This window comes from Crassostrea angulata, chromosome 8 (assembly GCF_025612915.1).
Source record: "Crassostrea angulata isolate pt1a10 chromosome 8, ASM2561291v2, whole genome shotgun sequence".
Lineage (NCBI taxonomy): Eukaryota > Metazoa > Mollusca > Bivalvia > Ostreida > Ostreidae > Magallana > Magallana angulata.
In genome coordinates this window covers 6,770,437-6,837,870 of record NC_069118.1, presented here as the reverse complement: position 1 = coordinate 6,837,870, position 67,434 = coordinate 6,770,437, and the positions used below count along the sequence as shown (strand labels likewise).

The following is a 67,434-nucleotide window of genomic DNA, read 5'->3' as shown; positions in this document are numbered from 1 at the left end:
AAAAATGAGATATTTAATGGCGAGTTAAATTTTCAGAGGGTAGCAAGCATTTTAATAAACAGTATGTACTCATGTGTCATGTCAGGAATGGTGGTTTTTTTTTTAAATCCGAACCCGTTTACAAAACACGTAACCTTTTCTCTAAGATAACTTCTTTATTTAAATATTTGTAAATTTTTGAAGACAATGTGCAATTTAGAATTGTTGCGTGCTGACAAATTTTACAGACCCTGAAACGTACTACTACAACAAAAAAAAGCGTGCGACTTACGTGCGAAAAACGTTTTGTATTAGGCCTAACCGTTTAGCGTTTCGTGTGAATCGTGAAGCGTTCCGTGTAAACCGTTTAGCATTTCGGACAAAGCGTGCAGAATTTCGGACAATGCGTTTAAATCGTTTCGAGCAAAGCGTGCGAGAACCATGTGAAACGTTTATCAGATTTCATTCGGAACTCTCTGACAATTTGTTTCAAAATGGAGCCCGTGTTTTACATTACATGTACTTTAAACTGTTTGTGATTGGCAAAACTCTCTTGTAGGTATTTTCATGAAGAAAAAAAATCTAGAAGAAATGATATACTTATCTTTTAACAAAATTGAATTTATTTTTAACAAACAAAAGAAAGGTATATGTATTAAAAGACGACTAGTTACAGAGTACATGGATATATAACGTTTTTATACGATGTTTCAGTACTGGTACAGTTTTACCGGTAACGAATATTTGCCAGTATCGAATAATTTTTAGAAAAATTATTGGTGGAAGACAAAGTTGAGGTTTTAAAAAAATTCTAGCTAGGTGATTATAACACAGAAATAAATATTATAGCAGTGTGTGAAGTTGTTTGCCATTTGCACGATTATTTACTGAATTGTTTACAAATTAAAAATGTGCCCCAGATATGAGCTGCCGGATGTTCAAAGCAGAAAAAACGAAAGTGTGAAAACAATTAAGCCTAACTATGTAAATAAGTTTGTTATTGATCCCTATTTAGTGAATAATTAGTAAATATAATTCATTTAAAAAGATAATACATCATATCAAATAATAATGGAGCTTTGAATGAAATTACGACTTCAAATAGAACCACATGTAGTTTTCCTAGTTACGGTTCATTGCGACAGAAGTATTATTTGGCTGCAAAAATTGATAGATATACGAGAAAAACAAAGGAAAATGGCAACTACTTATCATCAATTACTATTATAAAGTGTTTTTATATGAAAATTCAATATTATAAAGTGACGGAAATGAAAACTGTTCAAGTCCAGTTTCAATTTGACCGGAAAACGGTATGATAAAAATAACGATCATATGATTTGTTTAAATGAAATATTCCCACAATCGTTTTTCCTTGTTCATTTATAAGTCCATTAACATGTACCTCTAGTATATTTTTGAAATTAATTCGCCTCAAAATATTCGGTCAGAAGTGATAAAGGGCGCTTAATTCGATACTGGGAAACGAATTCGAAACTAGGAAACTGGAGGGGGTGTTGAAATTACTGTCTCCGTAATTCATCCTTTATATTTTCGGAAGTTTGATACAGTTTAGAAGGACAAAGAAACGCGATTTAAACAAAAAATAAAAACATTTGGAATTTTGATAATAATAATTGCATGTACGAGAAACCGCATACTGATTCGTTACCGGTAAAATGACTGTACAATATTAAAATTGGCTATACATAAAAAATATTAAATACAGTTAGCAAAACATGATTTCTGTTGGAACAAGCCTTAATCAATTTTAACTTACACGAGCATGTTTTGGTAAGTATGTATCTTTTTTAATTTATTTACATCGATAACTCTTATTGAGACCACTCGCGGCACACATAACCTCGGACATCGGGTGAGACCTGCACCTGGCTGAACCTGTCAATCAAACTCTGTGTATTTGTTTTCATTGGATGGTCAAGCGTCTCTTATTTTGTCAATAGCCAATGGAAAAATTAATGACTTCAAGGTAATTGGAATCAGTATCTGATGAAGCACACAATTTAAATGATAGAAAATTTATTAATTATTTGAACCAAATTAAATGTAAACATAGAATGAAAACATACTGATCATTTCTATGAATTGCGGGAAGTAAGTTCTTTGGAATCCCGATGATAGATATTTTTACAAGTAATTATTTTAATTACTTAAACCAATGTTAACGGAAAACAAGACGTAATTAACGCACAGGGATTTGCCTACAATGTACACAGTCATGCAATTAATTATTAAGGGAATCTTTACGAATGGAACTTAATTCAAATAGATCATGATAATCTATATACACTGTACGCCGTTATACATGTAAGGAGCGCCGGTAATATATACGAAGATTGAGTCAAAAATTTAAATCATTTTTATTTCTTGTTCTTTTCAATACAATGTTAAATTACTTTGAAAGAAATCCGAAATAGTAATTACAACTTTCTTTTTTGTTTAATCATTTGAATTTTTTCTGAGGTACATGGATATGTACAGAACATATTTATTTACGCGAATGATACGACATAGGAAAAAAATTATCGGATGTTTGTATAACACTGTTTTCTAACGAATGTGACTAATTTAATTTTAAATATTTTTCAACATAATCAATGTAAAAAATATCAGATTTATTTCCTGTTTGTATTTTTACATCATATTCTCTGAAACCAATAAAAATACTAATGTTAGAAGAAAAATCAAATCCCGCCGAATACTGAAAAACTGATTTCAGTTTGTAATCATACGGATTTTTATTTTTGGTATTGACTATTGAGTTACGGTAACATTTTTTTCTGGATGATTTTTTTATTTATATTTTATGTAGTAAAAGCACCATTCCAACTGTTACTCAATTACATAACAATTGATGACCCGGGGCTATATATGTTCTGAGCTGTGTGCGCTGAAAGCGACACAAGATTCTCGGTCGCACGTGGCGATTGAATTAACACAGACTGACCGAATAAACAAACGGTTGGGAAAGTGAAACAAAATGTTACACATAAGAAGAAGCCACCAAAAATGATTTTCGACAGATCTTGATATCGTTTCGCTCAAAAAAAAAAAAAAAATACAGCGCGAGCTCCTGTCAGCGGGGCGGGAGGAGAGGGGCGGGGGGGGGCAGCAATGAGTTCGCTTCCATAATGAAACGAACATGTAGAAAAACTACAGAAGTGATTAAAATGTGACCGACAGAATCTAATCTAAAGTTGTTTAAAACTCCTGTGAATATTCTTTTAAATAATCATCGAATGCCTCAACTCAGGACATTCTTTTATCGTGCTAGCACCTACCGCAAACATGTAACATGGAACTTTGATTATAATTTGATTTGATTTTTAAACTACCTTGTACGCTATCGTATACACCAATGCTTAATCAACTGTACAAGTAAAATAAATTTATCTTTTCATCTTAAACCAAAATAATAGTTGAAAACATAATGAAATATAGTTGTGTCCGTGCAAAATGCCAAAATATGAAACATGAACGCGTGATAAGGTACAAGATCACGAACCAACCGCGGATCACTTGTCCAATCGTGCCGGATCTCCTCAGCCATGGGCGGTGGATGATCATCATTTAAATGTTTAATATTTAGGGGGGGGGGGTTGTTGTTGATTTAAAACATTATTTGTACAGTTCATAAAATATTTTATATAAACAAAACAACCATTAATTTATGTCTGACGATGTTTCCGATTTGGAGTAATATCGTTCATTAATATTCATTTACACTCAAATTTAATTAAATAAATACAAAATGGACAAACTTTTATAACATAAAATTAAAACAGTTCTTGTATTTACGACTATATTAACTCAAACACGTTCATATGCATGGAAGTGTGCGTCTCGGTGTGCGAATCTTGTGTATAAATAACCGCTATGTAGTGCAGCCGTGGCTGAGATCCTCGGCCGTGGGCGAACGATAGATTACGTAAAGGTACAACGCACAGACCCACACAGCTCAGAACCCAGTAAGCCTTGAAAATTGCAGTATAATGACCTTACTCTATCATATAGAAGTTATTTTTTTTAAACTTAAAACCCACAATTGATCTATATCTATTATTGCTTTAGATTGAGAATGACATTGCTTTTATTATTTAACTGAACGGTTTCTTAATTGACACTCAAACGTTAAATCCATAAAAAACATGTGTAATCAAAACGAAAACAATTCTTGGGTTTGCGGATAAATAAACTCATATATGAGAGACGCAACTCTCGTGTATTAGATAACCCCTGACCGCTAGGTAGTCCAGCCGCGACCATGGTGACCGATTTTCTCGGCCGCGGGCGAGGGAGAGCTTACGTAATGGTACACACCAGCTCTGATTCAAGGTAGATTTTAAATGTATGGAGTTAATAACTAAAATGTAATGCATAGATTTTTTTTAATTCCATATTTTGTGGTTTACTAGAAAAGAAAAACAATGATTTGTTTTCCAAATCCCGTTTTTAAGGGTTGAGCATTATAAGAACTTAACAACAATGACTTAAACTCCTAAAAAAAGCAGGTATATTCTAAAAAAAAATTCTTATGAATTAATGCCGTTTGTATAATCCAGCATACTTTCTGTGGTGACTTTATGCCAGTTGTACGCGCAAAGACTTTCGTTAACTTGTCAAATGAAAACAGGTACATGTTAACATGTAAAGCTTTTTACACTCATACTACACAAATCACATACAAAATAACATTGTAACGACCTTTATGAGATCCCAACAAACAACTTTTCCAGCGACAGCCATATCAAAATCCTAACCGTTTTTGAGTTATTAAGCAAAATTTTTTAGGGGCCATTGGCCCTTAATTTAAGGGGCCAGCCCTTTCTTATTGGTGTCAAATGAAAGCCCTCTATATTTTGCACAACTTTTATTCTACATGTCTTAACAAAATATTTTTCGTTTAAAAGATATAAAGGAAAATATGTCTAAATTTTCGCACTTTTTTGAATCCTGTTTTTTGACCCCCTACCTTTTCCTAAATAAAAAACGTAATCTAAAAACAAAAACAGATGTGCACAACTACAATGTCTCTGTTATTCAAATTCGTTGGATTCCAATTCCTATCATAGTCTCGGAGCCTTTGTCTGGAAACAAAAGGCCCTAAAAATTTTTAAAAGGGGAATAACTCTTTAACGGAAAGAAAATTCTGAATTTTATGAATTGCTAAAGATAGTGTTTTGTAAAGTACATTTGCCCTGAAAATTTGAGCAAAAACCGTTCAGAAATAAGCAAGATATGAAGCCGCAAAGTTCGCGTCTAGGAAGAAAAAAAAAAAAGAAAAATAATCTTTCCCGCACAATAATAGAAAGGTCTTCCGTTGGAAACGGAAGACCTTAATAATCTTAACCCGCACAATAATAGAAAGGTCTTCCGTTGGAAACGGAAGACCTTAAAAATCCTAATTTATAGCGTAAAAGTTGCAATGCACAAGTCACGTATTTCGTCGAAAAATACTGAGTAGGTCGTTTTAATCATTGATTTCGTAGATATTTTGACTGTGCATTACTTGAATTTGGGTAGTCTGTTAATCGTATGGCCCTATTCAATTTGTTCAATTTTTTGTATACCTAATTTCATTATACATATAGAGTGTTTCGGACCTAACATTTGTATAACGGCGTATTTGCTACTAACTATTTTTGATAAGTACCATGCATACGGATTTCGTGGTTAAAATGCTTGTACACGTTTATTGTAATTATTGTGTAAAAACATCTCCTTGTTATTTTCCGTGAATCAAGTTAACAAGAGTCAAATAATGAAATTTCTAATCATTGATTTCTTTTTTCACCGGGATTCCAAACAATTTTCTTCTCTCGCATTTCATATTACATGTATGTGCATGAACGGTACATTTTTTACTCTTTTTTCAAAATCGCTGGATTTTATATTATTCAAATAATACTATTAGATACTGATTCTGACTGCTTTAAAGTCAATTCGTTTCATTTTGCTGTTTACATAAAACATAAAAGAGGCGCGTCACCATCCAATGAAATCAAATACTCGAAATTTGATTGACAGGTTCAGCCAGATAGCCGATGTCCGATGCATATTATGTGCATTCTAACAAGTATGGGTAGTGGGTGGGTGGGATAAAAAAGCAAGATTATGTTAAAAATTATTTTAGCAAATTTACTACGTCTTACCTAATCACCGATTGTTTTAGAAAGGAAATTATTCTAGAAGGGAAGTAACTAATATAAAAACACCCGTTAAACCCCACCCGATCGTACTCAAAATTTCCGGCTAATAGTTACTGAGATAAATGCGCATATCTGAGACAAGCTCCAATATGCGATATTATTCCAGATACCTAATGAATAACATGAAAACCAAGTTATCTGAGAATAGTTTATTTGGCGCTTCTGGCCGCGGTGAAATTATGGGGGCTACCGCAGGGCCGCCCCCAACAAAAGCAAGCAAGCAAAAAGCAAAGCAACAAACAAAGCAACAAGCATTAAGCAAACATGATGTAATCAATAGGCAACTATGACGTTATTATGACGTCATCAACAAGCAAATATGACGTTATCAATTATCATTAAGCAAATATGACGTAATCATGCACTTGGTAAACGCAAGTGCATTAACGTTCTACTAAATATTTTCACATGTGCATATCCATCATTATGGATATGAATTAGGATCAATTGTCCAATATGACGTCATGAGCGTAGAATATGTGTCGACTCTTCCATTTGTGTTGAGGTGCGGTCGAAATACGCCACTTGCAAGGGCCATAAATGCCTGTTGTCTGATGCAAATCTATTACGGGCATTTATGGAACTGCAACCGCCACAATGGGAGGACCAAAGACCATTAGTGACGGCGGCAGTACCTCAACACAGATGGTCACCAGCGGCCAGAGCTTACTCATTTTTTTTCTCCCTCAACCTTAAGTAACGATGTAACAACCTTTTCAATGTTTTCTAGGAATGAATCATTTCCCTTTTTTGACAAATGAACACCGTCATCATGAAATAATGTTGGGTCCTTACTGTCAAACTGAGTATGTTTAATAAAACTCCCCCCCCCCCCAAAGACGTAACTAACAATATTGCTTCCCTATCGACTCTTTTCTTGAGTCCTCCATGGCCCTAATGTCCTCTGAATACCTCCAATTGAATCTAGGGAGCAGGTTTGACCATACCAATTTAGAACGAGGGAAAAGCTTGGATATTTGTTCCAGTATGTCTTGGAGCTTTTCCAGCAGCGACTTTAACTCAATGAGACCTAGACTATTTACTCCGCAGTGTATAATTAATATATCTGGGTCATTCTCAATTCTTCGCAGCACACGAAGCTTGGGAAGTAACTGACTAAGGGCCATACCTCCATAACCTTGCCACCAGATTTCGGTACTAGCTATTCCAAGGTTTAATCCCCCCTTTCGTTCCCTGGACACTATGCTCGCTCTCTTGACTATGGAGTATCCTATGACCCACACTTTATTGACACCTATGTGCACAAAACTTGGTAGATGTTAAGCTTAGCTACTATTTACTACAAATAAGGAATGTATGATATAAGACTAGCCCAATAATGCTTATCATTAACGAATATATGTTAAGCTTAGTTACTACTTACTTAAAATGATGAATGTATTATGGTATATGAGACTAGCCTAATAATTCTTATCATTGACGAATATATGTGCGATAGGCATTAAATTGCCATCTACCCGCCAATTGGATGACCTGTTGTGTTTCGCCCTGAAGTGCTACTGTAGTAGCTGCTCCTATCCGAAAGGAGTGTGACTTAAATTCTTACTATCAATGGATGACTTTGCCAAGACCTTAGCTAGGACCGCACTAAACTGATACCGTGTTAGTGGTTTCCCGGAAAAATGACAAAATAATGGCCCCGTAATGCTTGGGCGCACTTGCAAAAACTCCTGCATTGCTTTTACTGGGCACGTTATTCCATGTGATGCATTAACTGACAATGTCACTCCCCTACCCCACTGATCGGTTTTGGAGCGTTTAATGCTTACCATAAGTTTGTTAGTTAACAGTGAAACATCTTGGCATTGGATTATGGTTTCATGTGAATTACCCTTAGATAGAGCAATTTCACCTATCCTAAGTAATGCATGGAATGCAAGGGAAAAGGCAGCCTTATACAATGAGGTTTCATAATTGCTATAGCAAACAAATTGAAGGTTTGGGATAATGGTTTGTAAAATGTCAAGTGTGATTGGTAACCTTGTGTCTTCTGTATTGGTGGATCTTCTCATACCTTGGTGTAGCTTTTGGGTGACAAAGTTTTTTGTGGGATGATATAATTTATGACTTTTGCATTGGAAGCTTATTGCTGCAATGTATGATTTTGCCGTCGAGTGCTTGTAGTGTTTTATTGATAGATGTGAAATAAACATGTTGAAGTGTGTGTCTGGTGGCCGCCAAACCAGTGACAACCCTTGGCCAATACGAAACTGTTCAAACGCTTGGATCCCTACCCTGTATGCCTCACTAGTGTTCACTGATATAGATGCACTGAATAAACGCTCTATTTCGCTTGAGAGAGCAAGGTCTGGAATTGCTCCGGTATTAGCTGAGGTTGTGTGTCTGCTGCAGGTGCCAGGCTCCTGAAAGTGTCCAACTTTTTGCGGGAAATAGTGTCAGCTCTTTGATTAAGTTTGCCTGATATGTGGTTGGCTTTAAACTGAATATTGTACTTTAACGCAACCAACATTAAGGGCCTAACTAATGACATGACACGCTCTGACCTAGATGACTGTTTGTTTAAAATATGAACCAAAGCTATATTGTCTATGAAAAGGATAAGTTTTTTATTATGCAGGAGGCTTCCCCAGACCATCAATGACAACACAATTGGAACTAACTCTAGAAAAGTAATATCACGCTAAATTTCATTGTAAGCCCATTGCTCTGGCCATTGAAGGAACATCCATTGGTCCTGAAAATAACAACCACAACCTAATTCTGCTGACCCTGCACTATCTGTGAAGAGTTTCAGTGTATCTGAGGTACTCCACTCACTGTCCGGAAAGTATACCACCCCATTAAAACTATCCAAGAATTCGATCCAGGTTTTCATATCTTGACGTATGGACCCCGATATCCGAATATGATGATTTGGTTTACTAGTTCCTATCATAGCATTGTAAAACCTGCGATTAAATGCTCTACTACCAGGTATAGCCTTGCTGAAAAAATTTAACTTTAACTAGAGATTGTAGCTCCGACAACTTAATTTTCTTCTTACCTACCCAAAATTTTAATAGAGTAGAAAGTTGATATACTTTCTCCTGTGGAATAGATACTTGCATTTTGACCGTGTCTATTTCCAGACCAAGAAACACTAAATTAATAGTGGGCAAAACTGTTTTCTCTGCGTTCAAGGGTACACCAATTTCCAAACACAACTCCTCAAATTTTTGCATAATAAATTTACATTGACTTGTGTTAGCACTCCCTATGAAGATGAAATCATCTAAGTAATGATGAATGGTCTTGAACCCTGATCTTTCCTTAGCTAACCGCTCTAAGAATGTGGAAAACATTTCAAATAGTTTACATAAAATGGAACACCCAAATGGCAAGCACTTATCAAAATAGAATTTACCTTCAAATTGTAAACCTAATAATTCAAAATCCCCTGGGAATATCTTAAGTAACCGAAAGGCGCTTTTTAGATCAGATTTTGCAATAATTGTCCCTCTCCCCAATTGACTTATTGTTTGAATGACCGTGTCAAATGATGTGTATTTTACTGATGTGTGAATAGGGTCAATGTTGTGATTAATGCTTGCAGACGGTGGGTATGAAAGGTGCATTACCATTCGCCAACCGCCATCAGCTTTTGGAACAATACCTATGAGGGACACATGAAAGTTTAACATAGGGGGAGACTGAAAGGGGCCTGCCATTCGCCCTTCTGTAATTTCCTTATCTTTTTTTTCTTGTAAAACATTTGGATGCTGCTTTGCAGACACTAAATTGCTACTAAAAATTGGAAACCGGGGACCCTCATATTGCAACTTAAACCCATTTACTAGACCCTCACTTAAAGTATGTGCTGCCTCTCTATCTGGGTAGTTAATTAAATGTTCCAGTATTTGTTGTGTTTTTAGTGGGGAAACGCCCAGGGCCCATTTGTCTTGACTGTGGTGTAACATGTCTTGACTGTGGTGTAACATGTCTTGGCTGAGGTGTAAATTGTCTTGACTGTGGTAAGACTTGCCTTGGTTGATAGGTGGACTGAAACTGAGACGGTCTAAATGTAAATCCTTGTCCCCGAAATGACTGACCATTTGGGTGTGTAGGAGTTTGAGTGTCTATGCAGCGAATTAATGGATGTTTATTGTTGCATCTGATGCACTGGTGCAGATAGGTGCAATGAATTCTGTTACAAGAATCTCTGTAGTTAAAGTCAAAGCACTTGTTTGGCGAAATGGATGGACGATTTGTATTGGACTGGATCCCGGGCGTCATATACACCAGCCACAATTCACTATCTATTACCCTCAGTTATTTGATGGGTTCATTGCCATCCGAAGCCTTTATTGCTCATCATATGTGACCCAACCCTGCGATTTTTCGGCCCCAACCTAACATCATGTATGTATTTGAATAGTTGGTGCGTTTTGCTAGGGTGGGCTGTAAGATATATGCATGCATAAATGATAAAGGCATCTGTCCATTTCTCAATGGTTGTCAATCTATGATTGTGTTTGGGCTGGGCTATAATTTGGCCTTGGGAGTCCATTGACAATGTTGATAGATGTAGCCTATTAGCATCACGCACAAGCAGGGTGGCTAAATTAATGTATTCCCCAGTGACAATTTTTTGTTTGGTTGCATTATCTACATGGTAACCTAAATCTATTTGGGTTGAATTGTTAATGACAGGTTGACTAAAGTTATTGCCAAACATTAAAGACTGAGACTCAGCACCAATGTTAGTACCTTGTGCCATTTCTGCCGATTCTTGCTGGGATGAGCCAATAGCATCTGTTGGTCCTGCCACAGTGACGGATGGCGCCACCATCATGGGTGCTGTGGAGGGCTGAGGGGAATGGGAAACCACCATCTGATTTTCCACTGGAGGTTGCGCTACATGCTCTGCTGCTGTACTGCTGCTTGCACGCCCTGCCCTCTCGGACCTCTGTCGTTTTCGGACCCCACGCTGGCTCCTCGTCGCTGACAAATCCGGTTTTTTTTTTGGGGGGGGGGCATTTTGCTCGGAATAATAAGAAATAATTAAAATTATAGCAAAAATAGTAAATACTTAACGGAGAAAATGGACGTTTTTTTTAGTACATCTGCATTCCGTTCTGACTATCATACCCTCACGTGGTTTTCAGCCGAACATAAATAAAAACCATGTAAATAAATTCAATCGATCAAAAATCTTCATAAATTAAAACCATCCATCTATATTACTTCTGGCAGCGTACAACATTACCCAATATGAGTTGAATGCTTTGTTATAACAGCCATAAAAAAGCAAGATTATGTTAAAAATTATTTTAGCAAATTTACTACGTCTTACCTAATCCACGATTGTTTTAGAAAGGGGATTATTCTAGAATGGAAGTAACTAATATAAAAACACCCGTTAAAACCCAACCCGATCGTACTTAAAATTCCCGGCTAATAGTTACTGAGATAAATGCGCATATCTGAGACAAGCTCCAATATGCGATAATATTGTTTTCTACGAGTAAAAGGTTTGGAATGAATTCTAATAAAACATTTCACACGGTTCTTGCACGCTTTGATCGTAACACTTTACACACCTGATGTGACCCGCAATTCATGACTTCGTTGTATTAGTAACAATATTTTTTGTGCATACATTTTGCTGAATGAAAAAAAAACCTGAACAATTTAGATTTTTAATTCTAAAATTATAAGTTCTCAATCGTAAAGGAATAGCAAACAGGAAAATTACCAGGTAACGGGAATATGCGTTGGATTATGAATGCGACGGCTGACGTGGGAGGGGGGGGGGGGTAAAAATCGCGTGACTCGTCATGATCATTAAAAAAAATCGCTAAAATAAAAAAAAATATTGATGAAGACAATCAATATATTTAAAAACTTTTTTTTTATTAAAATATGTTGGCAATTTTTATTTGATAAATATTATAAATGATTACACATGTTTTCGTCAAAGAAAAGTAGTATTTTACCATGCGTGATTTGCAGAGCTAGAGTTACTTCCCCATAGTGATTTGGCGGGAAAAACATCTATTTTTAGAAACTACATATCCTTACCTATCAAACGAGTACATTGAATATATACCTTACCAGGCATCATTTTTTGGTCATTTGTACATCGGATACCTTAATTAAGTAGATTCAATGTGCAATTCTCCGAAACTCACTTGTAAAACAACTACGCTATATATTTTTTTAAGATAATAATTATTGAAACTACAAACAAATTAAATTCTGTCAATTTACTCTTATATGAAAACAAAAGATGATACGGAAATACTTGACTTATAACAAAAAGGAAAAGGAAATAATACGTAGTGAAAATTGACATTATTTAAGCAGATTCAATATTCGTGTTTGCGCAATTGTCTGTTGTTAGAAAAGCTTCAGCATCATGGAAAACAATACTGACAGGAATAGTTATTCTGATATGGTCCTTAGTAGTACAATTCTCAACATTATTGGGACTGTGATTGGAGTCATTGGAAACTCTGCCATCATATTTTTCTACTTCTTTCGGATTAAGGAGAGAGGCGAGCGATACTTTATACCCCTGCTTGGTATAGTGGATCTTTTAGGGTGCTTAACCTTCTTTTTTTGTTTCATCTTTAATGTTAAAAGCATTCACCGAAGTGATGTTTTTTGTAAAGTCTCTTCGTTTCTACAGATTTGTATTCCAGGAATATCCGCACATACAATCCTTGTTATTTCGATTCAAAGGTATTACTTAGTCTGTAAGCCATTTGGACCGAAAATGACACGTTTTTGGAAGCGCGTTTTATTTGGAGTTGCTTGCTTGGTTTCTTTAGTGTATTCCGCCCCACTGTTGGCTACTGCCGGACTTTTTACAGTAAATGTTACGTATATGAACCGCAGTTTGACAATGGAAGTGTGCAACTATTCTGACAAACAGTCAATTTCAAAGATTATGTATCCTTACCTTTTGTTTCTGATAATTGCAGTTAATCTTATCATTACAATTTGTATGTATGTTCCCGTCTTGAAGAAGGTTAAACTCCTATACAGTTTTAGAACAGACAAAAGTAGTAAAGTAACCTCTGAGACAGAAATGTCAAATGTATCATGTAAATTGAATATGGAAATCGATGACACCGAGATACCATGCAACTCAAATAAACAGAAGGGGACGGCAATAACAATTAGAATACCAAACGTTCATAAAAACGTAATGTTTGAAACGTCGGATGTATCTGAAGATCAAGCACACACCATAGAAGTCCAAAATGACGTTGAAGACAGTATAAGAAACAATGTTGCTGATACTATGACAGCTAACCAAAAAGCAGCAAAAAATAATAAGAAACCAAAGTCTAAAGTTGCATCAGGACACAGACGAGTTACGATAATGCTTTTTTATCTCATTGTGGCTTATGTGTTGTCGTACATTCCACCGCTTATCATTGGGATTCTTTATTTTACAGTTGACGACATTAGTTCATCATTTACAAAAACTGAGAGGATTGTTCTATTCTATTTAGGTAAACTAATTCTTCTGAATCACATCATCAATCCTTTCATTTATGGATTTTTTGACACAAAGTTCAAGGAGCAGCTCCGCAAATTGTGTCAAAGAAAAAAGTATAAATTGCAATCCTAAGAGAAAATTCCACCAAAATAGTCCTTTTTAAGTTGTACAACAGGTTTTTTTTATCTGTATCATGAAATAATTGAAAAAAGTACCAGATATTTGATATATATTTTTTTTTGATTCCATGCCCATGTATTTTCTATCTATTTAACCGTGTTTTGTTATTCTTAAACTTTTGAAAATCAATTTTAATTAACTTTCTTTCTGCAATTTCTTTAAAAATCAATAAGTTGCTTTTTTCTTTCATTATTGATAATATTCGTTAATACTGTTAGATTTATGGATGTTTCCTTTATGGTACGTTCAAATATATTTTTTAACAAAAACCAAGATTATTTACACACATTATAAAAAAAATGTTAACATATATGATTCTGATTTGACGATGCAGTTAAAATGTTGTGGCATCGCTTATGTTATAAAAATATATGCGATCATTTAACATTCAGTATTCCATGTTATTTATATTCTACCTTATTTTGATTTCTAAGAGACTGATAGGTAGAAGACCATTTCTTTGTTGCTGGCTTTTAAGAGTTATATGGCTTCTAAATCGAAGCATTCAGATTGCACGGACTTGAGTTGACAGAGTTGATATATACGTAGACTTATTTTGCTAAACTGTTTGTCCTATTGCTTGACACTTGTTTACTTGCTAATCCAATAAAATAAATAATAAAACTACATATTGTAGTACATTGTGTTTGCATAAAAATAGGTAAATCCAGAAAAAAGCGACACTTGTCGGTCAAAATATATTACACATATCAAATAAATAAAAACAATGAAATTTAACAAATAAATAATACTATTACCGCTGAAAGACGAGAAAAAGAAAACATTTTATTAGAACCGGTTAACCGGGTACTCGATCGAACGTCCGAGTATCGAATACTAAAATTGGTACTCAGTTACTCGGATGTATATTTTTTAATATTTCTAAGTTTATTTAATAATGCATTAAAACATCGGTTTTAAAACTTAAAATGTAAATTGCACTTGTACATACAGTAATTAGGATTTCCTACGCCTCTAAATATGTTAAATGACCGTTATCGCCTGTGGCAGTGTTTATATAGTAATTATCGTGACCAAGCACCTGTTACCTAGCTTTTCTCACCTTTGGCTGTCTTCTACCCTTATTATTGGCATACTTTAATGATTTGTTTTTACTGAACATCGTTTATATAGCCTATTATATAAATTAGATAGCACACAGTAGAGAAATTGAACAGACCTAAAATGCCGCCACCGACTTCAAAGGTCTGGAAATATTTTAAAAGAACTTAAGATTCAAAAAACGTAAAATGTCAGCTGTGCGAAGTAAACTTATCCTTTACGGGGGGAATGAAAAATTTTGTCAATTCTCCAAGAAGCCGTAAATTATCGGGAAAAGAGACAGATGATATTACACGTGCAATTGTTGATATGGTTGTGTTTGATTACATGCCGTTACAAATGGTCGAAGGCAAAGGTTTTAAAAAACTAATGTCCATCGTTGCACCAAACTACAACATACCGTCAATGTATTTGTTCATTTTTATTAACACTTTTACCGAGTACCCGGGTACTCGATCGGAAAAACGTCCGAGTAACCGAGTACTAAAAGTTGACCGATTTGACATCCCTAATATATATATATATATAATCTCTGTGAATATATTCTAAGTAAAAATACGACGAATAAACACGCTATTCAATGTATACTCTGTCCCAAGATATTTTGGATTCACGTTTGGCTTAATTGTTTGATATTTATAAATACCTCAGGATTCAAACGATGTTCATTTTAAAAGTATGAAAAATTTCCAAGATTTCTCAGTCAAAACGGCCCTGTTAGCTTATCAGGTTTCAATACAATGCTAAAAAATGCTACGGAGATTTTGCATTGCAGCAAGCCCGGATGATAACGTTGAAATATTGCGCGATGTATTCCGAGTGTATTCCGAATGGAGAAAAGATGTAAACATTCCCCATTATAAATCTCCGTAAGGAATCTGTTTTCGTTCCTATGAATTTTTCCGAGTGAAAGATGATAATGTGTCAATGAAATTATCTTGGAAAATATCCTTTTCAACTATTTCAATTGCACTTCTTTCACAGGTAAGTGTATTTTTATTAAAAATCGTCCAAATGTGCAGCATAAATATCTTGGGACAGACTATAATCGAGAAATAGTTTCCGTGCTATCTACCAATAATGAATAATCGTCGAAAGAATTCACCGGCGACATTCAATTTCCCTTCTTTTTAAACTTGGAACACCTCTGACATAATCCGATCGCTACAATAAATTCAAAGTCAGATTACTCTTATTTGTTTATCATCAAGAAATTCTGCATCGCCGACAAATAAAAGTTTTCTTCGGTATAATAAAATACCTATTCACTGACTATTTGGACGATTGGCAAGTTTATTGTCCAACTCGACAGCAACTATTTCCCTCGGCTTCGCTTTCATAGTCACGTATAAACAACCTGTCGCTTCTTTCGCTTTAAAACCCCACGAAGCACTCCTAAAAACAGTGAAAAGATGCCTAATCGCCGACTTCACTTTTACGTCTGTTTTTTGTAACACTTTCAAAAATATTTAATGTTGTCAATGATCGAACCGTCAATTGCAATTTCAAGGCTTATTAATGGGGAATATTTTGAACATTTGATGGTGAACATTTACGTAAATATTGCTTTCAATTATTGTAATTTAACTTCATCCGATTGATTTTAAAATACCTGAATTGTATTACAAACAAGCCATACAATATAAATTGGAGATAAGTTTTACATCAAAAGGGAGACCATATTAAAATGTAACAGGTTTAATTGTATTTAAGTGGGCCGATTTGGGGGTTTTTGTGGAAAAACTGCAATAGCAAAACTCTTTATCTATAACGCAAATGTCATTTACACCAACTCTAGGTTATTTGCAAAGTTTCAAGAACTAATATATATTGTACCGTAGTAGACAGAAAATAATGTATGTTTGAAAAGGCGTTAATGTATAAACTGCTGTTATTGTTAATTATTGTGAACTTCAATGGTATGTGTAACATCGGCAAATATACTGTAGTTTCATTAATATTCAAGGGCATCAATTTTCGTGGAAGAAGTGAAAATCACAGTTTCAAGGATACGTAAATTCGTGGCCAATGACTCTATCAATACATTATGTTAATAAAAATTTCACTTATATGAACATTTAATTTCGTGGATCAACTAAACAACTAAATCCACGAAAATTGGTATTCAACGAATATTGATGAAACCACAGTATACATAATATGAAATAAAAATGTTGTATGTGTGATTAATATTTGATGGGTTTTTTTCCTCACATGTCATATTGTTTTTTATATACATGTATGTACTAAAGTCCTTGACAACAACCCATTCTGTATTATACTGTGTTAACAACCTGTAACAGTATACACTGATAACCTGAAAAGCTTAAAGTATTTAAAATTGAATCAAAGAACTCGCAAACAAAACTCACTTATCATTATCACTTGAGTAATAATATTAACAAAACCATGTTCTTTTGCAAATCAAGATTTTTTAAAATTATCATAAGCTGCTTCTCTCAAAAAGGTATTGTATTACAACATGTTTTTTTTTTGTTATTTGATCTCTTTCATCTTGTTAAAACTATTTTTTCCAATTGATTTAAAGTAGTACATTTAAAAGTTGGAGAAATTACTGAACGATAAAAACTGGAACAAAGAGGTAAATCATAGCAAGTAAAAAGGATAAGGAACCAATAACCTACTAAAAATATAGTAAACACTTACGTTCTATAAAGTAAATAGACGACAGTCAAATGCCCTTTGCCACTGAAAGTTGTTTTACCGCTAGGTAATTTCGTCTGAGTGTTAAGCTCAACTTTTACAGGTATTCTTGCTGTCGGGTTTTGAAATCGATTGACATTCTTAACAAAGCCAATCCTTATGAACATAAAATACTATTTTATAAGAAATAATAAAATATTTGAAAGTAATCTTTTTCTAAATCCGCAACATGCATTCAGTGATAATACAATAAAAAATAATACCATACAATATGAATTTGTTATAGATAGAATGAATAGATGGGAGATTTAAACATTTTTAATCCTACATAAATGTTTAGGTAGAGTGGTTTTTTTTCTAATTGCAAAAAATACAAGAATAAGTACATGTAGTCAAAAGAATAGAGTGTTATAATTTATTCTACATTATAAGATGACCATCGAACTAACAAACGGTCAATGTCATTATCTGAGCTATTTTCATTCCAATATCATACGCTTAGTTCATACAAAGAACAGTTTCGTGTACAGCTTAAGTATTGCAATAAATGCGATATTCTCTCTCTCTCTCTCTCTCTCTCTCTCTCTCTCTCTCTCTCTCTCTCTCTCTCTCTCTCCGAAAGTGTGTAAATTATCTACAAGTAAAAAAATTACTGGTTAAACCGTGTTTCGAATACCCTCTATGAAAAAGCAATATACTGTTACTTGAAAGGACGTAAATAAGTTTTTATTTGTTTACAATAAATTCAAAGAAAAAGGATGGTCGGTAGATCTAAACAATAAACATCAATGGCACGTGAAATGTTTATTTACATCAAGGATATGAATAAGAAAGGAAGATATATTTCAAACAAACAATCAGGAAATAATATCTGATCAACACCTTTCTTCGACTTAAAAAGAAAAACCTCTTCACATATTCCACTTGTCAGAAAAATTTTAAGAAGATGGACAACGATACAAACTATCAGTTACAATATGTGAACAGATTTTCAGACATTGCTCTCAGCAGCACCATTCTCATCATTATCGGTGCCGTGATTGGAGTCATAGGAAACACAGCCATCATATTTTTCTACTTCTTCCGGATTAAGGAGAGAGGCGAGCGATACTTCATTCCTCTGCTTGGTGTGGTAGATCTACTAGGATGCCTTACCAGCCCACCTTATTACATAATGGATAATGAGTACATGTATAACTACCCCAGTACAGCTGCTTGTCGAGTTCTATCATCTCTACAGATTTGTGTTCCTGGAATATCAGCACATACACTCCTCCTCATATCAATTCAAAGGTATCTTCTAGTCTGCAAACCGTTTGGACCAAAAATGACGCATTTCTGGAAAAGGGTTTTATTTATAGTCGTGTGTTTGGTCTCATTTGTTTATGCAATACCACTACTTTTCACTGCTGGAGTCGTTAGGAGCAATATTTCTTACATGAGTCACAATGTGACAACAGAAGTGTGTAAATTTTCCAGCGAACAGTCACTCTTAATGACCATTTATACTGCTCTCTTGTTCCTGGTAATGGTGGCAAATATTGTATTTACTGCTGGACTCTATGTTCCTGTTTTAAAGCAGGTAAGAATTTCATTCCGGTCCAGAACGGTCAAATACGAAATTCACAGAGATAGCCATGCAGCTCCAACGACCGAAACCTCGCAAGCCACCCGGACATCTGATATAGAAACTTATGATATTGATAAGCCAAGTCATTCTATTGATCTACAGGCAGCAGAAGCAAAAGTTGAAATACCAAACTCGCCAAAGAAAGTTAGATTCGAAAATTCTAACGAATATACAGAAGCTGCGGAAGACCATGATAATGATGAACGTATAACTTCATGTGATACTGTTGGTACTTCTCCTGATAATGCTTCAAATCCACAAAAACCTGCCAAAACGGACAGAAGAGGAAATTCAAGAATCAAATCCGCACAAAAACGGGTTTCGATTATGTTTTTCTACCTAATTTTGGCGTATGTGCTGTCTTATATACCCCCACTCATCATTCTTATTCTAATATACACGTTAGATGGCTTTGCGTTTGAAACCAGAGATAGGACAGAGATGGCAATTTGGTTCTATCTGACACGACTGGTCTTTCTGAATCACATTGTCAATCCTTTTGTTTACGGCTATTTTGATACCAAGTTCAAAAGGCAGCTGCGTAAATTTTTTCTAAGAAAGACATGACTTGTACTCTAAAGGTTAAGAAGGTAACATCATTTGTTTATTTAGTACACATATAATTATGTAGAGCATTTTTATAATTGTTTTATAAATTCATATTTTTTTTTACTTTTATAGATAAACCTGCCTGCTTATTATATCTTATTAAACCCCAAAATATTTGTAATCATCGTTCATGCTTACTTCTTGTAAGAAAGAAACAGCAAGTCAAAACATTCACTGGGGTATGAACTTGCTTTATCACGTGATCAAATTATGTAAAGCTTGAAGGGTTCTCGGGAAATTCCATCACGTACTAATCAAGTTCATATCTCAGTAAACTTATTAGCATTACTGTTTTTTACATATAGTTGCGTTTGAGAAAAGCAAATCGTTCAGAATTATGAACTTAACTTTGTTCTTCATGTTTAAAACAATGCAAGAGTTAATATATATGCTTGCACGGTGATTATTGTAAAGTTATAAACGACCTCTTGACACGTTAAGTACTTCACATAGAAATAAGTGGGCTGATTCTAATATGTAAATTATTGGATGTTTGCAAATGAAAATATTTTAAGACAAACAAGAATAATAAAATTTTAAAATAGACAAGTACATCTCATTACCCTTCTTTTTATATAAAAATATAATGTCACAAAGAAACAAAAACGGGATTTAATTTATTTTGTGAAAATGTATTATACAACAATTTGAGTGGTTATGAAGTTATTTACAAATATGTATTTTTACAAGAATTCGTAAATAAAATATGACGAAATGTTTAATCTAGATCTAAAATAAAAGAAACAAAGACGTTTTCTCTATGAAATAGATTTAATGAATTGACAAAGTTATTTTAAAAATAATCAAATTTAACATTCCAGTTTTTTCTTACAATATGTATTGTGGGTCAATAAAATTTAAAAAAAAAAACGCAAGGAAAAGTAAAGAAATAATTAATATTATTTGGTCATTCAGGGGTTTGTTAACATTCATTAGACATACTTACTGAGGTTTGCATCTGAGTGATGCCTAGTAATAAACTAGGTGTATTTGCATGACCTAGATTGTAAGTTGGTCAGTTACAAGGAAGCTTTAATGAATATTTCAATAGATCTTGATCAATGAGTAATTTATCAACAGGTAACACACAGTATTTGATATAGCGCAACATTTATAAAAGCAAGCCTATATTGGTTATAACCTTTTTGCTATAAACAAGGAAGAATTCGATAAAATGTAATACCCTCCAATCGTTGATGACGTCAGAAAAGACCATATTAATGCAGCTGTTTCCTATTCTTACGATTGTGGCAATCCATGAAAACGTTTAAGTGCGGGATATCATTTGTTATACTTAAAGTCAAAGATGGTGTTCTTTGAATTTATTTCCTAATTTCAAAACTCCGTTTTACTTCCGTATCGTAATCGTTAATGGTGACAAAGCATGCAAGTGCGTTTCAACAAGTTTTGCGAATTACGTTTAAAGGGTATCTGCATCCCAGCCGATGTGAATCATATCATAGAATTCATTAACTAGAATTTAATGCGAAAAAACCGCATCGAAATCGAATCAAAAATAACGGAGTAACGCCGCTTCAAAGTGGTTATTTTAACCTGCTTTGAGAAATCTAATCATGAGAAAATAGAATTAAGTACGAAAGCCGAGAAGGATCATTCGAGATTCGAGATTCGAACTACGAGATTCGAAATACGAGATTCGAGATTCGAAATTCGAGATTCAATATCTAAATTAACCAATCAAATCAAGGATCTGAAAATTTGTATCCTAGCGACATCAAACTGTTCTAAATAAAAATCATACGTACATGCTCTTATATACAAATAAATGCTATGTTCACTTCTCCCTACCTAACTAAATAATTATTTGTATTTACTTTTACACAGAATATCTAAGTAGACTAGTAATAATGCAGTGTGCTTCGCGAATCTAAGTGATTTTGTTTGCCCTGGTGCATTTCCACCTGATGCGTTTGAACCCTAAGGTATTTCACCACCAGTAATAGTTTAAAACCAGGGTTTATTCACCCCTTTTGTGTAAAAATGCGGTTATGGTAGAGAACTTCATAAGCGTAGCTAATTTTTTCTGTAGGGGGTCCTAGGCCAATTTTAAAATAATTTTACTATGTAAATTTAATAAGCTCCAATTTTCCCGAGGAGGGGGTCCAGAGCCCCTGACCCCTTCCTTTTAGATCCCCGCATGAAGATTAGTACATGTATCTAAATAATCTAAATATAAATAATCTGTCCTGTTTCACTAATAAATATAAGCATTACTTATCGATTTTATGTATGCATACAGTGATACACTAGTACTATGATTATAAACAAATCATTGAGATATTATCACATCATACGGAATTATTAATAAATACAATTTTTTTACTTTTCCTCAGTAAACAACTTATTATGAGTCTTACTTTTGGAATTGTTTTCAAAATAGAAGGATACCGACTCTCTACAATTAAAGGTAGGGATGATAGGGTGCCAATTTGTTCACATTGCCGATTTCTTGTGCAGAGAACAGTAAAACCTTTTATTTGATTGTGCATGAATATTTCAAAATTAATTGTTGTACATATATTTTGTTATAATTCATTCATTGATATATCAACAAGAAAGATTAAAAGCATATGTTTCACAGCCAAGTTAAGTTTCTCTGTAGTTTCCTACCCCCTACCCCCACCGCACCAAAATTGACAATAATTACATATAAGTCGTACAAATGTTTACTTTTTTTGTAAGTAAATCTCTAAAGATGTAAATAAGCACTGCAAACAAAGATGTCTGTATTTAATATACTACTACATTACACTTAGCCAGATAAAATGTAATCAGGATGAAGCTACAAGGGGTGAGTGGTGCAAATTTACCAATTTGTCGCCATACACACAGAACACTAAATAAAGAAACTGTGAGTGGTGTGTGGAATGCATAAAAGATGGCGGCAAATTATCTCAAATAATCAGTGCAAAAACCCACAAATAGGCTGTTATTTGTTACATATCCTGCAAAAACATTGATAAAAAATGTTATCGTCCCATAACATAGCCGATTAAGTTAATGTGTACATATGGTCAACGTACATGTAATTCTAATATACAAGAAGGCGGACGTATCAGGCGGGGATCCAGAAAATTAAATTTCAAAAATGATCGGTTGAATTACATTAAATGCTTTGAAAATTGTTTTAAACTATCGCACGGGTCAAAATGCGTGATAGAAGCTATGTACAGTGTAATTGGAAACTTTCATTTTATATCAATATGTAGTATTACCTATTATAACAAATGAGAGTATAGCACAACTGCCACAAGCAATACATGTCCTTTACCGGCACCACCTCCCTCCCCTTAAAAACTGAAACAATTGCCGTTTTATTTGCTAAAATGTGTGTGGTTCAAGATTTATTTAAAGGACATACCCGATTAGAATTGAAAAAGAGTCGTACGTTTAAAACTAATTTTGTCAAAATTTTTAGATTCATTTGGTTATATTTTGGTCATATCGGTAAATATATGCACCAGCGCAGCTCTAATTTATATATAATCAGGCCATAAATTCAAAATATTTTCAAAAATTAATAGCTTTAAATCCAGTGGATGAAAGAAAAGGAAAGCAAGTCGAACTCGATGAGTGCTAATACCTGTGTTGAATGAATGGTACAGTAGGATATGCGCAAAAAGTCCCGTCTACTCTTTCCTACCCTATAATTATTGGAATATTAAATCCGATTATAAGAGTCAAATTAAAAATCAAGTACGGATATGTACCTGTTTATTAAAAGTAAAACTACTCATAATTTATCTACAGTGCATCGTTATGGAGCTACACAAAAAGTTTTATATTAATTTGCCGAGCCAAATAAAAAAAACCCTGGAAAACGAAGAGAAAACAAAGTGGGGACAGAATAACTGACAAATTAATTAGGACTATATAGCCCCCCCCCCCCCCCCCCCCTCTTGAAATGTATATACTGAAAACAGATTATTGGCGTACAACATCCGCACACAATTTAAAGAAAATTTCATGTTTTTTTTATCATTTTCGCTAGCTAATGTAAGACATCACACATACCCCAAACCCCCTCACGGAAAAGGAAATGCTAGGTGATGAGAGAGAGAGAGAGAGAGAGAGAGAGTCGATGTAAATCACAGGTGTGCTAACACCGTTAAAAATAAAGCTTGCTAGTTGGTCTGCCCTACCCTAGCTACCTCCTCTCTTTTCTCGTATTAGAGGCTTAATTATTGTCTATATATGCTTGTAACAAATCAAATCAATTTCAAATTCTAAATCAAACTGAATTTGACACTACAAAACTCTCTCTGTGTCTGTCTGTCTGTCTGTCTCTGTCTCTGTCTCTCTCTCTCATATCGACAATGGCATTGCCATACCCTACAATACACTATTCTTATCTGGATTTTTGTCTTTGAGGTTGTAAATCATTATATCTTCTATGGTTTAAAACTTTATCATAACTTATATTTTGATATGTCGATTATTTCATTGAGTTTCGTTTCATAGCTAAAACATTTAGATTAAACATATCTTTCTTCGCGAGCCGATTTTTACACAGTTGGGGCGAATACACTTCGGGTTAAAATTGTTCGGGGGGAAATACATACAGGGCAAACAAGACCACTTAGATTCGCAAAGCCAACAGTGTTATTTCTAATTTAATGGTTTATACTGTGTGGGGTTAATTCATCAATGTTAATTTAACCATTTTATAACCACTATATAAGAGCTATTAAGACATTTATTTGTAGGAAAGAGCATGTACGAATGATCTTTATTTAGAACAGTTTGATGTTGCTAGGATACAGGTTTTAGATCCATGATTTGATTGGTTAATTTAGATATTGAATCTCGAATTTCGAATCTCGAATCTCGTATTTCGAATCTCGTATTTCGAATCTCGAATCTCGAATGATCCTTCTCGGCTTTCGTAATTAAGCGATAACGACGCTTCAACGGAAGTTTTGTTATGAGGTCAACAGGAGGGAAATATTCTTACAAAGCTATACAAAATAAATTCGAGTTTACTGCCAAAATGATACATGTCTGATTTTTTGACGTATCTAGTTTTTTTAAGCATTATATATTTAGAAATTTGTATCCGTAATTATTTTGTTACAGTCATATTTCTTTTTAAAGGATTTTAAAATTTGCTATTCTCGTCAACCGGTGATTACGATATCTTAAAACACGTGCATGGACAGATTTATGTTCATTATTCATTTTTTGATTACATGATATACCTTCACACACGACTGATCTTAGACAATGACACGGGTAAACAGGTAAACTAACGAAGTCACTGCTCCAGACACGTTTGTATCTGGGGTACGTACATACAGTGGGGTGAACAAAGAGGGGTTTCACACAGGTTCTACACTACAAATTTCATTGAAGTGTGACAACTTACATAGTGAATTCATAGTTGCTTTTATAAATTTTGAAATAAGTATATAGGAAACTGTATTTAAATAACATAAGATAGGGAAAAAATATTAATAAAAGTGTCTGGCGTATGAAGAAAATCACCTTAAATCGCACATTTGGGCTTGTTTGGCTTGAAAATAATGGACAAATAAACAGACAACCATTTTCAATATCTAAACAGATATTCTAATTTCGCTCTTGGCAGGACCATTCTCATCATAATCTGTGCTGTGATTGAAGTGATAGGAAACACAGCCATAAGATAGTTCTACTTCTTCCGGATTAAAGAGAAAGGCGAAAGATACACTATTCCTCTGCTTGGAATTGTTGATCTGTTGGGATGCTTAACGAGTCCTCCTATTTTATAATGGATAACGAATATATGTTTAACTACCCAAGCACTGCTGCTTGTCGAATGTTTTCGTTCCTATAGGTGTGGATTCCGGGAATATCAGCACATACGTTCCTTCTTATTTCAATTTAGAGATACCTTCTAGTCTGCATACCGTTTGGACCGAAAATGACAAATTTCTGGAAACTTATCTTCTTCGGTGTTGTTTGCATGATATCCTTAGCTTATTCCGCGTCGCATTTGGCTACAGCTGGCGCATTCGAGGACAGTGTGACTTATATGAACCACAATATTACAACGGAAGTATGCAAATTTTCTGGTAAACGATCTCTATCAATGAGAATATATATCACATTTCTGATAATGGTGACAAATTTAATTACTACTGCTGGTTTCTATATTCCTGTACTAAGGCAGGTTAAAATTTCATTTCGCTCAAGAACAGGTTCATATAAAATCCATCGAGATAGCAATGTTACTTTGCAGACAGAAACATCGCAAGCAACACATACATCTGATATAGAAAATGATGATGCTCAAAAACCAAAAAAATATGTTGAATTGCAGGTAGTAGAAAGAAAAGTGGAAGCGCTAATCTTGCCAAAAAAGGTGAGATTTGAAACTTGTGATATAACTAACGAACAAGTTGAAACTTCAAATAACCACAATTATGTTGAAGACCGTGATGCAAGTCATAATGCCGATCACCAACAACCTGCAAAAAGCATCAAATCTACAAAGTCCAAAGCTGGATCTGCACAGAAACGAGTTTCGATGATGTTTTTTTATCTTATTGTTGTCTACACGCTGTCGTTCACACCTCCGCTTATCATACTCGTTCTATTGTATACATGTGAAAACTTTACATTTCACACGATGACCAGGAATGAAATGGCTGTTTGGTTCTTTCTGTTTCGACTTGTGTTTTTGAATCACTTCGTCAATCCTTTTATATACGGATTTTTTGATACAAAATTCAAAAACCAGCTTTGCAAATGTTTCCAAAAAAGAACTGAATGATAGATTTCAATGTTTGGGAACAAACTGTGAAATTGCTGACATCTTTTTTGTTTTAATATATTTGCATTATTTCATTTTTGTTCATGTTGTTTATGCTTACAACATGATATAGAGAACTAATCACCAAATTTTATTGTTTATCATATTTTTAATGACGTTCCTAAATGTCTTAACTTGTATTTTGATATAATTTTGATACTAGTTTTTTCATATATAGAAATTCTATCATTTGTTAAGATGAAGAATTCTAAATACGCTTACAGCATCATTAAGTTGAGTACTACAGTTGGTTTTTGTGTGTGAATCCCATTCAAATTTAACTCATAAACGAAAAATGTTAGTTCTTGATAGTTATCAACATGATGATAACTAATAAAAAATACTGAAAACAGAAATAGTTTTTATAAAAATCTTGTTCCAGCGTACATTTAATTTGTATAATGAACGTGGATTTCAAACAATGACGATTAGTTCCGAAACATTTCGTTAAAGATATTAACCCAGAATATTCTAATTAAAAATTGTGTGTTAGGAAGGCATAAACCAATATAAGATTCTACTAATTTAGCCCTTTCTAGATTCATAAGGTGTTTAAACATAATGAAAGGTGATTTTTATATCATATTATGAGTTGTGGTTAATGTAAAAAGTCATTTAATTTCTGTCTTGCAAACTTTTTCATGAGTGTCTCATTGTTTAGAACTGGTAAAACCATATCGTATGTGGCGTTCTTGGTCTTTAAAACAAGATATCAAAGATCTTGTTGGTCAACTAATAGGTTTTAAGGGGGACTTTAACAACGGAGGAAGCAAATTATACATAAAATAGCCAAAGCCTTTAAAATTTTATTATTTGATATATCACATAGATAAGGAAGACATAGATAAAACATGTGCAAGCCATAAAACACTCTGCATCAAAGCAAGAAGGAAGGAATAACGCCTCGGCCGATATATGAAAAGACTAGTATCTCCATATCATCTCGCTTTTTCCATGGTTCATAATTCTAATTGTACCAATCAATGATATTAATGCTTTTTTTCGGAGGGGGGGGGGGTTCTTAATGTTTTAAAATGAATTATTGTTTGACTTTTTAATGATACATTGATATACACAGTTATAACAAATTTCATGAAAGAAATCAAAATCATAGCATGAGTTGTTTTACGGAATTTGAATTGAATTTATTTTGTAAAGACAAGTATTTATTGATTGCACTATATTTTACTCAACTATAAAATACTAAATTGTCTCTAATTTGTTAATTAACGGCAATGAATATATTTTTACAAAGATCAAGTTTGGACATGTTTATCCCCAAGTAAACGTTCCTTATCAAGTAGATGAAATTTATATTAGGAAATATAAATTGTTTATGGCCTTTATAATGTTTTTACATTGTGAAATCACCATAAAAAGTAAAAAAAAACCAAAAAATACATATGGAGGTGGTACATTAACCCCCTACAAGATTATACGGAAGGAATGCGAAACAAAAGAAAAGGAAATATGCCCATTAAAGGCATAAACGTCTTGTCGTTCGGCATGGGAACTTCAGCAGGATGGCCAACGAAACGTACAAACAGTTCCAGCTGATGGATAGGTTTTCTGATATAACCTTAAGTAACATCATTCTCGTAATAATCGGTGCTTTCATTGGAGTAATTGGAAACACTGTGGTCATTTTCTTCTACTTCTTCCGCATTAAGGAGAGAGGAGAAAGATATTTCATTCCTCTGCTTGGAATAGTGGATCTACTCGGATGCTTAATCAGTCCGCCATATTACATCATGGATAATATGTATTTGTTGAGCTACCCCAGTACTGCCGCATGTCGAATTTTATCTTTCGTACAGATTTTTATTCCGGGAATATCAGGACATACACTTCTTGTTATATCAATTCAGAGATACCTTCTTGTCTGTAGGCCATTTGGACCGAAAATGACACATTTCTGGAAACGAGTTTCATTTGGTGTCGTGTGTTTGATGTCTATTGCCTATTCCACTCCGCTACTCTTCACTGCTGGGGTCTTTGAAGAAGAGATAACGTTTATGAACCACAACGTTACTATAGAAGTGTGCAGGTTTGCTGTTGAACCGTCGTTGTCAATGAATATGTACGTTTGTCTCTTGTTTCTGTTAATGGTGGTAAATTTAATCGTAACTGTTGGACTCTATGTTCCTGTTCTTAAACGTGTTAAATTTTCATTATGTGTCAGAGAAGTTAAATGTAAGGTCCACAGGGATAGTAATGTCGCCTCAGAGACAGAAAATGAAGCCACGGGGACATCTGAAATACAAACTGATCAAGATGAAAAGGGCCAATACCGTTATTCCAATGAACTACAAAATATAAAAGTGTCAGTATTGATTGGGAAGTCTGGAAGTGAAGATAAGTCGAAAGATGTGGTAGAAACAACCGACAACCAACGTTCATCTTTAAATATTCCTGCAGAAAACCTCAAATATAATGAAGAAAATAATGTTGCCAATCACCTTAAAACCACAAAAAAGAAAACTGTAAAATCAAAAAGCAGATCCGCTCAAAGACGGATAACGACGATGATTTTCGTTCTGATCTTGGCGTACGTGCTTTCTTACACAGCCCCTCTCATAATTCTGATTCTTCTGTTTACGTTAAAGGGATTCACGTACCACACAATGACCAGGGCTGAAATGGGTGTGTGGGTTTACCTGACGAGACTTGTGTTTCTGAATCACATTGTCAATCCTTTCGTCTACGGTTATTTTGATACAAAGTTCAGAAAACAGATACGTTTATGTTGTAGAAGAAAAAACGAACATGTTTAATTATCAATCTTTATATTTTTTTAATATCACTTTTGAAAACAGGAAGGTAGCAACAGGGTTACCCCCCCCCCTTCCCTTTGTTCAGTAAACCGACTCTCTTGTCATGATTTCCTTTGGTCTGTTTCATAAACGATGCAAGCTGCTTGATAAAGTTTACTCTTGTGTGGATTTCTTGACCATTATTATTAATATTTGTTAAGACAGTTTTTACCTTTCTACAAAAAGTCATACTAAATGAAAAATTGTATCATTCCCTTATTTTGAAATTACAGAGATGATGTTTTGACTTAGAAAATATAATTTAATTTCAATTAAATGGTTTTAGAAAATAAACCGTATGTATTTGAATTGATATGAATAGAAAGTAATAATAATAAAATGGATTCAAGTATCATGCATTTTTCAGGTGTGGAAAAATTTCAGAATGTGTTATTGTTAGGTTCATGTATTGATTATGATAATGAGAAAATGCTTATTTGAACATACATGTTTTGAATTAGTGAAGAAATATTTCATTAATAGCCTTAATCCTATTGCTTATTTTAAAATTTAAAATTTAATGTAAAGAATATCTGCTTAATTTCTTGACAAATAAAATTTGAGGTAATACTAATTTGTTTCTTTATTTGTGTGTTTTTTTAGTACGATTCGTACTAGTAATTTACAAATGTAACGTGGACTGGTACAGAGGTAATGAAAAGAATATACAACTATTTATTAATAAGATTATCAGTATACAAATATAGTTTTTTCGTAAACGTTGTATTTAAGGTTCCTGTTCATTAGAAATGTAATTTGCATCCTTACGGAAGAAGTCAGATGAAAAAACAACCCTTGAGATAAGCTTCTTTAAAAGAATTTCCGCCAAAACTAAAATAGTTTCCGTATTTAATATACTATACCATTGTCACTTACAGCCGCGAAACCTGGTCATACAGTATAAGGAATCAAATGCTGTTAGTGTTTTGTTTATTTTATCGACAATGAATTCACAACATAGTCAACATTTCTAAACTTATTCTTTTCATCAAAGATATTTTTTGTCCTCATAAAGCTGATGAAATTCACAGATTTAATAGTTTTTATTGTGACGGGTATTATTTTCATTGGCCTTGTACAAAAAGTAGGCAACAGACACTAATGCAACATTTAAAGAAATAATAGTTTCCTTGGGATTGAAGCTAAAGATCTTAACAGATCATATCGTCAGTTCTATCATCAAAATAATTGTACTTAATTACAATAAATTATATAAACACATATCTTTTTGCAAATTAAAAAAAGAACGACAAAAAAAAACAACTTTTCATTAATATCACTCCGAAGTTACTAAGACAAATGCAATTTCCCTATGCAAAAACAAAAGGAGGGAATGCCAATTACAGCTACCTAAATAAAACCTATCAAAACAGTTAAACAATAGGAACTATTTTTCTCTAAACATTGTTGTATACGGTTTTTCAAATGCCTTTCAACAACTTTTAAACAAGAAGCGTGGATTTGAACGAGCGTATTTATGAATGTGCCTATTCTTTAATATATAATTATATATATATATATATATATATATATATATATATATATATATATATATATATATATATATATATATATATATATATATATATATATATATAGTTAAATCCAAAAAATATCGCAGTGTCCGGTTTTATATATAGAAAATTTGAAAAATGAAAGACAACACAGAGTAAAACGTTAGCGCTTTCATTCAATCTGGAGACGTTTTTAATATATATATATATATATATATATATATATATATATATATATATATATATATATATATATATATATATATATATATATATATATATATACACACACAAAATGTATATATATGAATGGCATTTAGCGATGTACTTGATTTGGCAGAAGCGGCTTTCCACGAAAAACGCTAAAAAGAACAAATCCAAAGTTTACAGTATGTTAAAGTATACTTTATCATACTTTATTATACTTAATTAGACTTTATATTAAAATATTGACATTTGTACTGTTTTTTTTAAATTTTGTTTAATTTGTTTAAAACCCCGCTTGCGCCCGAACCGTATATCATTCGAGTCATTGATGAATGTATTGAGCTATACTTCACAACTCTGATTTGTAGTCTTTTCACTGACAAAGAATCACTGGAAAATATATAATGCTTAATTAAAAATCTAGTTTTTATGGAACATTGAAAACGGAATGAGCTGACGTACTGCGAGACATGACAGTATTTTCTTTGGTTCTTCATGATTAGACTATGTCATTTTCTGATCGTTACACGGTATTTTATATACTCTTCTTTAAGACAATATCCAAAGAAAGATATATATAAAAAAAATGCATTAATAAGAATTAAAATGTACAGTCGGATAGACAGATCAAGGCTTTTTAGTGGGGGGGGGGGGGGGGGGGAGGCATATTATTGGTAATTTTACTATGTAAATTTTGAAAAATTGACACCCCCCCCCACCCCTTAGACAGACAAATTTGATTTCAAATAGCTATGGCTGAGTGGTCTACAATGAAATAGACAGGCCGACTTCACATTGCCAACTACCCAACTACCCAACTACCCAAAGTCCAGACTCTTGTTTAAATGGTTTTATTTAGATTGAATCCTACACTTTGATAAAGTGTGGTTCCTTAAACCGTATCTGAAATGCAGGGAGAAAATAGCAATTAGTACATGAAATAGTAATATTTTACTACTATAACTCTGCATGATTTGTACGAGGTGAATATTTAAACAATAAAATGATTTCTGTGGTGTTTCATGCGGGCATGAAGGAAGTTAGCAGGTGTTTTTTTTTACCTTCATAGCCTGTATGAAACATTAGAGAAAACATTTCACTCTTTATATTTATCCATATATGAGCCATTCATTCAATTCTCCATTTAAAGTTTTTTTTTAACAAATACATATTAATCAGTATGTCGGTCACAACGTTACACAGTTCTAAGGAACAGTTATTTCGCCGTATATGTAAAAGTTTCCATGGTAACTACAATTTCTTGGAAGTCCAAGGTCAGTTCGTGCAAAAACGTAGAGTTTGTGCTCTCGACGTAGCTTTGGATTTGATTGACCAAGATATAGTCCACGCAAATACAAAAGAACAAAAAAGACATCAACGGACGATGTTTACATAAAAGTTATCTTTCATAGGTAAATAATTTAAAGCCGAAATTTAATTAACTAGACAAACGTTTTGAAAACAGTTAAAATAAAATGCGTTTTTTTCATACGCGAACGCGTTGTTTTACCCGATCGTGTAGATGGCTTGTCATTTAAGAACTGTATGAACTACTGTCAATTTTCTTAAGAAATAGAGGGGAAAATACCAAGTGGAGGTAAAGACTTTGACCCGTGCGTGCACGGGTTGACATTGCATATGATATCGGACATTTACGACATAGATCTATACATCGACACACCGTATCATTTTTTGAAATTTACATAACCAAGCTTTAAGCCTACAATAAAGCTAATAACTTCACTACAATAGGGTTAGTTAGAATAATCTAACTGTGTCTCGGGACAGGCCTTCATCACAGTTAAAATGCCTCCCATATACAGGTATTAATGTAGCAAAAAATTGCAGAATCGCTCCGAAACGATTTTGGAAAAAATTGATAAAGCTGCATTGAAAATAAAAGTCAAATTATTCAACTACAATAGGCTTAGTTAGAATAATCTAACTGTGTCTCGGGACAGGCCTTCATCACAGTTAAAATGCCTCCCATATACAGGTATTAATGTAGCAAAAAATTGCAGAATTGCACCGAAACGATGTTGGAAAAAATTGATAAAGCTGCATTGAAAATAAAAGTCAAATTATTCATAACAAACCATTTTGATGCTGTAAATACATTTCATCTAAAATTTTAATTCATATTAATGAAGAATTCAACACTTTTTCTCCAACGTTTTTTCCTCGCTTCAAATTTACACACCATTTGACAATCGGAACTCTGGGATTGTTTTATATTAAAAATATACTGAGTTAGAGTTATCTCCCGTATTCTCTTTGATGAACAGAATATAAAGCAAATTTTCAATGAAAATTGACACGTATTTGAATTATCGTTTCTGAGTTTATCCATGCAAATATGATATTGTGGACACATTAACTAATAAAGATCCTCCCATGATTTAGCGTGAATGTAATGCGTACGCGCAAGATTGTAAGATTTAAAAAATCCAGATGATTTCCGGATTTTTAAAAGGAATTTTCATTGATTATTAATTAGCGAAGCTTGATTGAGAAAAAAATAAAAACAAATTGGTAATCTTCAAGTAGCAATAATGTTTAAAATATATAAAACAAAAGACAGTACTCTTCCAATTTCTCGGTATTAAAGCCAAAAAATTCGAGTCTATTATATTAATATAGTAGTATAGATAAACTGAGAAGTGGACTCAGCTAACAGATAGCAATTTCCGATGGATCAAGTTTCTTAGAATCTTTTTTCTTTAATTTTATTATCATTTATCGAGCTGACACGGCTGACTACAGCGGATTTATTAAGGTATCCCACGCCTCAATGTTCTTGGATCAAAAATTTCTTTTAAAAGAAGTATATCATTGAAATATATGGACAAAACATAGTGAAAATACAAGGACAATGAGAGGTCAGTGTTCATCCCTCGAGGTTATGGCCAATTTAATTTGACCTTTTTACACCTAAAATGCAATTTCAGACTGTTTAGGATTTGTTGACAGTATTTTTGATTAAGCAAACTTATTTCTTAAATATTGTTTTTACTTATGCACAGTGGTCACACTGAAAAGAGGAATTACAACAAAAAAATTGTACGAAGCTACATATATTTTTGTGTAACCAATTTGCACTCAAAATAGACAATTTTTATTAAAGCTACAATTTGATTTGAAATAATAGTTTCCCAAAAAAAACTTGTCTGTTTCTTGAATTCAAATAGATTTTCCTTATGAATGTTATGTAGTAATGAAATAATAATTGTTTGTGATGATTAAAAAAATAAAATCATATTTATTAAAGATATAATGATCATCTGCGCATTGAAATTAAAACGTGAGGAGTGAGATACCTTAAGAGTAACTTTGAGTTTTAAAGTAACAAAACGTCTACGTCGTTGACTGGACGTGCTACATGTATGTTCCGGATGGATTGCTTCAGCTTCAACCTACTCGAGCATGTATACAGAAATCGCAATTAAGGTCCAACGGTTCACCGTAGAAACAGGATAAATACCGTTTACATACAAACCCAGGTAAGATCTGGATTCAAACTTTGCAACAGTTTATGCTATAACAGCACTCATGGTTATTCTGTTTACTGAGGATGTTAAATTCACACCTTTGATTTGTATTTGATCGTTCTGGATTATCATATATCTACTCTGAGTGACCATACTTCCTACACTATTATTAATGAAAAGGTGACTTTAAAATTAAAAAATTGAATGCCTATTCTGGCGGAATCAAGATTACATGGACTGGCAAATTTACTGACAACATAATAACATGGCGCAATACTGTGTATAGTGCACAGATTAAAGGTATCAAACATATGTCCAAGTTATTTCGAAATACATGGTCTACTATTTGTATGGAAAGAAATAGATGTCATAATTTAAAGAAACGTTTTCCAGTGTTTCTCATTGTAGTACATGTTTTACACTTTATGCTTCGATACAGTATGTAAACTTGGATTCTTCCACATTTTTCTGCATATATAAAAGCAATGTTCCCAAGATATTGATATTTTTTTTAAGTTTTAAATTCAAGAAGTCGATAAAAAAAAACCCTTAATGGTCATTAAAATATTCAGTGTCATACGGATTGTTGGACTCTGTTTATCAAGAAAAGGGTCTTTTAAATGTCCAATCGGTATAATGTTACACAAAAAATGTTGATTCTGGCAAGATATGGAACTTACACTGTACTAAATTATGACATAATTTTTTTGAACCTGGCTAGAATTCTCTATCATTGTTTTTAACAGAGTTTCTTATATGTTTCACCTTACATGCATAAGGAATCAAAATCAAATTCATAGATTTTTCTCTATTTAAAAAAAAAATAACTTCAATTCTATCAATAAACTCTTGCTTTGAGAAAATCATAATTGAGTACATGTACATTCATTAGACTATTCTGTAATCTTAGTCAATTGTTTGTAAACAAGGCAGAAAGATCTTTTAACTGTCCTCCATTGCACCATCGAATACACGGAAAGTATTATTCCCTCTATTTCTTACGAAAACTTATAGCTAATTCATAGCTCTATAGAAACAGCCAGACTGAAATCTACATGCCCCGTTCATCGATTGGTCGAAATCTACAGCGGCTGAAACTTGAGTAGAAATTGACAGGTCTGAAATTGACACGCCCTATTTATCGCTTGGTCTAAACCTAGAGCGATCTACAAAATATCACGGACTGCACGAAATAATCATGATGATGCCAGACTCTCCGTTTCACATGAGACGATTAGGCTGTTCCTTTTAGCTAACCTACTTACGTACATTAACAGTAATTTTGCGAATTTTACTTACTTTTCATAATCAAATTATTGATTTGTTAAAGAAAGATGTTAATATAAACAATAAAATGCTTTCTTTGGTGATTCATACGGGTTATGAAGGTAGCGATCATTGCGGAAAAAATTTACATAACCCGCTAACGCGGGTTATGTATTTTTTTGCAATGTCGCTACCTTCATATCCCAAATGAATCACCAAAGAAAGCATTTTATTGTTTAAATATTTACATCTACTAAGTATTATTTCCTCTATTTCTTACGGAAACATATAGTTTATTCATAGCTCTATAGAAACAGCCAGACTGAAATCTACACGCCCCGTTTATCGATTGGCCGAAATCTACAACGGCTGAAACTGACAAGATACTGACAGGACTTATATTGACACGCCCTGTTTATCGGTTGGTCGAAGCCTACAGCGACCTAGGAAAAATCACTGACTGCACGAAATATTCATGATGATGTCGTCTCACAGTCTCACTGGAGACGATTTGGCTGTTTCTTTTAGCTAACGTACTTATGTACATTAACAGTAATTTAGTGAATTTTATCAACTTTTCATAATCAATTTATTAATTAGTTAAAAGAAAGATGTTAATATAAATACTTAAATGCTTTCTTAAGTCTTTAACACAGTATCATTATATTTTTGGGTGAACTTTTCTATTGTCATGTTGTAAATTTTAAATTTACTGGGTAGCAGTAAATACAAAATTTATATCATGAAAACAGTTTTCATTTTGTAAATTTTTTATTTACTGCTACCCGGTAAATTCAAAGTTTACAACATGACACTATTGCACACGTGTATTTTCAGATAATAAGGATGTCAGACTGTGAGTGTGATTTCAGCGACTGTGATTGTGATTGCGGAGGTTGCAACGATTGTTGCGGGGATGATCAAGATTGTTGTGGATGCTGTAACGATGACACCGGAAATGGTAAGTAAAAAGAAAGCTATTTATAGTAGATGCAGAACTGTGGTTCCACGGCAAATTCGGGTTGACGGACGGTGGACCTGAATTTCCCGTGGAGTTCCAGTTTTGCAGCTATATTTATAGGTTTTATAAATCTAAATGCATACTCTCCTATTTTTCTTGCTTAACCAAAATTTACCTCAGCAGTTTCATTTTCATAAGTTGCCTTTTTGTGTTTATGTCATACTAAACCTTTTATTGATCAATTTGCCATGACATTTGAAACTGTAGTCTCCTCACGAAAATATATCTTGAATGGGATTAAATAATTTGGAAAATTCTTAGACAAAAAGACCTACATGTGTAACCTTTAACACCTTTTTACTATTGTTTCAACAACATATCTCTTTTCTAGCAGTCTACCTATAATCTAATATATAAGAACGTGTTATGTAGTTCATTTTAAAAAGTAATGTGGTGTTTGAATGTTTTTCAGATCAAACTAATGTTGAAGGACAAAGGGGAGATAACCAAGGTTTGCTTGCTCTCTCTCTCTCTCTCTCTCTCTCTCTCTCTCTCTCTCTCTCTCATAATAACGCATTCCATTCTCAATAATATTGTTACTGTTTTCTTATATTTCCTGTTTCTACAAGGCTGTTGGTTTTGTGTCATAATGACGGACGAGGATTGCGATTGCTGTGATAATGAGCGCCGGAGACGCAGACGTTATGAACAACGACGTCAGAACGAGGCTCAAAACTGTCAACTACAACGTTATGAACAAAATGACCAGAACGAGGCTCAAAATGGTCAACCTGACATGCAGACGACACAGACTGATCCAAACAATCAACCGGTGATCTCAACTCAGCCCCCATCTTACGATGAGGCAACCAGTGATGCGGTTACATCCCAGCCAGTTTGAAGAATTAAAAATCGGAATAAAAAACGGTATATGGGACTTACAAGTCGTATTTAATGAATTCTTTGGAATAGTTATACCGTGCATGAAAGAGAAAGACTGGAAAATGGATTCTATGGTCATACTAATTAAATTAGTACACTCTGTCTCGAGTTTTTGCTTTCATCACTTTTCGCTTAATATTTCGATAATGATAAATCCCTTTGTGCTAAACTACATTCATCCACTAATATGAAAAATGTCCAAATTATCTGTTTTAAAACGCTCCCTCTGCCGCTTCAGGTTTCAATACACATCCCAAAATAGAAAGTCTACGGGGATTTTGCATTGCATACGCCGTTAATAAGCCCGGATGATAACGTTGAAAAATATTACGCGAGGTGTCCCGAGTTCTTCCGAATGGAGAAAAGATGTAGACATTTCCCATTATAAATCTCCGTCAGAAATTTGTTTTCGTTCCTGTGAACTTTTATGAGTGAAAAATGATAATTTGTCAATGAAGATATCTTGGATATTTTCCGTTTCGTCAATTTCAACTGTACTTCTTTCACAGGTATGTGTATTTTTATTAAAAATCACCAAAAAGTGATGGAAGCAATAACTTGGGACAAACTATAGTATAGGGGGAAGTAAATCTAGGTCTGTGAAGTAGTTTGAAATCTAGATAGTGTTGAAGGTGTCCTGTCTGGCTTTCTTTCCTGTGATTTTATCAACGACTTTGTGAAATGGTACTATTAGACATATATTACTATATAATTCAACATTTTATGTTACATGGTGCTTTATCATTGTACATGTGTGTGTGTGTGTGTGTCATTTTTAAAATGCGTTACTGTGACGTTCATTTATACATTCACCTACTTTAAATTTTCTGTACATGTATACATTATAAATACAATGTATCTTTTGATACGCGGTAGTAGAACATTGATGAAAAATTTAATGTTGTGACATTTTTTATTACTGTGCTTGGCTTTTTAATTTTTTCCCATATATATATTTGGTATTACAGTATAGCAGCTACAATGGAGACAGCTACCTTTTGTACACATTCCTATCCACATATACAATGTACGTGTTTTTAGAAAAATGTACGCCATAAATTTATATTTTTATTGTATAAATTCATTTTTGGGCGTTGATTTTAATCAACTCTCTTATGCAGTTACTCAGGCAAACCGAAAGTGAAACAGTGTTTGGACCTAAGCACAAATCAACACCGCTAGCTGACATCATTTAGTTCTAATCAATAAATTCGATGTAATGAGTTCTTAAGCATTGTTTTTCAAGGATACCTTGTAAATAGTCAGATTTTAAATGGTACGAACAGTTTAGATATTTTTTGAAGTCGTACATTTTATGTATTCCTACACCAGAGTTCAATATAGTCTCGTTCAACCAGACGCTCGGCTGTCTCCGTAAATCTCCGACAAGCAGAGAGTCTCTCTTGCTTGTCGGAGATTAACGGATACAGCTGAGCGTCTGGTTGAACGAGACTAGAGTTCAATTTTGCTTGGATCCATACAATTTCTAATAATAGCTATTTCGATTACTGATACGCAGTTTTATGGACTAATTTTTTGAATATTACACAACATGATTGATATTGGATTTTCACGAATTTCCTGTATGAGAATTCATATTATAAAAAATGTGCGTTATTCAAATACTTATAGGAATTTACTTGCCATGCATGCAAAATTACATATCGTTGATTTTGAAATAAATAATAATCGATAAAATCAACTCTCGTCAGTACTTCAGTACTTTGATTTTTTTATTGTATATATACATTGATAATTTTATTGTATACATTGATTATTTTAATGTGTATTTTAATATTTTTCTTATTTTAACATATTTCTTTGCTTTTCTTTTGATTATCATTTGGTCATCTTTTCTTTTCCTTTTCATTGCCTTCATAATATGCATTCATATGAATAAATGTAATAATGAAAGATACAAGGTTAGTATATATATAACACTGAATGAAATTAAACCGGAATGAAGATTATAATCTGATATGGATATTATAATTGTTTTTAGTCTATATGTCATTTAAATCTTAAGAGAAAAACACGTTTAAAGGAATTCTCTTTTATTTTCATTCATTTTATTAAAGGTCCGTTGTTATTGTTGGGTGAATGTAATCTTTCTTTTTGATGGAATGTTACCGTTTTCTAAGCATAAATCATCATGAAATGCATATGGAGAACTAAAAGCATGATTGGGTTTCTGAATTTGAATATCATGCAAAGCAGCAAGGTTCAAACCATGGCATATAGGCAGTACATCTCTTTTTATATTAATATCTTGATTCAAAGCCCGCGTTCGGGTGTGAAAAATATCTGGAAGATTGTTTTATGAAATTCCCCTAGCTGCAATCTGGAACAGATTTTCCAAGAAGATGGACAATCAAACCTAATTTCTAGGGATAGATGGTGGAAACCAAAGAGGGCCCAGGTCAAACCCCAGCACAGGAAGTATACGTTTCTATTTTTTGTTTTATATCAGGAGACATATATAGCTTATGTTGAGACACAGATTAAATCATTGATTTAATTTCCATGTCCATCTTTCCGTACATAGTTAAAGTCACAGGAGCCACGAAGACAACTTATTCGCTCTGGTATTTTTAATGCGTATATTAAATATTTTAAAAATTACAAAGAATTTAACAAAGCGAATAATATTCATGTTCCTATTTGCCGTGTCCTAGCTACATATACCGATAAAGCTGACCCAATACACCACCCCTACACCACCTTTACACACACTCATACATAACCTTGCCGTTTGTTTGTTGTTGGTTTTTTTTTCTTTTTTTTTTTTTTTTTTTGGGGGGGGGGGGGGGGTTGGCTATCACTTGTACCTTGTACATATTTTCAATTTATTTTTCATTATCATTTTTTTTTTCAATATTTATTTAATCCATATGTTTACGATCGGAACCCATCAAACTACCTACATGCAAATGGCTCTTGTTCATCCCCACTCTCTCGGTAGAAAAAAAATTGATCCGCCTCTGAATTTTAGCTTTGTCGGATTCATTTATCCATAAGACTTAATTTAATATCAAATTATTCATTTGTTACATAGTCTATGGTTAATCTTTTTTCTTTTTTGAAAATGATGAAAATAAAACACACTTTGTCTGTTTTACCTGCGATTCTTAATAAAACAATTTTATCCAATCAGAAAGCTCGATGCAAAACACCAGCTGGAGTGCGGGACTACACCGATGCATTAATCACTAGCAGACACTGTGAGACACAAATATAGGTAGTGTTGAAGTTAATTGGATGCTGTTGAGTAAATAACTTCGTCATTCCCTGGCAAACATGGGTATAGAGAAGCTACATCTCGAGGATGCCTTGGAAGATAGTCCTCAGGTAAACTATGGGTGAATTCTCGTGCAAACTGACGTCGAAGTCAAGTGGGAGGGGTGTTGTGCAGGGTACAAACAACGGGCTTTCCCCATGCGAATGGTACCGATGGTATCGATCTGCAAAGTCAATTCGGAATTCTTTCATTGGAATCTAACGGCATGTGTATTTTCGTTGTGGCGTCCTCAATTTTATGCCACGAATACGATCGAGTCTGGCAAGGGGCCGGGGTACATTAGGACAGAAGTTTTGTACAGAGTGCAGTGTTTAATCTATCAAGCTGATTTAAAGCAGATCTTTTATTTACACTGAATAAACATATGAATTTTATGGTTTGAAAATAATGACACTAACTGTCAAATTGGGCATATTGATTACATGAAATGGGCAAAATTCGTACCGCATGTTAACATTAATTTGATATCCATTAATTTGCACTGCAGAATAGGCATATATATTCAGGAATTTTGTAAAGTCATTTTTTAGCCAGTGATGGTCACTTGTGTGATTGTTGGCACCAGATAGCTCTGTTGGTGAAGAACTTCAGTCTGATTAGAGTTCAAATCAAGTCTGGTCCGTCACTATATTTTCTTCATCCTGCTACATTTGGTGCTGTGACCTTTTGAACTGGCAATTTATTACTAATAGCTCCTGCCATGGGAAAAAGTCTGGTATGATCTTCAATTGTTCAAGGGTGTATATGGTTTTTTGAAGGGGGAAAGTGATGGTCAGACTGCTTCAAATACTAACCCCAGATAGCTCAGTTAGTAAAGATTAGAGATTCAGAAGGCTAGCGGTTTTAATCCAAGTCTGTTCTATAATTATTTCTGTTACATTTGGTGCTCACTGGGACTAACCCCTGGAACTGACCGGTAAACCTAATTCTGGCTGCAGAAAGAACCTTGGAAGTTGTCACATAAATGATCATTAAGGGGGAGGAATGTAATGGTCAGACTAGTTTATTTGTCTTTGCCATATAGCACAGTTCGTAAAGCACCAGACAAGAGATTATGGAGGCCTGGGTTCAAATCTCAGTCTGGTCCATCATTTTTTCTCATATCCCAATACATGGCCGTGATATTCTAGTAAAATTACAAGGAAACTTTTCATTAAAATGTAGATAACCAATTGTTGCATCCTGAATAATCACAGCAAGCAATTGGTGCTTTTGTCTGTTGCCAAGTCATGGAATTTAAAACAATACATGTACATGTAGTCAATGTTGCTCATCCGTTATAATTTTGCATCATTGATACATGTATAACATCAATGAATTATGATCATGCATTAATTATGCCCTCCTTCAAAGAAGGGAGGGCATATTGCTTTGCTGCTGTCTCTCTGTCGGTCGGTCGGTCAGTCCATCAAGTTTCCATTCATTTTCTTTGCAGAGGTTGCACTTACTGAAATGGAATTTGGTATTCAGATTTATCATAGCAATATCTAGGTCAAGTTTGATTTTGTGTAAGATTGAGCAATTTTCAACAGCAAAATATGCTAAAGTAAATTTATTGATATAAAGTAGTGACATGTACATGTGGGAAACTCAGTGTAAACGCTCTTCTTGTTGAAGTAATGAAGGGCTCTTGAATCTGGTCCAACCAAAAACTTTAAACATACATTTAACTTGGACAACCTTGTAACATTTTGAACAATTTGCATTGTAATTATAAGTGGTGTTTGTCCGTTATCTTTTTTGTGATGTCTTAAAGGACCCATATGTTATTAAAGGAGGAAGGAACTGTTCTTGTTTTGAATACACATCTAAATAACTCACTATATATCCTCAATAGTACATCACTTGATAGCAGATAAAATCTATGTACTCGTTTTAATTGTGCTTGATTTCTTAATGATCCTTGCATGCAGCCTTATAATTGAATTGCATGAGCTTTTAATATAATTTGAAGATAATAGGGACTTACTGTGAAAAGATAGATGAATTAAAAGATATTTTTATATAATTTAAAAGATGTTGTTACCACAAATCCGACTTGTGGACTGGGTTCATATTCAATAGTTTCTCTACCTCTTAGCTTTTAGAAGCAAATGTCAGCTATGTTAATATGGGCCAGTGTACATGCTACAGTAGTATAACAGATCTATAGAGATTGACCCTGATTTTGATTAGCTGTCAGTCTGGCCATGGACTAGTTACATATATACACATAGAAGGTGTTTATGTACATGTACATCATTGAGGTTAGCCTGGTCAATTGCTACAGTTGACCTGTCATGCAATCGACATTAATCATTCACTGATGCATGTAACATGTAATGAATTAATAATCATTATTGCATGTTTCCAATACTGATATCTGTGGAAGTAATCAACTTTTTGGAATTTAAAACTTAATATATAGTGATGTAAATTTAAAGATTAAAGCTTTTAAAATTGATATAAATTATGTGTTGCTTGTTTATTCTTACTAGAGAACAATTTGTATGTGTATGAACTTACAGAAGACATGGCTTAAAATATTTTTTGAAGTGTTTGCACATGCAAATTTCAAGTTTATACTTGGTAAACCTCCAAAACAATGAATTTTTTATGTAGAGTAAAAGCATCATACTTGTTAGTGTGTCGTACTTGTTAAAATTGGAATGCATACCATGAAGAACACGATGCCACAGAATTGATGCCCCCTTTTCCCACCAAATCCAACCCCTTTTGATCAGTTTAAAGGGACAGCAATACTGGTGCTGGGCTAGTTTTCAACTGAAATAAAATAAGATTATATATTAAGTATACCTTTTCAATCAACTCCTTTTTCATTAAATGTCAGTTTTAAAAATCATATAGTTAATTTAGTTCAAAAGCAATTTTTTTAATTTTGTTTGTCTGTTAAGCATCAAGTATTTTCTGAAAGAATTTTATAATTTGTATGATCAATGTTTTATAGTTATTAACCATATAATTGATATTTTCCCTGAAATCTATTGATGCAGCTATCTACATTGTTCATTGACTCTACTTTACTCCTTTGTCAGGTTATAAACCTACCTGTATTTCCTGTTTTAGACCCGCAGTTTGCTGTCGGTATTTGAGAAGGATGCTATGACTCTTAAGAAGTACACAACAGGTCTACACAACTGTTGTCAGAGAATCATGAAGGCACAGGTAAGTGTTCTGATGGCCCATTAGTACATTGATGGGAATTCTTTGAGTCCCTGGTAGAGTTAAAGCAGAGTCATTCATACAGAAATTCTTCAAATGAACTGGTATCTTTAAAGCTTAAATCCCATCAGTCCTTGATCAGTGTAAATTCTTAGAACTACTGGTTTATATCAGACATCAGTTTTTTATCTTTGTGTATAAAATGTTTAAGTCTTGAGGTTTTTTTCTATCATCAGCATGGTAGAATATCATAAACTGTGTCTAAACCAATCAGATTTCAGTATCCTGTTAACATGAAAGCAAATGTATAATAATGTGTATTATCTTTCAGAATGAGTTATGTGCAGCTACACAGTCCTTGTCACAACACCTGAGAGATTTTGAAATCCAGGTATGAATCTAAGGCTAATGCTATTGTTTAGATTAGTTAATAATTTTTTTTTTGGTGGGGGGGGGGGGGGGGTGGAATGGGGGGAGGGGGGGGATAAAAAAAACTTTAAAGAGGGGTACTTTCCCATTTTATCACTGATATGATTGTAATGATCAATTTACAGTCTGTTTTGTTACAAGAAATGACATGATGTTGTATTGTTATTAGTGATGGGAATTGGTGAGATTTTCATAATCGATAATTGGTTCCTCGCAACTAACTAGTTATCGATTGTAATAAAAAAAATTTATTTTGTCATAGTTTAGTGCTAAAAAAATGTAAATATACAAGATACAATTAAGTGGCTTGTTACAAGGCCTTTTGTATTTCGCATCTAGAATATTCTGTTTATGATATGCGCTCGTTGAAAGGGAAAAAAAACCTCCTCAACCGATTAATCATAATGAAACCTTTCATAATCTAGCGCTTAAATTGCGGTAACAATCGACTGATTTCAATCATAATTGAAAATTGTAACATCACTAATTGCAATCATGTATATGTTTCAGAAATTCCCGCTGGAGTCGGACGACAGCGTGCTGAGCTCCACATTGAAGCAGTTCAGCAGCTATTTAGATGATGTAAGTACTAAATATAAAAACAGAATGAAACAGATAAAGTACACATGTCTTTAAAATTCATAATTGTAGTGTACCACAACACAAATATACTGTGGTTTCATTAATATTCAAGGGTATCAATTTTTGTGGATAAAGTGAAAATCACAGTTTCAAGGATACGTAAATTCGTGGCCAATAACCCTATCAATAAAAAATGTTAATACACTGTACTAGATTTGCACTGCAATGAACATTTAATTTCATGGATCAACTTAATCCATGAAAATTGGTATTCAACGAATATTGATGAAACCACAGTATATAGATATATATAAATGCATTCATACGTTCAGGGTTATAACTAATTTTTGTGTACCAGGTGAGCTCCATACAACAGGTGCTGTCTGCTCAGTTCTCGGAGACCATGATGTACCCGCTGTCTAGGTTCCTACAGGCCGATCTGGAGGGTAATTTCTAAAGAATGATTATGCATTTATTTTATGTGTTGAATGCATTACCTACATTGCATAAATTGAAAATGTGACTAAGAGGATATTAAGTTTATTACATATATTGCTTTTACCATGATGGGGCAATAGGCTCTAAACCTCTTCTATTTAATGTCAAGATGAATAACATTACATGTATTTATACTCATATTTAACTGAGAAAAATGAATAATATTTGAATTGACTGACATAAATGTATGCAAAAGTTTTGTCATACAATGTACTGAATTTACTAAGACTTTTGATTTGTGATTTCAGAAGTAACAACTCTATGTGAGATGTATCAAATAGCCAGTAATGGTAAGTCTGTATCCTGTAATCTGAGGAGAAACAAGCTAGCTAGGAGTTAGGTATTCCTGACATATCAGAATGCAGTGCACTGTATATCTTGCATACCCCAGTAATTGCTACTTTACTGATCAAGTAAAACGAAAAGTGTTAGCTAGTACACTGTACCATAAAAACAGGAGAAATTGTTTGAATTTCTTTAGTGAATACTAGTATACTGTATTACCAGGTGGTTTAATCTCATTTAAAATCAATGCCTTTTTGGATCATGTAGATCATTTTATGAACGGTGAGCTTGGTAATCTCTGTTTACCTATGTTTGGATCATGTAGAACATTTTATGAATTAACAATAAATATGTGGTTCATGTTGTATCAATAAGTTATTTCTTTTTTATGGATTACCTTCTCTGTAGATATTTTACCCGAGATTTTTCTCCCTTACAGAACATGACAGTGCAATGAATCGGTACATGAGATTACCCAAGAAGAAAGAGAGTGAGAGACAGAAGTCAGAATACAATGAAGAACTCTATCTCATGAGGAAAAAGTTTCACCAGGTACACGCTTGTACTGTCAAGACTTTAATTATGTGAATATTTTAATGTATACTGTAGATTCCTAATTAAATGTGAGGAATTAATTTCCGCATTAAAATTGCAAGAAGCAACCCTCACGGATTTTAAAATCTTGCTTTTATTTTCCAGACAGTTTTGAACTATAGGAAATTGTAACAAAAAATTAGCGATTGCGATTTTATATTCTTGCAATTTGATACAAAACTGTGGAATTGCAGAATTAAGTACTTTTGTGAAATAGGGAATTTACAATAAACAAGTAGTTTAATTCAATTTGTGAATGATTTTGGGAACATAAATCTGTCAGAAGAGTTGAAGAAATTCTACTTTGATCAATTCTAAAATTAAAATCATTAGATGATAAAATTTTGTCAGTAAAGAAGAAGTAAAAAAAATGAGTTCTTTGGCATTTGAATGAATGAAAACAGATTTCATTGAAAGACATTTGTAACTTGAGGAAGTTATAAGTTTTTACAAAACCTAGAGGTGAAGATATACCGTATATCTGGTAATTTTTGCGACGATCCAATTTGCGCTTTTTTTTTTTCAATCTCTTTCAAATCGCAAATAATTGAATAAGCAGAAATTGATATGTCTTATATCATTTTCTGTAAGAAACTTTTTAAATCGCGAAAAAGGACTGATGTAAATTGTAATTTGTTATAGATTTTCCCTATTTTTGCTTATTTTGTGACATGCGAAATAAAAATGGAAATATACGGCAAGTCTTTTCTGTTGTCCCCTATCTTATATATTACTGAACAGTAGTTGGTGTATAAATAATTATATGAAGTTGAATGAGATATCTGTACAGAGAGTTTATTATTTTGTAGACCTCCCTTCATTACTACTCCAGTCTAAATGCTCTACAGTACAAGAGAAAATGCTCCCTGTTGGAGCCCGTTATGGGCTACCTTCATGCCCAAAGGGCTTTCTTCCAGATGGGCCAAGATGCTGTGGGAAAGAAAGAAATTGAGGACTTCTTGAACAACATCTCAACCAGTGTTCAAGGGTAACTCAAGTGACATGTTACAATGAATACCAGTAATATATATGGAATAGTGCCATTATTTATTAAGTGCTTTTTGAAAAAAACATTAATTTACTTTTGTTTTGTTTCTTGCACAACTTTTATTTTCTGCTTTAACATTTTGAAGAATATATTTCCCTAGTACTTTCATGATCATGCTTTGATGACTATACTTAGTACTACCGGTAATTGTTTATTTGACTAAGTCATCTCTGTGAATGATCATATTTTATTTGCTTAAAAATTGACAATTATTTAACAATTTGTATATTATATTATTTTAGTTTAGTAAAAATTTACTGGGTATGAATTGGCAGGCAGGTTTACAATTAGACTTTCATTGCAGAGTTCAACAGGAACTTCAGACGGAGACCAAGAAAACAGTGGAATTGATTGACTCACTGGAACAACAGAGTGCTCATCTGTACCACGCGGAGCCGATGGTTGACATGCCTTATATCCCCCCGAACACGACGCTGACGCAAAAGGCCGGTTACCTGTTTCTGCGCAGGTTAGAAAGCGGTGTTTCTTGTGGTCTTTTTTATACAATGTGTATCTTGGTATATGAGTGTGTTACATGTTCACAGGCGTATATATTATCCCATAGCATCTTGTTATAATTAACATGCAAACATCCAGATATTAATTAGAATCATCAGAAGTTATCAACATATCTAGTGTTAAAAAGAAATTGTTCTTTGAATTTAAAAAAAAAAATTTAATGATCAAGTTTGATTTACAGTAGATTGTGTCGTAATGATGTAGAGAACTTACCGTAATTGTAATCATTAGTATGAAGTTAAAATTCATTAACTTTTATGCAGACATTTCCAATTTCAAGAGATGATCATCAAAATTGGTTTTTGTTTAAAAAGAACCTCAAGTGCCAATTGACTACTGTTTAGATATTTCATTTCATTGTACATCTAAATTTACTTATGATGAACAAATGGTGCAAAGTGACAAAATGCTTTTGCTAAAATTTCAAATAAGTCAGGGCATATACATGTACTTTTTGCGATACAAATTACTTTCGCAGGAATTAGTTTAAATTTGTAGTTATCTCTCGATCCACTGTATATCGATCTCTTATCTGTATATGATGTTGCATACCTGAAAATATTCTTGAAAAAATACCATAAATACTAATTCTTGAATAAATACCATGTAACCTGCACAGGGAAGCTGTGTGAAATTTATAAATCATAAGTGCTTACTGTTAGAATTTCTCAGCGAAAAATTAAGTGATTTTATAAATGAACTTCACGATAAAAAAAAATTAAAAATGTCCAAGTCTTGTCACAGTTGATAATCAGTTAATAATAGAAAAATGTAGATATGATACAAATTTATACAAGGAAGACTTTGTATATTGTAATACCCCTTTGTTTGAATTGAAACATTTGCATAGAATGCAGTTGGAATAAATTGGCAACTTTCATATGCCAGTCTCGTTAGCAATTAGATTAGTACCTTTATTGTTTTACTAACAAGACCTTTCCTCTGGTTTCTAGAGGAAAACATTTTCATGTGCCTGGCCCGATTGGGTAAGCTTGTGTACACCACTCCATCGGCATTGTAACACCAGACTAATTAGACCGATCTAATTAAAATTAGACTAGACTCGTAATATTGCTTTTCTGATACATTATACAAGATATTACAATATCCCAAAGAGAGTGAACTTTTTAATTAGCCAATGAAATCACTGCTGTCAAAAATGTTTCCTTTTCACCAAGAACCTCAACGCACTAGCCAGGTGTCTCGTGTAGTAAACAAAGTCACAACTTAGTGCATGTGTAGTTGCTAAGTTTGCATGTGATTTTGTTGTTTACTTGATTCAGAAAGGAATAGCCGATTGGGCAGATCTTTTACACAATTTTGGCAGCAAAAACTTAACATTAAATACACGTCCTAGCTTAACTTGGCATAAAATACATGTCTGAGCATCAGAGTTTAAGGGGTAAAGTATTAAACTAATTTATAGATGCTTGAATCTGATTCGCTTACTTTTTTATATTTATTCTTAAAAGGTTGCTTTTTGGTGACCCCTGACAGGATGTTTTTAGATCTTGTACAGCTCATCATAGAGGAACAATTTTACAAGTCTAATTTCAATTAGATTGTTACAATTAAGACTGTTTGATAATTTCACTCGTTAGTCAAGATTGCAGTAGCAGCATTGTATTAAACAGCTAAATCACATTAAGTCTCTATATAAACATCACAGAGTGTGTTGTGGTAGTCATTGCAGTTACAGCATCTTCTGTAGACCCTGTCATAACACTGTCTCTTTGGGGATTTTATTGTCCTTTGCTTGCAGTGAAACTAAGTTTTGAGTGGCACTAATTTTATCTTGGACTTCTTGCTGTTATCTTTTCATGGTCACAGAGAGTGTATTCTTTGCTTATTTCCTTTTATAGCAGCTTGTACATTGATATTGTCATTACTGATTTTAGAATGATGTTTATTGATATAATGCACTGTCAAAGTGATTGTGTTGCATCATGTGCATGAATTTGAACAACTGTAGCAGATAATTATTGCTACCATGTGCATTGTGATTTTTGATTTGTTGATTGGTATTGAACCAGGAATTTTTCCTTCTAAACATAAATGAATTAAGATAGATTTAAATTATAAGAATTTGTGTCTGTGCCTATTTTTGCATTATGGTTAATGTCGTTTTTCAAAATTTGATACTGTATTTGTATTCATTTTTAAACAAGTAAATAGCAATGAGTTTTAACATTGTATATTTTTGACATTATAATATAATGTCATTTACAAGTTTACCATAAATTTATGAAAGAATAATGTTTCCAATAAAAGATTTATTTACCTGTTAAAAATAATTATAATTTTTACATCTGATTTTTTATGTGTGTTTCTATTGTATGTATGATGTAATATACCAGCTTTTACATGAATTATCTATAAACTTTTAATTCTTGTGCATCATCTCTCTATTTTTCTAATGTTTTATAGCAAACAGCTGATAGCCACAAAATGGGAGCGATGTTTTTTCTTCACAGTGGGAGGGAATTTAATGAGCCAGGCCAGAGAGGAGGTAATGCTAAGCACTACACTGTAGAAATCACTGCTGTGTACAACTATCAACATTGGTACTCACTGTAATAGAAAGGGAGACAAAACTTTACTCTGCTTGTGAATGGAAAACTTTAATCATAAATAAACTTTTGTTTGGCTGTTAAGAATTTGCAGACAGTGTAGTGTGTTGTAAAGTAAGGGTATATTAAGAAAGATAATACTAAACCAAAATAAGAACATGATTAAAATGTTGTAGCTCTCTGATCAATGTCATATGGTCATTAATTTCAAGTAATGAACCCTCTATATTTACATTTTCCAGTGTCTTTACCTGTGATAACACTACGTATGCATGGATTTTGTACTATATAACCCATAATACAAATGACGCCAAATCGAGGCACCAGCGGGTTTGCTTATTAATATTTGAATATATAATCGTACGATGGCTTAAAATTATATGAATATAAGTTATAAGTAATCATTCTTTGATTATTATTAGGTGATAATTTTGGTCGGGGCGTGATCAAATCTATCATAAAGCCCTTCGGGTTTTATTGGATTTGATCACACCCCGACCGAAATTATCACCTCATAATACTCAAAGAATGATTCCTTATTTAATTTCTTTTAAATTTTGTAATTTTTCATATACATGTATAAAGTTTGGGTAGATTAACTGGTAAACTGTGTTAGTCTAGCGGTCTATCCTTACTCTTCTTTTGAACTACACAATGATGACCATCTTGTTGTCTTAAAGGTTAATGTCAAAGTTGAAGGACTAGAAATTGTTCTCTGTTGTTTAACTGTTGAACGTAATCATGCTTTTGATAAATCAGATTGTTTTGACAAACACATCTTAATCATCTTAACAACTTAAAAAAACTCATTTTATGCTTGCATGGCTATTCTAGCAAAAACATAATTTTTAGTTTGGTGTCTATATGGCTTCATGATTAAATTAATTTAAAGTGTTACCTATGCTTGAAGTATTCTTAAACTATTCCTACTTACAGGTCATTTCTACTAATACAAAAAAAGTAAGCTATTAACATCAAATGTAATGCCCAGCAAACTTCTCCTTGCCGCACACCAATGTGAAATATATTATTATGTTCAGTTCACCCCTGCATTGCCACACTAATTCCATGCACAGATTTCTGTTTGTGTTGACTTGTTTATCGTCCATCCTTTGTTGTTGGTGTTGGAATGTCCAGTTTATCCATGTTACCTATGTTAAATAATCAGTCACTTGAATATTTACATACTGATTAATATTGACATATTTTAATACAGTGAGCCTTTTCATATTACTTTATAACAAGGATGAGAAAAAAAAAGCTAAAACATGCAGGAGTCACTTTAGATTTTATTTGTGTCATTGTACAATAAACACAGAGAATCATTTGTGGGATGCAATTTAGATGAAAACAATATTTACAATGTGTATTGAGTTGATGTATATTTTGTGAGAGAAAAAGATAATTTGATTCTGTATTAGTGAATTAGAAATTATCATTTAGTAACTGCATGGACATGTTTGTACATGTATATACAATGATATATAACTATTGTTTTTTTATCAGTAGTTTTTAGAAAACTTCACTGTTATCAAAATTAAGGGTTAATTTTTTTTCATAAATTTAAAATTTGAAAATCTATTTTCAATATTTTTGTATTAGCTATAAACAAACTGAAGAAATATGTAATGAACAATAATTATTGTCAAAAATTACCATCCAAGAAGACAGTTCTATGAAATTAAACAAAATGTTAATTACCAGTATTTACATAAGAGTTTAGAAACATTTTCCTTAATATTCAAGTAGTTTCAATTAAATAATCAAGAAACTGGTAGTGATACTAATTTTGTGGATAAGATTTTACAGTACTATAGATGACTTCTTCAGCTAGAGTGTCAGACCTACTGGTAATTGGAACAATACTATTACATGTAGTAGGCAGTATGTTATAATACTGTTATTAATTGGTATCCAGGGATTTATTTGTCAAAATCTGTGATGTTTTAACTTCATAGATTCATTTTACTTCCAGATACTACATACAGTTGTACTTGTCAGGTTCAGTGTGGTATATGGGGAATATGTGTTTAAGCAATAGACCATGTTTGGCAAATCTCTTTGTTTTAGATATAGAGTTACATGTAACTTGTAATTAATTTGCATCTTTCATATAAAGATATCTTTATTTCACGGAACTTTTCAGTTGGCGGGAAGTTTAGTATTGGATTTGAATGAACCTGGCGTGTTGGCTGAACCACATGAATCAGATGACAGGCGATTCGTCTTTCAAATAGTATCACCCAAAAATAAAAGGTAACATGCAAGTAATTTAAAAGTAAAATAGCTAGGACACTGAACCTCAATTACAAAATGACTTTACAAAATAGATGCCATTTATTAACACAAAATGGAAAATTTTGTGGTTGATAAAAATCATTTTATTAATTTTTATTTTTTAGAAATGTAGTGCTGCAAGCTGAGAATGAAAGAGAAAAAGATGAGGTAATGCTATAGTTACTCAATGTATTTTTGTTTTAAAATTGTCATTTTGTATCATCAGAAAAGCAATTTCCATTGTAATAACATTGAGCTAGATGTTAATGTAATTTATGCTCAAGATCAAAGAGTAGATAACTCCAGGTAGGTTATCATGATCTAGCTGATGGATTAAAAATGGATAAAGTTTGTAATACTTGTTTTATGACTAGATGTTGTTGTTATGTTGTAGTGGATCTGTACCCTGAACAACATAGTGAGAGAGAGTGGATATGTCAAAGGGAAAGGGGGAGGTCCACAGGCCAAACCTAAGGTCAGCTCACTGGTTGACAATGTATGTCAAACTTATGTCAATGTCCATGTCCTTTGTATCTTGTTGTCCTGCTGTTATCCTATGAATGGGTTTGAAAAATACTTTGACAAAATATTTGTGTAGGAGGTCTGACCTGCTAAAAATATCTGAAATGAATTGTTGGTGGAATTAATGGATGGAGTTTGAAAAAAATATGAAGAATAAATTGAATGGTAAAAAAAAATGGAGAAAGAGCATATGAAAGGCATAGCAATTTTTTGAGAATGTTTTTGTGATACAAGATTAGTTGGATTTCATCTGGATAGAGGTACCTAAACTACATGCCTTACCATGTCTTAAAAGATATGATTTTATTTCCAGGAGAGAACCTCCAGTTCTAGCAGTATGTCTAAACCTGGATCTGGATCTGTGAGTCCGGATCAGGCCAGCATTAGCAGGTACCTGGAGTGTAGATATAATCCATATATAATCCATATAGACTGCATGAGATTCTCCATGTTGTTACTTCATCACAGTAGCATGAGTTGATACTGATCTCTCAAACATTACACTTTAATCTGTGTTTATTTGACATGATAAATCAACAGCACTTTTTTTTACATCAATGATGGTGATATTTACATTGTATCTACAAAAAAATAAGGAATGATATTAAGGATGACGTTTACTCAGAATGAAAAAAAATTCCACTGATGATAATGAAAAACCAACTAGTGTGTGTTATAGACCTTTTATTGTAGTGTTTTTTTTCATTTTCAAAAAAGTAGGTCAATGACCTACTTTTTGAGTTAATGTCCATTGTATATTTCTGGAAAATTAAAGGAAAATCACTGAAAATTTTATACTATGATTGAAATTTTCTTAATTGTGAAAATAATACAAATTGCTCAACACTTTTGAAAATGAAATACAATTTATGAATGGCAGTGACACTAAATATATACAAAGCATTAAGTTTTCCTTCACAATTTTTATAAATATTCCAGTCCGAATTTCCTCTATCACTTTTCAAATTCCTACCCATTTTTGATCCAATTTTACAAAAAATTGAATGATGATAATACAAAAACATTTATAGTATTAAACTACTTATATTGATCTTATTCTGTTGGCATATAATTTATATGAGGTCAATGATCAAAATTTTGAGATATGGTGTCTTTTCTCGTTTTTAAGCATATTTCAATATTTTTTAAATTCATGCCATACGGTAATTATAATGAAAAAATGAGGTAAAACTACCAGAAAATATGCAAAATTATATAGACTAAAATATAAAATCTTAGCTTTTAATATTAGAGTACTTCCAAAAATGTTTTAGCAGAAAACAAAATCTGCAAAATTTAGTCCGAATTTCCTCTGTTTGGCTAAAAGTCTATTTTTGTTTTGGCATAATTCCATAATAAAGTAGAAATATCGAATGTTATGTCAATAATAATTCATTTCACAGATACTTTTTGTGTTTAGAACAAATTTTACTCATGACATTGAACTTTATAACAATCCGTATGCGAGAACTCAAACCCTGAGTAAACGTCATCCTTAAACTTCGTAAAAAAAAAAATTATATTTCATTAGATTAATTGATATGTACAGACTGTACATTAAAATTCTTATATCCATTCCATTTATATCTTTTTTATGAAAATTTTTAGTTCATGAGTGAAAGTAATATACATATGCATGTAGGGTATATGAATTATTTCTTAATAACATTAGTAATTGTATCTTATTTATATATATATACTGTATGCAAAGGAAAGCAAGTTGAAAACTTTCTTTGGAGAAGTTCTATCAAAGCACTTTATATATGTATCAAACAGTTTTGAGAGAGCATGTATTTTCTTTATTTCTATAAAATTTGAGACTTTGAATTTGTTTCGAAGTATTCTCTTAGCACTAGACAGTTTAATAAGCAATACTTTCTTTTTAAGTAGAGAAATCAGACACGAAGATTCATTCATACATGTATTATTTTTGTGTGTGTTTTTACTTTATCATTTTGTTATGTTTTTTGTGTGTATTTCTTACCTCTTCACAGCATGTCAAGTACGGGGGCGGTTCCTAAGACCCCCGCCCCCACCCCTTCCAGTTCCTTCGTGGCTGACGCACCCATTCAGTTTGATTTGTTGACCCCTACCAGCCAGAATGGAGGAGTCGCACCCAGCTTGCCAGGCCCCCCAAAGTTAGTGTCCAAAGCATGTCACCATGCCTGTATCATGTCTCCATTTTAGTTGCAGAACTGAAGGTCATGATCTGGTAGCTGTGGTACGAGATACTAGATCTGGAATCATAAAAATTAATGTATGCCCTCACTTTTCATCACAATCTCTCTTTCAGCTGTTGTATATAAAACATTTTCAGCTGTTGTATCAAATACCAGTTTAGAAATTAGATGTCCTGACTCACTTTTAACCATAATCTCATTTTCTTTATTAATTTTATATTTTCTTTTCCAAAATATATCCACGTTGAAACAATAGATTTTGAATATTTTCCTTAAAATGGTAAAACATGCAAATTTTACTTAATAGACTTTTAGTTTACTCCAAATTTTTCATACTTTTTTTATGAACAGTTTTAACAATTCAGTTGTAGTTTGGCATGAAATGATATTATCTACAGATCATGGGGACAGTTCTGCAGCTGTATGGCATTTAGTGATTTTTTTTTTCAATCGATATAAATATTAAATTTAATTATTACATATGTTCTGTTTTAGTGACTTTAGAAGTAATGTTTCATAAGAATACTCTACAAAATATTTTCCTGCACTTCTTTTTTTATCACACATTTTTTTATGAAATTATAATATTTCTAAAAGCAGTACTTGCAGTGAAAAAAAGCACTGTATTCAAGACTAAAACTTGTCTCGTTTTGTAGGAATATCTGACAACTTTCTTTTTAAGATGAAATTATTCATTGATTTCATGCAATAAAATCTGGCTAGGTTTTATGTTCAATGAAGACAAGTATTGCAGTGCATAGACACACTGATAAGGGAGATTACTCTACCAGGCATAAATTAATGACTGATATAGACTAAATACATCAATTAAACTGCTGTGATTTTTAAATTGCCAGCATGGGTACCACAAATGAAGAAATGTTTTTTTTAATATAGTAATTTACATATCCAAAAATATCCTTAAAGGGGCATGGTCACGATTTTGGTCAAATTCTATTTTAATGTTTTTATTATTTACAATGCTTTAGAAATGCATTTCTAATGATCAAATAAAATTTGAGAGTCATTCGTAGAGTTATAAGCAAGATACAGGACTCACAAATCTTTGTCATGTAAACAAGGCTCGTGCCTGTTTTTGTTTACATAGGTTCAATATACCATTAAAAAATATTTTTCTAGCTTATTTGTCTATCTTTTGATTTATTTTAAGCATAAATAAACAGTTCATTCATTTTATGTTTAAATTAAACTAACATTTTTACTTCAACGTTCAAAATGTAAAAAATGCTTTGTTTACATAGCGAATAATTTCAAACTCTGAAACTCGCTTATAACTCAACAAACGACACTCAAATTTTCGGTTGCCTATTAAAAATGTCTCTCTGAAGCATTGTAAATATTAAAATCGGAAACATAATTTTTGACCAAAATCGTGACCATGCCCCTTTAAAGGGTGTATAACCTTAAAAAGGCATATTGATATCTTAAATCTATGATGAATATTTTGAGATTCAAGTGTTGTACTATTTCTTTCAGCCCAGAACCGTAAGAAATATTACTCAGTTTGTGTTGTACATTTTCAAATATCGCATGACAAAAAAGTTGATCTTGAAGCTTTCTTTTATGTTTCAAATTGAATTTTTTTGGTTTATTTACAAAAAAAAGAAAAAGACCAAGTTGCTTTGAGCTGTTGTAAAGCTGTTGTAAAGCTAGATTGTTCAATTTTTCACAACTCTTCATAAGAAAAGATCCACGTGTATTTTAATTTGAAATTGTTCCTCAAATACTCTACAAGCTTTAGTTTAGAAGTGTTTTATAAAAGGACATTCCTTGTCTGTAGATATTGTGCTCAGTTATGTTATGGTTAAAGTCTACTTGTGGGACATTGATTTTTTGGGAGCAAACATTAAAATAAAATAAACAGTAGATAGTAGTTCTTCAGAGGACTTCATTCAACACTTTGCCTTGATAAAAAAAATCATAAAGTAAGATTCATTAAATTTGCACAGTTTGATTGTTGATTTCCTTTTTAAGTTGAATACATGTGCAATGTATTATAAGTTTTTTTTATGGAGCACTTCCATATCAAATTTTGAAACATATTATATAAATGAATTTAAAAAATGCGTTCGAACTTCAAAGTAGAATGATCTCCTGAACTAAGTATCTATATTTTTGCTGTAACAGAAGAATTAACCCGTTTGACCAGTCAGCCAATGAGTTACTGGACACTCTGGACTCGGCCATTGATAACTCAACTTTTGTTGAGAGTTTTGTCGTCAGATTTCTAGGTTCTATGGAAGTAACAACAGACAGAGGTAAGATATTATTAGGGAATTTTTTTCTGTTACAGATTTGTAAGCATTTTATTTTTTACAATCTAGTGTGTGTTTATTTGGCTTTTTGTAGCTGCAGGTCTGTAGCTCTCAGTCCAAAACTAGTGCAATCATATGTGCGCTGTAAAATTGCAGATTTTCACAATGGGAGGCACTGTAGGTCACAGGTCGTTCATCCGAATTTTTTCAGACCAGGAGCTACAGACCTGCAACTAGCTTTTTTGTTGATTTTGTATTTACATAGTATGTATAAAAGCAGATTGATACGAAGTTATTATACCCCCCGCAAACAAAGTTTGGGGGGGTATATAGGAATCACCTTGTCCGTCCGTCCGTCTGTCCGTCTGTCTGTCTGTCCGTCTGTCTGTGCAATCGTGTCCGGTCCATATCTTTCTTATGGAGAAACATTGGAAGTTTTTACTTCACACAAAGATTGCTTATGACCTAAGGGTGTGTCATGACCTTGAACCAAGGTCATTTGGCCAAGGTCAAGGTCACTGGCAGAAAAAGTGCAAAATTCGTGTCCGGTCCATATCTTTCTTATGGGGAAACATTGGAAGTTCTTACTTCACACAAAAATTGCTTATGACCTAAGGGTGTGTCATGACCTTGGCCCAAGGTCATTTGGGCAAGGTCAAGGTCACTGGCAGAAAAAATGCAAAATTCGTGTCCTGTCCATATCTTTCTTATGGGGAAACATTGGAAGTTCTTACTTCACACAAAGATTGCTTATGATTAAAGGGTGTGTCATGACCTTGACCCAAGGTCAATTGAAAAAGTTCAAGGTCATTGTTTCAAAAAAGCTAAATTCTGTCTGTGTCATGTCTTGTATTAATGGAAATATTAGAAGCTAAAAATTAACAGTTTTCAAAAATAAAGCAGTTGTTATTTATAGAAAATGGACAGTGAAATAGATTCATCCAATATTTTCTATAATAGCAAAAATACACGCGTTATGATTTTTTTCTTAGCGGGGGGTATCAATTGTGAGCTTGCTCACAGTACCTCTAGTTAGTCTTAAGATGTTGACAATAGATATCAAAAAGATTAAATTAATTGGTTTGAAAGTTGATGGTTGAACTCAGGTCTATTATATGATATGAAAGACTTGTGATTATGAAAGTGAACATCATAGAATTGTTTCTCCTATTTCATAAACTGTTAAGCATTTTGTATAATATGTTTATTAGGTTTTTTTATGCTGTACAAATGATAGAGGACTTTTCTATGGTTGTAGGAGAGAAACTGGTGCATGAAACGATGAGACAAATCATGGCGGCGCGAGCCATTCACAACGTGTTTAAGATGACAGAATCTAGACTGGTGGTCTCCAGTGAGGCTATGAGGTAAACCAACCACAGATCTCAATACATCTCAGCAGTGTATATGTTTAGTTACTCAGTCACGTTACATCTAGAGTCTATGAAGTGAACCAAGTACAGATCTGTTACATACAGTCAAACTTCATTTTGAACTAGATGGGACCGGTTAAAAACTTTGAGATATCTGAGTATCCGAGATATCGAGGGTAAATTACTTAAAGAATAAGTGGTTGGGACTTACAAATCATTTCGACATAATCATTGTATTTGAGATATCAGTTTTCAAGATATGAAAGTTCAACTGTATGTTTAAAATAACACAGTTATAACCTAGATGACTGTTTGTCATTGAGGTAAACCAACCACATATCTTCACACATCACTACATAGTATCTAGTATGTATAGTTACTCAGTTACATCTAAAGTTTATAAGATAAATTGAGATAAACTATTACCACAAATACCCACAAATCAGAACACAGTATCTATGTAAAGTAATACATCTAGAGTGTTTGAGGTAAATCAACCACAGATCACTTCACATCAAAGTGGCCATGTGTAGTATCTCAGTAATTATCGTACTATAGACATAAAGTCATAGAGACATACAGTAAATAAAGATAGAGTCATAGATTGTATACAGTAAATACCACACACATCAGTTTACATGTATGTCAAGTGACTTGGTTTAATCTTGAATTTATTTGGTACTGTATACACATGTTACATTTGGCTGTGTATTCTATTTAGTGGTTTTGGTGGCAGCTGCTTCACACTCCAGACAACACAATGTCTCTGTATTTTTCTAATGACTGGAAGTTTTTTAAGTCTAAGTTTAAGAGCTTTCTACAAAGGCATCCACACACTGTATTTTTATTGCTCTCAAATTAATACATGTAACTGTTTCAGGTTGATAGACCCTGCTACCAACACACTCCGCACAACGTTTGCTCTGGCAGACATCTCATTTTGGGCAGCACATCCCGAGAACACAAGGTGAGTCTCTGGTTTAAATATAGTTAACTGGTAATGAAGTTTTGAATATGTGGATTGCATTTGATGTTAAAATATCTTATTTCTTTTAATTCTAAATCCTGAATTTAGTATTGATCTGTTTTTCTCTTTTCTCACATGTCGATCATCATATAATATGTATTTAAAAATGTAATTGTATATACCGGTACACTATCATCTTGATTAAATGTTAAAATTTTGTAAACATTTTCAAGTTATAAACATGGTTAATAATTAAAAATATAGACTCCCTTTAGGAATGTATCATTAGATATTTGTATTTAAATTCACAAAGGAAGGAATGCCTGTTTTTAATACATGCCCCCCTCCCCCTTACAGTTATCAATTGTCTGTAGTATGTACATGAACGTCTATTTTTTTGACAGACTGTTTGGGTTCATCACTCGGACCAAGCCCCCGGGGGCCACCAACTCCACCTTCTCCTGCCATGTGTTCGATTGCAACATTTCTGCAGAAGAGGTATCGTTTCACTCTGTTCCTCAATTTTACAACAGTGCATTACGTACTTAAGAGCTCCTATTGCACTACAGTAAAACACAGTTTTAGCGAACATGCTTAAAATGAATTCCTCTGACTTTATTTCGTGTTGTAAACTTCATGGAATTAACAAATTACGCATACAACGGAGCAAAAATTGCCTGTCCCTGGCTCTTTGTTATAAGCGTGTTTAATTGTACTTTATTCTAATCAAGGTGATTATGAGTATTTGATGAATATTATTTTTTTTTATTTTTTCCAGATTTGTCAGGCAATAGGAACTGCAACAAAACTTGCCTTCCAAGCATTAATGGTAAAACCGACATCTTTCTCAGATTTTGATAATTTCTATCATAATCATGATTTTCAATTTTTGGCTATTTTTGTGATCTTGTGCATTAAAACTGTAACAAATATTTATCTGACATACTAAGATAGTGCTGGTGTGGCCAATCGCAATTATTTTGATTACTAGTATTATATTTAATACTTCTGACTGTGTTTTAATTATATATAAAACTAAGGTAGATAGAATGACAATGAAAAATCATAATTTAAGTACCAGTTAATTAATTGTAATAGCAATAATTTGGTAATACATTGACTGTTTAATTGCATTTTGTTTGGTGAATATGTGAGTGGTTGGGGTGTTACTGTAAACTGTTTTCCAAGGTTTTTATATATGTACCTATTGATGAATCTTATGACTAAATAAGTAAAAAGCAAGTGAAACTTGTGACATTTACTTCTTCTTCAAAGAAAAAAAATTATCAACATACACTGTACTTAAAAAATTTCCACAAAAAATAATGTGATATTTTATGCTGTTCTGTATGTACAGAGTGAATGTTGTATCTGGCTTAGGCTATCCACATTTAGCATAGATATGTCTATCACATTGTCATCTGTGGTTTCACTCTGGTCACATGTCCTGCTTTTATGTGGCAACACATAAATGAGCATGGAATTTACTGAGTAAATCTTTTGATTTAAGATTTACTTAGCAATCCACATTTCCAACTGCACATATAAACTTTTTAAATGTATGTAGTACAATCAGGATAATGCATACAAATTCAAAATTTTCTAAATGTTTTATTTGAATAAATTGACCACAAATAATAAACTTGAAACGGTTGATAATTACCAATAACATAAGAAATATCTTCTTGATTTTCCTTGAATATACCTAACCAAATACCTTCTAAACATTTCTATTTATTAACATGATAAGCACCAGTCTACAGGTGAGAGTTGATGTAATATCTCTATGCCTCTCCTGTTATGAATTTCAGCAACGTAAGTTACCGCCAGGTGTAGGGAAGGCAAGTATTTGTTTTACATAAATACCTAGAAAGCAGCATATCAAACCAAGCACAGCAGTTATCTCCCCTGCCCAGGCTTTTATGGTTTATTCACAACCAGAATATATCTTATTCCTAAATGTTACAACAGATCATAAAGCATTGTTTTGATTTTTAAAAAAATGCAAATTAGGATTTTGCATAGTTGCATACACTATCAGAAATATTGTCTGACAATTTGTCATTTTTTCTGAGTAGGATAATGGATTAAACATTTTATTAAGTTTTGATTAATACAATAACAAATGAAATTGGATGTATTTGGGGTTTAATTGCATGATCTTTTTATTTTTAATCATATAAATGCAAAATTTCAGGCAGGGATATATTTTAGTGTAATGTACGGTAGATTAACTGATAAAACTAGAGTCATGTCATGCTTGTTTACAATATTCAAATAATGGAAAATTAATAATGTCACAACGACTGGTTTTTTTTATCATTTATTAATGACCAACTCTAACAGTCAGCTGTACTGTAGTTTCTGATGTGCTGATTTATTGTCAGACTGTGTACATCCAGGTATTTGTGGAAAGCAAGCAATAGATGAGGGAATGGGATGTTGTCTAACCCCTGTACTCTGTTTATATCTCAACATCACAGTATACTGGGAGCTGTGAACACATCTATATTGACATCTACAATGCATCAAATTCAAATCTAAATGCTTTGCAGCATTTTTTCATTTTCTTTGAAAGACTAGCGCTTGCCAGAACATTAAGTCAAAGCTTCCTTAAAATTAAATGATAGTATCTTTGAATGATAAAGAAAAATATAATCACATGTTTCAAATGAAGAAATTATTTTGCAATGTACTTTGCATGGTTTTAATATATTTAATGGTATGGGTATCAAATTGTTCTTTTCACCTAAAGGTCTTTTGAATTTTTTTTGAATGAGTACAATGTACATCAATTAACTCCCTTGGCAGCATGTTTGTCATCTTTTAACAAGAAGAAAAGTCATTTCTCAATCTGCATGATGGATGTTATTTTCTGCATGCGTTGTATTGTCAAAAGAAGCAACAAAGATAAACCAGATAACATAGGTTTTTACTTGTATATGTATAACCATCAAAGTATATTTTCATTGTATCCAAGAATGCATGTTATTTATAACTTGTATGGGGTATAGGAAAAACGCTTGTATCATTATTATCTATTGAATTTAACAGAATCCAGGCATGAATTTGCACAAAACACTATGTAATCCCCCTTGCCCCCAAATAAACAAGACAAACAAATCCAAATCTGCTTAATGCTTTATAACAACAATATTTGCATATATATTCAATATGTTTATCTATTTAATTCTGTTTACTAATAAACACCATCTTTTTTTTTGACAATTCAATGATAATGATTCCATATTATCATATATACTGGAACTTGTTTTCTTGACATTTAAACATCTTCTCATAACCATAAAGTGTATATAACTACCTATCTTATTGATGATTGGGAGCTATTACACCACTTGGCCATAAGATCATCAACCAAGACTAGACTTGAATAATAAAATTATATCTTTAGTTCTATGATTGCCGTAATTCGTAAAAAATTCAAGGTCACTTTGATTTCTATTTAGCCTTGCAAATCCACAACAAAAATTTTGTTCAATCATAGAAATGTGTTTCAAATACTAATTTGACTGGAGTCTATTTTCGGTTGATTGTCATGGGGCCTACTTTGAGTTTAGGGAATGATGACGTTTTTTTGTCTGGTCACAGGAAAAGAAAGCGATGGAGAAGATCCAACAGGTGAAGACGAGGGAGAAGAACATCCTCCTCCAGAACATCCAGCAGCTTGAGGACGCTCCAGAGGATGAAGAAGACAGTCTGCACAACCTCCCACTGTCTCCTGATGGCAAATACCTGGTGCTTACTGCTGCTGACGAATCAGAAGATGGCATGGAGTCAGGTGACTTGTCTCAGCCAATGGAAAAACTGACTGTTGAATCTATGCAGCAGCCAATCAGTGATAGCTTTGACACTGAGGATGTAGAACCGGAGTCAGAAGCTTGATGTTGAGGTTACGCAATGCTTTTTGGTGTTAATGTTTGGCTGTAGAGTCATGGGTGTCATACTGATGTTCACCTCTGTGATCTTGGTCTTTTGAAAGGACATTTTTGTCGGAAGGTTTTTAGATGATAGTAAGGAAATTCGCTGGGAGGGAATTCCTATTAGGTATTTTAATGAAAGGTTTGAAACTTGTAGTTAACAGTTAGTATATGTTTTTGTTGTAATTTATTTTATAGATACTTGTTATTCTGTTTTAACAAGTCTAAATACTTGTATTGAAAATGCTGTGTGGGTGTGGATTGGGGTTCTGAAGAATTTTGTTTTGCTTCTAAAGATTTTATAAAACAATCGAACTTTTTTTTAGATCTCTGTGCAAGAGACAGGGCTTATGGGGATCAACTGTTTTTGCTATTTGGCTTGATAGCTTGAAGACCTAATGTTTGTTGTTTATTTAATATATGATTTCGTTTTCTATTTATATGTTATAAATGTCAGAAATAATTTTTTCAAACAATGAACATGTATGTAGTAGTATGTATTTTCTTAAAAAAAACTACTATCGACTTTCATCAGGTTATATTTAACAGATAATATTGCATGTTGTCAAAGTTTGTTAATGTTTATAAATCTATAAACACAATGTCATGCAATTTTTTTTTATATATTTCAGAGTGAAATACTTTCCTTAAACTGATCTTTTTAAACATGTATAATTGTAGGTGTTCCCCTTAACATTTGAGGTTGTAAATCTCCCTTTTACTAGTGCCATTAGAGTTTTTAGTTGTAATAGTCTTGCCACAGAAAACAACACAATAATCAGTTATCTCCCATCATTTGTAACTAAATATCCCTTCATATGCTCTTTAATCATTGATAAAACAATGTATCAGGCTCTTGAAAAATGACCTAGGTGTATTGAATGTTATTTAATATTTATGTGATAGCATTTGTGGGTGTGTGTGTGTGTGTGTGTGCGATTGTTATATATATATTTATAGATATATGTATCTAACATATTGCTCAGAACAGGAATGTTGAAGAAGAACAAATTTTCTGTAAGGTGTCCATTGTTATAGGATCTACACTGTTGGAGTGGTATTGCCAATAGTCGTACATGTAGAGGAATCATATTGAATGGGACTTTTATCTTCATCGATTTTTCTTTGTGTGATAAATTGAAAGAAAGCAGATGAAGAAAACTCAAATGGGATATTTTTCATGTTATTTACATATTGTTAAAGTCAGCCTGTTGCATTTTTAAGAAAGCATTTAGAGTCTTAAATATTTTTTCCCTGTTTAATTCAATTTTTATGAACTTCACTGTACATTGTACTGTATTCCTGTGTTATGTCTTATTACAAATAGCTGAGGCGTTGATGGAGGCATTGCAGGCCATTGATTGACTTGATGAATACATTGAAGGTCTCTGATTAAATACTGCTCTATGATTTTTACTTGCACTGTTCACAATTTCACTTTTAGAAAATAATCAGGTTGAAAGGCATTTATTGTTGAATCTTACCCTTAAGGGAAGGCTGACATCATCTGCATTTAAAGGGGCATGGTCACGATTTTGGTCAAAAATCATTTTTTCGATTTTAATGTTTACAATGCTTTAGTAAGGCATTTTTAATAGGCAACCAAAATTTGAGTGTCATTTGTTGAGTTATAAGCGAGTTACAGAGCTTATGATTCTTCGCTATGTAAACAAATCTTTTGTTTATATTTTGAATGTTGAAGTGAAAATTCCCATTTTAGACCTATAATGAATGTGTTAATCGTTAGGAACTGTTTTTTATGCTTAAAATGAATAAGATAGACAAATCAGCTTGAAAAAGATTTTTTACTGGTATATTGAACCTATGAAAACAAAAACAGGGCACGGGCCTTGTTTACATGACGAAGAATCGTGAGGCCTGTATATATCTTGCTTAAAACTCATCGACTGGCACCCAAATTTATTTGATCATTAGAAATCCATTTTGAAAGCATTTAAGATAAAAACAGAAAAATAAAATTTGACCAAAATCGTGACCATGCCCCTTTAAATAACAAGACTTCTTTTTGACAAATTATATTCACCAAATCATAATTAAAACTGTGTACAGAGTTATGAAACTTATGTTTTGCCACCCATATAAGAATTTACCATGCTTTGTTACTTTGGGGTGGTGAAGAAATTTTTTCACTTTCTTCACATATCAGAATATTAGACCACTAAGGGGTTTTAATCAAATGTAAATAAAAATTCTAAAACTATGCAAACCATTTTCATACATGAAGTCATGTAACTTGCTTATTGTTTATGGTAGAAACCGATTTGGGATTTGTCGTTTGTGCTTGCTTTATCCATTGTGCCTGATTGTTTTTAACACATCTTTACCTTGTGTTTTCCTACATATTGATAACTTTCTTTTTTGATTGATAAATATTAGAAATTAACTCTATGTTTAATACATGTATCAATGAAAGCACTCCATTTCACTAGCTGAAAATAGCCACTTGAAATTGTATATGATACAGGAGTTTATGAGTGTTGTTGTTTTATACAGATGTGTGTAACAGGCCTGTGATATGTACATACATAAACCTTCTTGTATAAGTATACTGTATTGTTGGATGTCAATACACAGCAATGTAGGGGAAATAAATAGATATTTGGAAAAAATACCTCCAAACAATACGTGTTTTACTTTTAAAATAATTGTTTGCCTTGGTACAACATTGTATTTTTATAAATTGCAGACAGACAAAATATAGATTTTTTTTTCAATATTTTAATATCATAAAAAATAAAAGAGACCCATAGGCTAGACATTGCTAACCCGAGTAGTAAATATTAAGTTAAAACGAATTTTAATTTCTATAAAGTTTTAACTTTTTTGAAACTCCTTAAAGGCTTTATTGTATTGTCAATCTTTATACTCTTTATGACTTTAAAAATCTTATTAAATACTGAATTAACTTTTATTAAACTTAATTAACACTTATTAAATTGTAAAATTAAGCTGTCTAATGCAGAGTTTGAACGCCAGAATGAATATAATTCCAGTCTAATAACGCATCAAAATTTTCAACCCTCGCCCCTATAGCTAACTAGAAAAAACTATTCACTAAGTTTAAC

At 32.9% G+C, this 67,434-nt stretch overlaps 6 protein-coding genes and 1 pseudogene across 12 annotated transcripts; 6 read left to right on the top strand and 1 right to left on the bottom strand.

The window, feature by feature from the left end:
• Positions 1-7,796: 7,796 nt before the first annotated feature.
• LOC128159225 (uncharacterized) lies at positions 7,797-11,187 on the bottom strand (the record flags this gene model as incomplete). Its single annotated transcript, XM_052822292.1, has 2 exons — positions 7,797-7,929; positions 10,694-11,187. Coding segments are annotated over 2 exons (606 nt in total), but the record flags the coding sequence as incomplete, so codon positions are not given.
• Positions 11,188-12,588: 1,401 nt separating this feature from the next.
• LOC128159224 (trace amine-associated receptor 1-like) lies at positions 12,589-13,812 on the top strand. The gene is made up of 2 exons (XM_052822291.1): positions 12,589-13,480; positions 13,631-13,812. Exons 1-2 carry the CDS (start codon positions 12,589-12,591, stop codon positions 13,810-13,812), a joined length of 1,074 nt encoding a protein of 357 aa, XP_052678251.1.
• Positions 13,813-18,515: 4,703 nt separating this feature from the next.
• LOC128159223 (5-hydroxytryptamine receptor 1A-beta-like) lies at positions 18,516-19,783 on the top strand. The gene has a single exon (XM_052822290.1). It carries the CDS (start codon positions 18,533-18,535, stop codon positions 19,781-19,783), a length of 1,251 nt encoding a protein of 416 aa, XP_052678250.1. The 5' UTR covers positions 18,516-18,532.
• A 5,286-nt stretch (positions 19,784-25,069) lies between these two features.
• Positions 25,070-27,063, top strand: LOC128159222 (G-protein coupled receptor 84-like; annotated as a pseudogene).
• Positions 27,064-27,678: 615 nt separating this feature from the next.
• LOC128158222 (cholecystokinin receptor type A-like) lies at positions 27,679-29,993 on the top strand. Its single transcript, XM_052820979.1, has one exon. It carries the CDS (start codon positions 28,163-28,165, stop codon positions 29,411-29,413), a length of 1,251 nt encoding a protein of 416 aa, XP_052676939.1. The 5' UTR covers positions 27,679-28,162; the 3' UTR covers positions 29,414-29,993.
• A 4,597-nt stretch (positions 29,994-34,590) lies between these two features.
• Positions 34,591-39,075, top strand: LOC128157717 (uncharacterized). Of its 2 annotated transcripts, none has more exons than XM_052820320.1 (4): positions 34,591-34,673; positions 36,765-36,888; positions 37,361-37,399; positions 37,518-39,075. In XM_052820320.1, exons 2-4 carry the CDS (start codon positions 36,774-36,776, stop codon positions 37,787-37,789), a joined length of 426 nt encoding a protein of 141 aa, XP_052676280.1. In that variant the 5' UTR covers positions 34,591-34,673; positions 36,765-36,773; the 3' UTR covers positions 37,790-39,075. The 2 variants fall into 2 exon arrangements, with proteins under 2 accessions (XP_052676280.1, XP_052676279.1); XM_052820319.1 differs by lacking the exon at positions 34,591-34,673 and adding an exon at positions 34,744-34,961.
• A 1,972-nt stretch (positions 39,076-41,047) lies between these two features.
• LOC128159218 (DCC-interacting protein 13-alpha-like) lies at positions 41,048-66,835 on the top strand. 6 transcript variants are annotated; one of them, XM_052822280.1, is made up of 24 exons: positions 41,048-41,178; positions 44,195-44,293; positions 44,622-44,681; positions 45,230-45,301; positions 45,660-45,747; positions 46,048-46,089; positions 46,524-46,636; positions 47,488-47,666; positions 48,031-48,195; positions 49,199-49,231; positions 50,673-50,754; positions 51,752-51,775; positions 52,962-53,071; positions 53,218-53,260; positions 53,487-53,567; positions 53,928-54,004; positions 55,609-55,752; positions 57,943-58,073; positions 59,329-59,437; positions 60,324-60,410; positions 60,815-60,908; positions 61,189-61,239; positions 62,222-62,251; positions 64,020-66,835. In XM_052822280.1, exons 1-24 carry the CDS (start codon positions 41,128-41,130, stop codon positions 64,311-64,313), a joined length of 2,259 nt encoding a protein of 752 aa, XP_052678240.1. In that variant the 5' UTR covers positions 41,048-41,127; the 3' UTR covers positions 64,314-66,835. The 6 variants fall into 6 exon arrangements, with proteins under 6 accessions (XP_052678240.1, XP_052678243.1, XP_052678241.1 ...); XM_052822283.1 differs by lacking the exon at positions 49,199-49,231 and having other exon boundaries at positions 41,054-41,178; XM_052822281.1 differs by lacking the exon at positions 51,752-51,775 and having other exon boundaries at positions 41,054-41,178.
• Positions 66,836-67,434: the final 599 nt, after the last annotated feature.

What these genes read in the sequence shown, in the direction of transcription:
- LOC128159224 (XM_052822291.1), top strand. Translation starts at nt 12,589, where the DNA reads ATGGAAAACAATACTGACAGGAATAGTTATTCTGATATGGTCCTTAGT. An exon ending in AAACAATGTTGCTGATACTA is followed by an intron (nt 13,481 to 13,630) that starts TGACAGCTAACC and finishes GGATTCTTTATT; the next exon opens with TTACAGTTGACGACATTAGT.
- LOC128159223 (XM_052822290.1), top strand. Translation starts at nt 18,533, where the DNA reads ATGGACAACGATACAAACTATCAGTTACAATATGTGAACAGATTTTCA.
- LOC128158222 (XM_052820979.1), top strand. Translation starts at nt 28,163, where the DNA reads ATGGCCAACGAAACGTACAAACAGTTCCAGCTGATGGATAGGTTTTCT.
- LOC128157717 (XM_052820320.1), top strand. Translation starts at nt 36,774, where the DNA reads ATGTCAGACTGTGAGTGTGATTTCAGCGACTGTGATTGTGATTGCGGA. An exon ending in TAACGATGACACCGGAAATG is followed by an intron (nt 36,889 to 37,360) that starts GTAAGTAAAAAG and finishes AATGTTTTTCAG; the next exon opens with ATCAAACTAATGTTGAAGGA. An exon ending in ACAAAGGGGAGATAACCAAG is followed by an intron (nt 37,400 to 37,517) that starts GTTTGCTTGCTC and finishes TGTTTCTACAAG; the next exon opens with GCTGTTGGTTTTGTGTCATA.
- LOC128159218 (XM_052822280.1), top strand. Translation starts at nt 41,128, where the DNA reads ATGGGTATAGAGAAGCTACATCTCGAGGATGCCTTGGAAGATAGTCCT. An exon ending in GTATCACCCAAAAATAAAAG is followed by an intron (nt 53,072 to 53,217) that starts GTAACATGCAAG and finishes TTTATTTTTTAG; the next exon opens with AAATGTAGTGCTGCAAGCTG. An exon ending in AGCTTGCCAGGCCCCCCAAA is followed by an intron (nt 55,753 to 57,942) that starts GTTAGTGTCCAA and finishes TTGCTGTAACAG; the next exon opens with AAGAATTAACCCGTTTGACC.